This window comes from Silurus meridionalis, chromosome 17, assembly GCF_014805685.1.
Source record: "Silurus meridionalis isolate SWU-2019-XX chromosome 17, ASM1480568v1, whole genome shotgun sequence".
Lineage (NCBI taxonomy): Eukaryota > Metazoa > Chordata > Actinopteri > Siluriformes > Siluridae > Silurus > Silurus meridionalis.
In genome coordinates, this window is record NC_060900.1 from 15,320,778 (window position 1) to 15,388,696 (window position 67,919).

A 67,919-nucleotide genomic window follows, 5' to 3' on the forward strand; every position below is an offset into this window, starting at 1 on the left:
TGAAGTTGGAGAACTGGAATGCAGACCGTCTGTGTGTGTGTGTGTGTGTGTCTGTATGTGTGTGTGGACTTTACATAGTTTTACACTTAAAACACACACACACACACACACACACACACACACACACACACACACTTTAGTAAGCACCAGGTGTTGTCAAAATATCAAGCTTTTGAAGGTCTTAACAACACCATTGTTTCAAGAAATTAGCAACAATTTAACCAATAGATCTCGTCCTGCTCCATAAAATCTGGCTTCATTTATGGTTTGTAGCTCCATCAGTTGTAGCAGATAACAAAATGGTAATTAAAGGAAAAAAGAAAACATTATAAATAAAAAAATGTGTATCCTGATTTTGCATTAAACATTGGATTTGTTATCATTATTTATTACCTAGATTTTACCTACTATAGACCTAGTCTTTCTAGCTAGGAGTGCTTTTAAAACCATTAAAAACTTAATATTTTAATATTTTTGTCATTTTAGGGGCTTGGGCATTTTTAGTTATTTTTTCCACAGATGTGTAATGTTTTAAAGTTCATTTATTCCTTCTCAATAACCATCCAGGAACATGGTGAATCTAGAGCATAGGAAACAATAGCTATAATACAGGGAAATAGGAGAATTGACTTCAAGCACATTGAGCTGCAATTTATGTATGAATATTGGCATATCAAATTGTAATTATAATAATTATTATTATTCGATCACATCACATCCATTCAGTGTTCTCTTAATTTTGCAAAAAAAAAAAAATTATAAAAATAAAAAGCTAATAAAGGATATGTAGATTTAGGATTAGGGTCATTTAAAGGAAGGCTTGGTTTTAATACAGTAGGTGGCTAGAAATATAACAAGCATCTTTTTACTATTTTATTTTATGAAAACAAAAAGATGAAATCAAAGAAGGAAAACTACAAGACTCTCATATTTTTCTTTAATTTGTTTACACTATTACATGCTTTAACTTGTCATTCCACTGATTGGCTGCTGGCTGAAGCCAAGGACAATGTAGTCAGACTTCATTGACGCCTTAAACTACACACTGTAGATGTAGTTTCTTTCTTGTTTTTAATAAAAATGTGATTGACAGCCCACAAAATTATTTTGGTGTGTAGGGATTCTGACTTTTATGTGAACATATGATTAACAATAGAAGAGATAATACATGCATAGCCTGTGAGAAATACAAACACGTCTTTTTAGGCATAACTTCAAGAACAAAACCAACATTTGCCTAGTACAGGCCTTTTTATAATTTGGTTTCAGTATAACTGTGTTTTGTATTCAGCTTTTCTCTTTCTTTCTCTCTCAGCAGTGAATACACAGAAACCTCGGCAGATAATGGCAAACATGGTGCTGAAAAGCCAACACAAAGACCAAGATGGCAAGTAGAATCTCTCAGATTACACCCTGATCATCACGATCAGTTCAGTATCAGACATAAACCAGCTCCAGCTCAGCATCTAGTGTGAGGCTAATGTGTGGCCCCAATAGTATAAACAATCTGGAGCTTCTGCAAGAGCAGAACTCAATTTGAGTGAGAGATGGAGCGGCTTTTGGAATAAGAGCTTGAAGCACAGGAAAAAGTGTATGCTGTAACTGTATATGGTATTAGACCATATCAGGTTGTGGGGTGTTGCTATGGAAACACTTGCCCTGTATCATGAAATTGTGTTGTATTCTGCCTTCCATGCTTTTTGTTTTGATATGGCTGTGTGAATAAAACTCCCCCTCATTTATGGGCTTCATGCAAAGTAGAAATCAGTTCAGCGGATGCTAATTAAAGATGACTATAATGATAGACAGTTTTGGCTTCAGTTTTTAATCTCTTTATAAATACATTTAACAGCTTGCTGCCTATCAGATACAGTGATAATAAAGAAAAATAGAAAATTTGGTCAAAAAGTACATAACTTACATAAATCCACCTAGTTTATATTTAGTTTTTATTTTAAACCAATGCAAATTAGTGTTACCAGAAAAGGCCTTCAATAAATGTTTCAATGATTATATGTATTCAGTTATTGTGGTTCTCTTTTTGAACATGTTATTTATTAAGTTTTCATCTGTCCTCAGCCTCCCTCAGGCAGTTTCATGTCGTTGATAGACGAAGTTTGCAACGAGTGGCAGTTAAGAAGCTGGCACTGCGTGACGACATGAGCATTAAACATGCATTGCGTGAAGTAAAAATCACATGCCGACTTCAACATGAGAACATAGTAAGAGTGTTTGAAGCACTGGGCCCCTGTGGCCAGCCTTTACCCCACAACCTCACTCAAGTCACAGAGATCTATATTGTGCAAGAGCTTATGGAAACAGATCTGGCCCAGATATTGGAGCAGGACCCATTGCCAGTAGCCCATGCCACTTTGCTTTTTTACCAGCTTCTGCGAGGCCTCAAGTTTATCCACTCAGCCAATGTGCTGCACCGTGACCTAAAGCCAGCCAACATCTTCATCAACACTGAGCAGATGCTGCTGAAGATAGGAGACTTTGGATTGGCACGCATTGTTGACCCACACTACTCACACAAGGTAGAGAACAAAGCAATATTCATTAGATATTAGAATTTAGTGCAGATTTGAGAGCATGAAATAGTGTGTAAATGATTTTCAGCACAGTGTTTTATGGATGTAGTAGTTTGCCAAAATACATTCACTGTATGATCTAATTGACAACACCTCCATTGTGCACTTTCTTTTTTATTAAAGGACATGAAACATTTGAACAACCGTATCATCAGTTCGGTTTTTATAAGCAAAATATACTAAAAAAACCTTTTCTTTGCGAGCTAAATTTGCTACATATAATGGTCGAGAATGCAGGCAAACTAGTATTCAAACTATGTACTCATTTTATCTTTGTCAATGGTTTTTCCCTCTTCTCTCCCATTCGCTACATAAAATGGTGGAGAATGCGGGCAAACTGTTGTTCAAACTATATACTCATTTTATCTTTATTAATGGTTTTTCCCTCTTCTCTCCCATTCGCTACATCCTCTTATCAGGGAGTTTTTCAATGTCTGTTTAATACTGTAAGGCAGCCTTACTCAACCGTGCTCCTGTATGAAGCCTCGATGAGGCTGATGACTGTAGTGTCATCTGCAAACTTCAGGAGATTGGCAGAGGGGTCTGTAGAGGTGTAGTCTTAGGTGTTCCAGGAGAAGAGCAGAGAGAAAAGAGCACATCCCTGGGGGGCACCAGTGCTAATCATATGGCTGTTTGACATGAATTTGTCTCACTAGCTGTTGACTTACTGTCAGAAAGCTGGTGATCCACTGACAAATAGTGCTAGGAAGAGAGAGCAGGCCTAGTTTGTTTTGGATCACTGTAATGATGAACTGAAGTCCACAAACAAGATCCTTGCATAAGATAAAGATCGACTGCATGAATTAGCAAACATATAAAGTACATTTTTTTGTAAGGGTTTGAATATGACGATTTAATTTCACTGATTTTTGGAGTGAATTTGCCTTTACAATTTGCTGTATAGTCCAAAGTCTATATAGTAAGATGTTTAACAGTATTTGAATATGGGCCATGATTTTATATACATATGTGGTTTATAGATGTGGTGAGGGAAGACATGCAGGTAGTTGGGTTGAAAGAGACAGATGTAGAGGACAGGTGGTGTACGGGGTGTATGGGCGGTGTATGGAGACAGATGATCCGACCCCTAATGGGAGAAGCCGAAATAAGAAAAAGAAGATTTATATACATATACCACAAACATGAAAGTGTATTATTTGTGTTCTGATGAAAAAAAAAAAAACATCTCTTTGTTGTATTTTTATACGCCGTTCTGAAGCGTCCTTACATCCATTTGGACAGCTCCCGGCACCCATGCCGTTATCGCGCATGATTAGACGAAAAAAACGTGCGGCCGGTTTCACCATGTATTTTCGAACTGCAGCTGGCTCGACAGCAGTCGAATATTCAACAGTTCATTCCTTTTAAGAGTGACTACTTGAAACACTAAAGACAGGGCAACGTAACAAAAACAGTAAAGCAACTGGAGAGCTCCACACAGAGGCAGCTATTGACCTAAGATATATAAAAGAATATTAGCTAAGTTGTATGAAAGAATTTGGTTTAAAGCAATGATTCCACGACTCCACGACTCTATGGGCCGTTGATTTGGATCCCAAAAATGCGGTTGTGTCCCCACCTACCGTTTAGTTTAAGAATTGCAAGAGCAAACGAACCGAATGCGAGCGCCTGTAAACGCATAAGGGGCATTTTAATATTTGAATATTGCCAGATATTTTTTCAAAGATAGTAAAATGTTTACTCAGTAGTCATGCTGTTTCTAAGCACGCATGCCTGGCAACCCAGTAGGCAACTTAGTATATAAAGAGGGGGTAACGGCTGTTTTGCTTCAGACAGCATATCCCATCGTTGAGATACGCATAACCGGAAAGCTCGCGTTTATTTTATAATTGACCTACAGACATGGCCTTCGGGGGCAAAACACCTGAGCAAATTATTTAGTTTTTTAGTTCAATATTTTTTGTGAGTATATTGTCTCTATTCTCGTTTTACCCACTAGCAGATGAAACTATAGTCAATGTTGAAAGTCATCACAGCATATTATATATCTGTGTAAATAATAAAATTTTTAGAATAATATTTTTAGAATCAGCAAAATAATACATTATATCAAGATAATAAATACTCTTAAACATATAATATATTATTTTGCTGATTCAGTTTCTGTAAATAAACATAATAAACCTAAGCAAGTAAGTGCAAAAAAAAAATCCTATTAAAGCCTATATGAGAGATGTGATTCATACAAAGTGAGTATTAGTTCTCATGGACAGCTTCTTTCAGTCATAACTGATCACTGTCTTTCTCTAATCTGTGGCTGAAAGTGTAACTTTTTAAAGCAGTCAAGTTTTCTAATCCAAGAAACATCATTTGGTGATGGAGTAGTTGTTCTGGAATACACGTTACATACTTAAACATGATGAGCAAGATGAAAGTTAACAAGGACTACTTCCGAACTTCTTCTTTCTGTTTTTTTAGGCCTTTTGGGGCTTTACACTGAGAGACACAAGACCAGATTTTAATTTAAAATTAGTGCAGCAAAGTAACTTTCAGTCTCGTGACCGAGATCTGGGCTCTTGTTGTGTCACATGCTTTTTTGGATAAACCATCAGACCCACATGTTTAAGTCAAAACAACAACTATTGCGTTGTAAAGCTTAATCTCTCATTTACCTGAAAAGTGATTTCTCTTTCTCCAGGTCTCAGGAGTGACGTTCACGTTACTTGGCTCTTATTTCATAGCCATCTATAAGATTTTTGAAGACTTCAGGGTTGACGATTATGGCCTTGTCCCTGCAATCATCATTCTTGCCGTGGCCGGAGTCATGTTCTCAATCAGCATAATTGGCTGCTGTGCAATTTGGAGGGAGTCTAAAATTGGCCTAGGCTTTGTGAGTATGGAATTTCCTGGAGCACAATCCCGAACATATTGAAATAAATTTCGCTTTGAGTTTCAGTTTTAAAAATAAAAAGGAGAAGTGAATTATTTTAACTCTTTCTTTCTTAATGCACATTTTGTTTGCATGCAGTTCCTACTGATCATCTTGCTGATCTTTGCTGCGGAGGTCACTGCCTTAGTGTTTGGCTATGTGTACGAACCATCAGTAAGTTTTCTGGTTTAGTAATTGCTGCTTTATAATTACTGTATTATTTTGGTGTCCACTTTCATGAATGTAGTTTGGTATTTTGTGAGCTTAATATTATGAGCTTTTATCTTAAATTCATTTTTAAATTTGGTAGAGCCTTGTGATCTATGGACAATATTTCTTAAATGATTTATAAATAACCGTGAATGATCTTTTTACTGACAGATAAGTGAAGGCTTCAGCGATTCAGAGTATGATTTTTTTTATATGTACGATGGCTATAATTCACAATCCAAAGCAGTGGATTACTTGCAGACTGAGGTAAATAATTATTATAATTAGGTGTAATACATTATTAAAAACCTGTAGGCTGTACTTTTTTTTAATAATGGCACATGTCTATTTGCTCTCTCTTTTTCCAGTTGCAATGTTGTGGGTTAACAGACTACAACGACTGGAAAAATTTTCGATGGTACTATGATCGCAAAACTGTGCCTGAATCATGCTGCAGAGCAAACGAACAGTGCAGTGGAAAATTGGAACAGCCACATCTGCTGAATACTGACGTAAGCAAAAAAAATGTGAAATGTGAAAATTTTTGCACTGGTAACAATTTCTTTCTTTTCTTCAGTTCTTAGGTATTTTAAGCATTTTTTTTTTCATCTGCCGAAGATCCAAAAATGACTGCCAATCACTTTATGCGTAAAAGTTTCCATAAAGCTTCTTCATTATCAATAATGAAGATAGTCAGACATTTTTCATAATCTCATCAGTGACGATACGAACATTTCACACATTAGTTTTTTATGGCTCAGTATTTTAAGTATTGTTGTGGTCTTTGCATAGAAAAGCAAAAAATCACTGTTGTATTAAGAAATGAAGGAAGCAAATAATTTATGCTTACTTGTTTCCTTTTGTGGTAAGGACCAAAGTGCAGATAAATGTATCAGAAATGCACACTTGCATGTACCTATTTATAATTGTAAGTTCAACAATAAAAGGGAGTTCTACATTTGCCTGAACTGACTTCTTACAACATTTTAAACACTGAATTGATCGTGAGTCGAAGTTTAAGTGTATTCCATTTTTAGTCTCTAGATTTTGTTTATGTAAATGTCAAATGTTTTGATGCTTTATTTTTTGCTATTAAACATCTAAGGAATCAGAGATCACATATTAAATGCTGACTTGCTGAGTATTTATTGTATTGATGATTAAATAAATGTCAAATTGTTTGTGTTAATTTCAAACTTAAAAGCAGCTCTTTTTAGTTTAACTTCTGTAAAAAAAAAAAAAAAGTGTAACTTCGGGTTATAATTTAATAAAAAAATTTAACCATAATAATTTTATGCAAGGTGAAGTGTACAAACATGTGTACAATGTATATGTATGTTTAGTGTAACCCTTTCATACTATGTGAAACTTTGGATTTTTATTTGTTGATGTACAGCAACCAGAAGATGGCAGGATTTGTTTATACATATGCAGCTAAAAGATGTGATGTATTAAACATTTTGGATATATACACTGTCTTTCAAACGTTTTGGAACAACAAACATGTAAGCTGTGACAATAGATCAGATTTTAGGTTTAGCTTTATGATATATTCATCTAGATAGATGTATGAGATGTGTTGAATATATTTGGTTGCATTTGCCATGCTTGCAGTAACTTCATCAAGCTGGCACTAGCATTTCTGTTGAATTTTAATATGGCCTTCTGATTCTTGCTATTCATCTACTGTTTGGTCTTTTTTTATTTTTGTACATCTAAGCTTTGAGTTTCATTATAATCAACTGTTTTTCCTGTTTCATGTCTAGTTGAGTACAAGTGTTTTTTCACAACATTTCAATTAGTTCTGGCTATGCCCTGATCAGTTTCTGTTTCCTTCTCAGCTTCAAAATGGCTTGCTTCTCTTTCAAACAGCTCTATGCTCTTTATGTTTGTTTATCAAACCAAATTGACAATTGTTTATATCAATGGAACTGAGGTACAGCAGGTCTCCAGCTTTAAGTTCTTGGGAGTTCACTTCTCTGAGGATCTGTCCTGGTACCAGAACATTTCAGCACTGTTTAGGAAGACACAACAATGTTCCCAGGGATTTTAACAGTTTCTACTGCGGCATCATCGAGAGCATCTTGAGGAAACTCCATCACTGGTTTCCACTGTGTGTGAAAGTAAATCCCTGCAAAGGGTGGTCAAAAATCTCCCAACGCATCACTGGCACCCAACTACCTGTCATTAAGCACCTTCACCACAGCAGATGTCTGTGCAAAGCTCACAACATCATCAGGGACTCTTCACATTCTAGTCACAAACTGTTTACCCTCCTTTCATCAAGAAGGAGATACAGAACCATACACACCAGAACCAGCAGGTTCAGAGAAAGCTTTTTTCCACCATCCACCATCACACTACTGAACTCTACATTGCACTGTTAGATCACTGTATATAACTTATGTACAATTATACATAAAATGTAAATATTACATATAAAAAAAATTTCATACTCCTCATATAAAAAACCAACTTGTCTTGCTATGGCTGATAGGGTCATCCCTTTGGCCTTCATCTGGACAAACTGCTGCCAGAGGTTTTCAGTCACTTTAGAACGGCCCACCATCTTGCAAAGTTTTAAAACGGCCCACCATCTTGTTCATGCAGGACAACGCTGTCTTGTGGCCGCAGATGTGCTAAAGTCATTCAGAGCAGAGGCCTGTACACTTCCTACTAATTGCTGACTGTTGTAACCTTCGGAAAATTTTGTTGTAATCTTTTTCCATGCTACAGTCATTGTTGTTCTCTAATTTTGATCAGTGTGTTTTCTGCAAAATAATGTTGTTGTTTTTTAAATGCCTTAGTTATTTTGTGGAAAAGGTGTTCTGGTAGCATGGTATAGACAGGACTAAAACTACTTCAACTGTTGAACAGTGAAGATGACATTATTTCTGAATTGTTCAATTGTTTATAAATTGTTCTCTAATTTTGATCTCCAGTGTGTGTATATACAGTGAGGAAAATAAGTATTTGAACACCCTGCTATTTTGCAAGTTCTCCCACTTAGAAATCATCAGAGGTGGCAAAAGTACACACATCCTTTACTTAAGTAGAAGTACAGATACTCATGTTTTAAAATACTCGGGTAAAAGTTCAAGTACTGATTAAACTTTTTTACTCAAGTGAAAGTAAAGAAGTCTTGGCTCAGACATGTACTTAAGTAAAAAGTAGTTTGTGTCGCCATTATGAGGGAAAAACCCACAAAACGCCACCTAGAGGGTTAATTGTGTAAAACATGGCGGATTTGGTGTTTGATTTGAGACTTGGCGCATAAATAAAACAAAAGTTTACTGATTAAAAATATTTTTATCTGGAGTTTATTTATTTATTTTATATCAAAGTAAAGAAAGGACATCGTGGATAAATGTATTTTTTCCCGAAGGTTTTAATCTCCCCTCTTTTAAATTTAGATATTTATTAATGTATTTACATTTTTTATAAAAATGGTAAAAACAGAAATGCGCGCTGAATTGATAGCGCGTTAATAAAACTTAGTGCCGTTTACAAGAATTTTAATTTTGACAGCCAATATATATATATATATATATATATATATATATATATATATATATATATATATATATATATATATATATATATATAAATACAAAACGAATTAAAAATGTTGTTACCGAATGAATGTGTCCAGGCTGAAGATCCGCATATAGAACACAAGCAGAGAAAAGATGATGATGATTATGAATGTGTCTGTTCTCAGTCATGTTTACATCACTGACTCCCTCTGTCTCATCCACGTTAACCGCAAACTTCTTACTGCCTTCTTACTGCCTTCTGCCTGCTGATTCTTAGCTCTGTAAACTAGTCTACATATGTGGTGAGTGAGAGACAGGACTTTATACACCAGCGGATTGAAAAAGACGCGCAGTAACAGGAAATCGGTTGAAATCGGCGTGCACTGAAATCGGCGTGCAGTGGAAAAAAATTCATTAAAAATATTTCACCAAATCAATGGATTAAAACTAAAGTAACGAGCCGGTTTTGTAAGAAGTAATGTAAGAAGTAAAAAAGTACAGATATTTGTGTAAAAGTTTAATGAGTAAATGTGAAAAGTTGTCTGAAAAATAAATAGTGGAGTAAAGTACTGATACCAGAAAAATCTACTTAAGTACAGTAACGAAGTATTTGTACTCCGTTACTTCCCACCTCTGGAAATCATGGAGGGGTCTGAAATTATCATCGTAGGTGCATGTCCACTGTGAGAGACATAATTTAAAAAATCATCACAATGTAAATCAGAAATCAACAGTTAATACCAGTACCAGCAGCACTCTTGCAGCCCCAGACCATGATGCTACCACCACCATGCTTGACTGTAGGCAAAACACAATTTTCTTGGTACTTCTCACCATGGCATCACAACACATGCTGGATGCCATTTGAGCCAAGCAAGTTTATCTTTGTCTAATCAGACCACAGGACATGGTTCCAGTAATTCATGCTCTTGGTCAGGTTGTCTCGAGCAAGATGTTTGCAGGCTTGTAAGCCATGCAGCTTCAGAAGAGACTTCCTTCTGGGATGATCGCCATGCAAACCGACTTGTTGCAGTGTGCCGCATTTACATGGTGTGTGAAACCATGTAAAAGATTCTCTGTACAGTTGTGTCCCAGTCACAGGGAAGCTTGAAAGGTCTTTCTATTGCAAGTCACTCCCCCAGAGAGCATACTAAGCTATTAGAAGGAAGAAAATTCAGATCTGTTATTCATAATTTATTCCTCCTTGGCAGCCCAATGTGCAGTAACATGACCCTTCTGTTGATGAGGCACTGGGAGGGCAGCCAGCTCTCCTGCTGGCCAGTCCACAGACTGAGTCCATGCAGTAGAGCAAAGCTGATCCATCAGTGTCCTGCCTGATTTCTTACTCTGACTAATCTGGGACATTTTCCCTTTGGCATAACTGTATTAGAAAATGTGCCTTAGTAGTATCAGCTTTGTATTTCTGAGAAGCTCTACTTACCATAGTTGTAAAATATTAATGTAGTATTGACATAAGTCTTTGTCAAGTAATTTCAAATCAGGGTTCCACTAATTAATATTTTTTCTGAGATGCAATAATGACTAAAGATTAGGTTTTTGCAAAGAGTCCTGATATTTTGCAATGAGTCCCGATATGTACACAGGAAGTTATAATTACAGCAGCAGCTCTGGAGTAATTTGTGCTGACCTTTCTGCCATTGAGGACATTTACAACACAAGGACTGTGAGGAGAGCAGAATATATTAGGATAGACCCCTTGATAGAGACTCAAAGCACTTTTGTATGGCACTGAATAAGGGCATCTGCTAAATGCCATAAATGTAAATGTAAAATGTTGATGACAAACATTTCCTCTGCATGATGCCACAACTACTATGCTCCAAACGTCTTCAACATGCCGTGCCATAAATTCCAGAACAGATTTCATAAAGTTTTCCAATTCAAATAATGGTTCTTCCATAAGGACAAGCTTTAATATATTTCTTAATCAGTTATGGAATCAATGCCTTCTTTAATCAGTTATGGTGTGTCCTGTTCTTTATATTTTAATAGGAGGTAAGAATTCTTTAACTCTGGTCTAAATGACATGACATTTATGGCAACTTAAAATGATCTCAGTGACCCTCTCTGTCGCCAGACCTGATTTCATGAAAGTATTGTATGACATTTGGCAATTTTATTCAAAAAATAATCAAATAATAAGGTTGGATAAAAAAACTGACAGGCTTAGAACAGACGAGTTAGAATGACGAATATGGTGTTGAGGTTGGATTAAAACTTCACAAGCTCATTATAGAACATATAAAGTGATTGGAGGCAGTGATGAAGTGTGGGCAATGCAATCACATTTGGTATTTCTGTGACTTCTAGAACACAGTTGTTGGTAATGTAATCTTTGTTTTCTCAATATTAACCCAAAGAAATGCAAACTGTTGTACTCAGTGTAATTTTTAGAATCATACCTTTTTATGGAAAAAAAACCCTTTATATGAAGTAAATGTGTGAACGGTGAACATTGTATCACATTTACATTTATGGCATTTGGCAGAAGCCCTAATCCAGACCTGAAGACCTACTCCCCACATGTGTGAGCTGTAATCAATGCAATTGCATGGCCTGAGGACAAAATGAAAAACAAACACAAAGATTAAATTGACAACGTTTGTCCTGCCGGATGTTCCTAAAGTGAAAGAAATGCTATATGTGAAAAAATTGGCACCCTTAACTTGCACTAATAATTATAGTATAAATCAGATCAAACTGTATGTTACATATTTCCCATGGTACGATCACTAATTTTGGTACCAGTCTCACAGGTGCAGCTTTGTAAATTCATGGCCGGAAGCAGCAGCCAATCCCGGCGCTTGCGCCTCTTGCCTCTCGTTCGCTATTGGTCTCTGGACTCGGGTACTCGCGAGCCGCGTTTGGTTTCCTGTCGGTGCGAGCAGGTGTCCAGATCAACGGGCGGAACGTGACGTCACGCCGGGGGTTACCAGAAGCGAGTTCTTTGGAACAGGAGAAAGCCGGGAGGAAACTCCGTGTGGAAGAAAAATGCGTGAAAAGAGAAGAGTTGTTTTGTTTTGTTTTTAATTCTCGGCTCGCAGGCTGTGTCTTATCACAACATGGGGCAGATGTAGTATGATGATTTGATAGGCGGAAAAATTCCTGACGCAGAGCTGATAACAGGGTAGCATACTCTGACTGCGATATCTCCGTCTACACTGGTGCCACACAATAACCGATGGGAAAACGTGATAAATGGGAACGTTTTCAACCCGTGACAACAATCTGGGTTTCGCACGGAGAAGCGTAAGAGCCATGAAGAAGCCTGAAGTGTAGTACGGTAAGGTGGAGCATCGCTCCCTTTGTACTTCTGTCACTGGATGCTGGGCCGATACACGGATTCTCCACTGTTGTTGTCTATCACCCATAACTCTGCCTTCCGAGCAGGACGGTTTAATCTCACTTGATTGTCCCGTTGAGACTCCGCTCACTTTCATTCATTAATTCATGCATTTATAACAGGCGTGATTATGTAGTATATCGGCGATGTAACGCTCTGCCCCGCACACAAAGGGAGAGAAGAAAGACAGCAGCCTGTTATTGTGTGGCGGCGAGTTTCATCTGAGAGGTCGTCTGAATATTTTTACTTTGTACCTCAAACAACACACCGAGCTGTCCTAATGTGCTCTTTATCTGTTTTTTTTTATTTGTTGCCCTTCAAATCGTTTCTAACCCACACATCTTGAGCCAGAGCCTCTTACATGTACTGTATGTTCTTCTGTATCTGCTGCAGAACAGGACCCTCAGTGAAACAGCAGCAGTCAGAGCCACAGCAATGTGCATTATTTATGAAGTTGGAGAACTGGAATGCAGACCGTCTGTGTGTGTGTGTGTGTGTGTGTGTGTGTGTGTGTATGTGTATGTGGACTTTACACAGTTTTACACTTAAAACACACACACACACACACACACACACACACACACACACACACACACACACACACACTTTAGTAAGCACCAGGTGTTGTCAAAATATCAAGCTTTTGAAGGTCTTAACAACACCATTGTTTCAAGAAATTAGCAACAATTTAACCAATAGATCTCGTCCTGCTCCATAAAATCTGGCTTCATTTATGGTTTGTAGCTCCATCAGTTGTAGCAGATAACAAAATGGTAATTAAAGGAAAAAAGAAAACATTATAAATAAAAAAATGTGTATCCTGATTTTGCATTAAACATTGGATTTGTTATCATTATTTATTACCTAGATTTTACCTACTATAGACCTAGTCTTTCTAGCTAGGAGTGCTTTTAAAACCATTAAAAACTTAATATTTTAATATTTTTGTCATTTTAGGGGCTTGGGCATTTTTAGTTATTTTTTCCACAGATGTGTAATGTTTTAAAGTTCATTTATTCCTTCTCAATAACCATCCAGGAACATGGTGAATCTAGAGCATAGGAAACAATAGCTATAATACAGGGAAATAGGAGAATTGACTTCAAGCACATTGAGCTGCAATTTATGTATGAATATTGGCATATCAAATTGTAATTATAATAATTATTATTATTCGATCACATCACATCCATTCAGTGTTCTCTTAATTTTGCAAAAAAAAAAATTATAAAAATAAAAAGCTAATAAAGGATATGTAGATTTAGGATTAGGGTCATTTAAAGGAAGGCTTGGTTTTAATACAGTAGGTGGCTAGAAATATAACAAGCATCTTTTACTATTTTATTTTATGAAAACAAAAGATGAAATCAAAGAAGGAAAACTACAAGACTCTCATATTTTCTTTAATTTGTTTACACTATTACATGCTTTAACTTGTCATTCCACTTATTGGCTGCTGGCTGAAGCCAAGGACAATGTAGTCAGACTTCATTGACGCCTTAAACTACACACTGTAGATGTAGTTTCTTTCTTGTTTTTAATAATAAATGTGATTGACAGCCCACAAAATTATTTTGGTGTGTAGGGATTCTGACTTTTATGTGAACATATGATTAACAATAGAAGAGATAATACATGCATAGCCTGTGAGAAATACAAACACGTCTTTTTAGGCATAACTTCAAGAACAAAACCAACATTTGCCTAGTACAGGCCTTTTTATAATTTGGTTTCAGTATAACTGTGTTTTGTATTCAGCTTTTCTCTTTCTTTCTCTCTCAGCAGTGAATACACAGAAACCTCGGCAGATAATGGCAAACATGGTGCTGAAAAGCCAACACAAAGACCAAGATGGCAAGTAGAATCTCTCAGATTACACCCTGATCATCACGATCAGTTCAGTATCAGACATAAACCAGCTCCAGCTCAGCATCTAGTGTGAGGCTAATGTGTGGCCCCAACAGTATAAACAATCTGGAGCTTCTGCAAGAGCAGAACTCAATTTGAGTGAGAGATGGAGCGGCTTTTGGAATAAGAGCTTGAAGCACAGGAAAAAGTGTATGCTGTAACTGTATATGGTATTAGACCATATCAGGTTGTGGGGTGTTGCTATGGAAACACTTGCCCTATACCATGAAATTGTGTTGTATTCTGCCTACCATGCTTTTTGTTTTGATATGGCTGTGTGAATAAAACTCCCCCTCATTTATGGGCTTCATGCAAAGTAGAAATCAGTTCAGCAGATGCTAATTAAAGATGACTATAATGATCAGACGTTTTGGCTTCAGTTTTTAATCTCTTTATAAATACATTTAACAGCTTGCTGCCCATCTGATACAATGATATTAAAGAAAAATTTGTTCAAAAAAGTACATAATTTACTTAAATCCACCTAGTTCATATTTTGTTTATATTTGTCTAGTAACACAAATTAGTGTTACTAGAGAAGGCCTTTTTTGATGATTATATGTATTCAGTTATTGTGGTTCCCTTTTTGAACATGTTATTTATTAAGTTTTCGTCTGTCCTCAGCCTCCCTCAGGCAGTTTCAAGCAACTCCTCAGTGAACAATGGCCAGGTGGAGCTCTTTTGCATTCAGACATGGCTTTGATCTCGGCAGTAACTTCCACGATCTTCGACCCCTGGGCACGGGTGCATCTGGCCTGGTGTTGTCTGCCGTTGATAGACGAAGTGGGCAACGAGTGGCAGTTAAGAAGCTGGCACTGCGTGACGCCATGAGCATTAAACATGCATTGCGTGAAGTAAAAATCACATGCCGACTTCAACATGAGAACATAGTAAGAGTGTTTGAAGCACTGGGCCCCTGTGGCCAGCCATTACCCCACAACCTCACTCAAGTCACAGAGATCTATATTGTGCAAGAGCTTATGGAAACAGATCTGGCCCAGATATTGGAGCAGGACCCATTGCCAGTAGCCCATGCCACTTTGCTTTTTTACCAGCTTCTGCGAGGACTCAAGTTCATCCACTCAGCCAATGTGCTGCACCGTGACCTAAAGCCAGCCAACATCTTCATCAACACTGAGCAGATGCTGCTGAAGATAGGAGACTTTGGATTGGCACGCATTGTTGACCCACACTACTCACACAAGGTAGAGAACAAAGCAATATTTATTAGATTTTAGAATTTAGTGCAGATTTGAGAGCATGAAATAGTGTGTAAATGATTTTCAGCACAGTGTTTAATGGATGTGGTAGTTTTCCAAAATACATTCACTGTATGACAAATTACACCTCCATTGTGCACATTTTTTTTTATTATAGGACATGAAACGTTTGAAGAACACTATCATCAGTTTAGTTTTTATAAGCAATATATATATATATATATATATATATATATATATATATATATATATATATATATATATATATATATATATATAAAACAATAGCTTTGCAATAGTTTGTGTTATTGACACAGCATTTCCCACTGTAGTCATAGAAAATCATGGTGTTACCAGGCGGTTACACCTGGGACTGCACATTATGCAAAAACACTGGTTTGGCCTCCTGAGTGGTGTAAGCTGACATCATAAATTTGAATCATTTACAGAAAATGTCAGCGAATTTCATCCTAAACACATAAGCTAGGGGTGCATGGGTGGAGCTAAGGGGTGATCATAGTGGCTACACAAAGCAGATTGGTTATGATTTAATTTGAATTTCGTTGAACAATAGGATTGTGATAGCAGGCATTGTCCCAACACAATCTTGACCAGAATAAAATGCAATACCGAAGAGGAATGGATGCATAATATTGTTTAAAGACTATTAAAACTGAAAGCATTACAGTTGGTAAGAAACTGTATTGAAATATAAATTTTTGTAATTTGCACATGATGTTTAAAATAAGTATTTGCACACAGTGATTTTCATTGTTACACTTTCTCTGTGTCTGATCTAGACACCTAACACTCTGTCTTTTGAAATAAATTTGTTTTAGAATGGCCAGATATCGGCTTCATATTTATGCTTTTAGAATTTACAGGAGGTGAAGCTAGACCTTCCATCGGAAATTTTTTTTTTTTTCATGTCTTGCTACTTGCTATTCTCAAAATCAATCAGCATTCACGTGTTCAGTTAAAACTTATTTTCAGACGTTTTGTTGAAACAGAAATTCCCACTCTGCACCCACTACAACGATCCCCTTATTTTTTTAACTTAATACGATGAAGAGAACTGTGTTTAACTACATGCTCCTTCAAGGACATTACTGTAGAAATTAAACTTATTATATTTAGATTTTTGATATATTTTAAAGTAGTTAATGTGTAAGTTTTATAGCAGTAAAGATTTATTGTCCTCTTAAAAAGAACTCAACATACAGCCATTATTGTCAAAATAGCTGCCAACAAAAGTGAGTACACCCTAAGTGATAACAGCTCTTTGTCCTATTCATCATGTTTATGGTTTTGTCTGCTTGACAGAACCATACAAATCTGTTTATCTTGTATTGGAGCAGTTAAAATGTGGTGCTCTGAGGATTTGAGAATTAGAATTATTGCTCTTCACAAATATAGATAGATATAGATACATATAAGAAAATCGGTAACACCCTGAAACTGAGTTACAGTAAAGTGGCCAGAGACATACAGAGGTTTTCAAAGATGTGTTCCAATTGGAACAGGCCTCGCAAGGGTTCATCAAAGAAGTTGAGTCCTCGTGCTGTGCTTAGGTGCAGAAGCTGCTTCAAAAAACAGATGCATGAGTGCTGCAGCATTGCTTTAGAGGGTGCAGAAGCTAAAGGGCTGCTTGTCAGCACTCAGATCGTACACCACACACTGCAAGTCGGTTTGCATGGCCGTGGTCCCAAATGGAAGTCTCTTTTGAAGCTGGCTTACAAGAAAGCCTGCAAACAGTTTGCTGAAGACAACCTGTATGATTGCTTCTGGTACTCAGTAACTGTGGTTCATTTTGGGAAACATGGATTCCAACATGTACTGTGACATTCTAAAGCAGAACATCAGGCCCTCCCTTCAGAAACTGGGCCGAATGGCAGTTTTTCAAAAAATAAAATGACCCCAAACACACTGTCAAGATGACAACTGCCTTGCTGAAGGTGATGGAGTGGCCAAGTATGTCTCCAGACCTGAACCTATTGAGCACCTGTGGTGGATCCTCAAGCAGAAGGTGGAGAAGCGCCATGTGTCCAGCATCCAGCAGCACTGTGATGTCATTATGAAGGTGTGGAATAGGATCCCAGCAACAATCTGTGCAGCTCTGGTGAATTCCATGCACAGAATGATTAAGTGCTACATAACAATGGTGCTCACACAAAATACTTTACACTTTTAACAGTTTGACATAACTTTTGTTGCTAGTTATATTGACAAAGACTGTATATTGAGTTATTTTCGGGAAGACAGTAAACTGTACTGTTATACAAGCTCCACATTGACTATTCTACAATATATTTAAGTTTATTTTTTATAGTATTGTCAAGAGAGAGAGAGAGAGAGAGAGAGAGAGATGACCTACTTTGTCCTACATTTAGATTACGAGTCTCTAAGATATGTTAGTGTCCTTGTTCTAAACAAATGACACTCTCTGTATTACTACATTTCAAAAGTTTACCAACAAATGTATTACCTGATTGCTTCAGGTTTAAGACTGTGAAAGATTAACGCAGCTTCTCCTGCCACCATTGTGCTGCTTTCGTGTAATATCAGCAGGATATGAAAGATCAAAATGAATGATGACTTGTATGAAATCCAAGTGAGAGTCAGTTTTACAGGAGGGAGGGAAAGGTGCTAGGCTCCAATTGAAAAGGATCACAGAGCAAGCTGAACATAAAACTAGGCCTTGTTCTAAACAACTTGAATGAACAATAAGGCTTTATGTGAGTAGGGTGACATGTCCGAGCCCCTACTGTTTTCCAAAATTGGTCTGTTGGCAACCATTAAAACACTGCAAAAATCCCCTGGTGAAAACAAATGCTACAGCCCACAAAACAGATGAGACGAGACAAGACCCGACCTGACCCGTCCTGTCCATCCCGTCCCGTCCCACAGTAGGGAACTTTCTAAAAAAATAAATAAATAAATAAAACACTATGTGCTTGCCCAGTCCAATGTTTTTGTAAATACTGTGTAATAAGTGTGATCAGCTAGTTAAGGCTAGGAGAGTTATACTATAAATGCTATGGCAGTCGTCCCACCTACCTGCATGCTTCTGATTCAATACTTTATCCAGAAATGTTCTCACCTAATAGGAACTATTAGACATTTAACCAGTTTATACCTTTGCTATTAGTGGTGCTGTACTATTAGAGTTACAGTTTTGATGGATGTTGTACCAGTGAAAAGTACATAATTTTAAATATAGCTACATCGTAAATAAAATGTTTCCTCCGTAAATGTCAAATAGGCATTTTTTTGCCCTCATTTTCTAGTTGTTAAATCACTGCTGGTTAACTCTGCTTACTTTGCTTGTCCTGGGAACCTGAGAAACTTATTTTGTAGATTATTATTAGACCCTTTTAGATATTTCGATGTACAATATAATCTACCTTGATTTTAAAGGCTTGTTTAGTTGCGCTAAATGAAAACAAACTGGTTGGAACTATTTGTCAGTTCATTTTTTAGAACCTGCTTTATTTACTGCAGTGGCTGCAGAAAAAATTGATTTGCCTTTATTTGTTAGGTAGGGCACAGGGTGGCCAAATTCGGTGAATGAGATTTCTGTTGTGTCCCCTTCACGACCCACCTCACTCTGAGGAATCTGCCTGGTACGATCTCGTCAATGATTCATCACCTCCTCTAAAGAGAAAGCTGGGAGGAGGAAAAGAAAAGATGGTGTAGATGTGTGTGTGTGGGGGGGGTCTGTTAGAGGCCATGCAGTTACATCAGCTGTTTCTCATTAAAGTTTCAAGAGATGCTGGGTCATTTATTCGAAAGCCCAGGGCTGTAGTGGATGCATTCTGGTAAAGACAATTGGCTATAGATATGGAAAAAGAATATAGAAAAAGAACCCACTCTGTAGTTTTTCTTATGACAACAATTCCCAATGTGTTTAAATCCTCTTATATGGCCAAGTAATTTGTATTACTTTTAGTAAACTTTTATCTTTTAAAACATCTGTGAAATTATTTAGTTCACGTAGCTCTGACATTATAACAGTTCAGGTTTCCCTTATTGCAATCTCTCCCAACCAAAAATGCAGCTCGTCATGTTACTGGGAAACCTGAAAGCACTCTTCTGTCCTGTAGACTGTCATGTGGTACAAAATATTACTTCCTGTTACAAAGCAGCTAAATAACAGACAATTTTACTATATTAACAGCTACAGTGAGGAAAATACGTATTTGAACACCCTGCTATTTTGCAAGTTCTCCCACTTAGAAATCATGGCGGGGTCTGAAATTGTCATCGTAGGTGCATGTTCACTGTGAGAGACATAATCTAAAAAAAAAAATCCAGAAAACACAATATATGATTTTTAAACTATTTATTTGTATGATACAGCTGCAAATAAATATTTGAACACCTGTCTATCAGCTAGAATTCTGACCCTCAAAGACCTGTTAGTCTGCCTTTAAAATGTCCACCTCCACTACATTTATTATCCTAAATTAGATGCACCTGTTTGAGGTCGTTAGCTGCATAAAGACACCTGTCCACCCCATACAATCAGTAAGAATCCAACTACTAACATGGCCAAGACCAAAGAGCTGTCCAAAGACACTAGAGACAAAATTGTACACCTCCACATAGCTGGAAAGGGCTACGGGAAAATTGCCAAGCAGCTTGGTGAAAAAAGGTCCACTGTTGGAGCAGTCATTAGAAAATGGAAGAAGCTAAACATGACTGTCAATCTCCATCGGACTGGGGCTCCATGCAAGATCTCACCTTGTGGGGTCTCAATGATCCTAAGGAAGGTGAGAAATCAGCCCAGAACTACACAGGAGGAGCTGGTCAATGACCTCAAAAGAGCTGGGACCACCGTTTTCAAGGTTACTGTTGGTAATACACTAAGAGGTCATGGTTTAAAATCATGCATGGCACGGAAGGTTCCCCTGCTTAAACCAGCACATGTCCAGGCACGTCTTAAGTTTGCCAATGACCATTTGGATGATCCAGAGGAAGTCATGGGAGAAAGTCATGTGGTCAGATGAGACCAAAATAGAACTTTTGGGTCATAATTCAACTAAATGTGTTTGGAGGAAAAAGAATGATAAGTACCATCCCAAGAACACCATCCCTACTGTGAAGCATGGGGGTGGTAGCATCATGCTTTGGGAGTGTTTTTCTGCACATGGGACAGGCCGACTGCACTGTATTAAGGAGAGGATGACCGGGGCCATGTATTGCGAGATTTTGGGGAACAACCTCCTTCCCTTAGAGCATTGAAGATGGGTCGAGGCTGGGTCTTCCAACATGGCAATGACCCGAGGCACACAGCCAGGATAACCAAGGAGTGGCTCTGTAAGAAGCATATCAAGGTTCTGGCGTGGCCTAGCCAGTCTCCAGACCTAAACCCAATAGAGAATCTTTGGAGGGAGCTCAAACTCCGTGTTTCTCAGCGACAGGCCAGAAACCTGACTGATCTAGAGAAGATCTGTGTGGAGGAGTGGGCCAAAATCCCTCCTGCATTGTGTGCAAACCTGGTGAAAAACTACAGGAAACGTTTGACCTCTGTAATTGCAAACAAAGGCTACTGTACCAAATATTAACATTGACTTTCTCAGGTGTTCAAATACTTATTTGCAGCTGTATCATACAAATAAATAGTTAAAAAATCATACATTGTGATTTCTGGATTTTTTTTTTAGATTATGTCTCTTACAGTGGACATGCACCTACGATGACAATTTCAGACCCCTCCATGATTTCTAAGTGGGAGAACTTGCAAAATAGCAGGGTGTTTAAATACTTATTTTCCTCACTGTACATTCTTTTTGTCTGTCTGTTATACAAGTCTTTGTGAACGAGCAGTTAGTAAAGAAATATTAACAAGTGTTTCTTCTGAATTATGTTTGGCTATCAGGACTATCAGAGCTTTTATTTAACAATGCTGTGGTATAAATCATAATAGTAAAGCAAACAAATTTACTGTTATAGACATGTATATTGAACAAAATCACGTAGTCGAGTTGACTCTGGAACTGTAAATTATAAAGAATATTAGCGAGTGAAAGACCCATTGCAAAACGTAGCATATGTCTCTGGTGTAGATGAATAATTACCGATATACTGATGTGTCATATATAATCTCCTCCCATTGTATTAGTAAACAGCTCCTTTTAGGAACACATCATCAATCTCAACATTTTCTTACATTCCACCCTACTGGATCACCTACCTAAATATACCCAAGGGAGAGTTAATGTGATGTACCGATTTTACCTCTTTGTTTTATTCTGAACAAATGATTGGCAACTTAGGCACTGCTTTAAGCAAACATCTGTATGAATTTACTCTTAGCCATATACACTATATTGTCAAATGTTTGTAGACACCTGCCCATATGATTGGTATGTGCTTTTTGAACAATAAATTAAACATTTAGTGTCCAGTTGCTGTTATAATAACCTCCAGACCTCTGGGAAGATGTTCCACTAGATCTTTGGAGTGTGCTTGTGATACAATTAGTGATAGTGATGCAATTTATCAAAAAAGGTGTTCAGTAGAGTTGAAGTCAAAGATACCCAATTCTCATATCTTCATGGAGCTTGCTTTTTACACAGGGGCATCGTCATGTTTGGGTCACCTAGTGAAAATTTAACGCTACTGCATTCAAAGACGTGCCTCCAACTCCGTGGTATGTAACAGTTCTCAATGAGGAATGAAGAACCACATATGGCAGAAAAAGTCAGGTGTCTCAATGCTTCTGTCCGTTGTGTATATACTTGTATACTATAGTATGTCTATTTGTTTATTCTTTTATATATTTACATTTATTTTTTATTTTTTCATGCTGCTGTAACAAAGAAATTTCCCCACTGTGGGACGAATAAAAGGTTTATCTTATCTTATATAATGTATATAAGTACATTGAGATTCATAATGACTAGGCATGATGAGATGAAGCTTGTTTTTTATGTGCATGAAGCTTAATGTATTTCCGTGACAAAGAGTGAGTGGTGCGCCATTGTTTTTAGTTATAAAGTGTCTTCTATGTTGCAGCAATGTGTCAACACAAGCTGCTTGTGCCCACGTGTTTTGCCAGTAGACAGCAGCTGCCTGCAATGTGTGTGTATGTGTGTGTGTGTGTGTGTGTGTGTGCGCGCAAACAGGGCTACCTCTCAGAGGGGATGGTGACTAAATGGTATCGCTCCCCTCGTCTGCTGCTCTTTCCGAACAACTACACCAAGGCCATCGACATGTGGGCCGCAGGCTGCATCCTGGCCGAGATGCTAACAGGACGCATGCTTTTTGCAGGTCAGATCGGTAATTCATTCATATTTATAAAACAATGGACTGAGATATAAAGAGCTCCAATATGATCCAAATAGATGTCGGAGTATTCTGAGCACATTTGTTGCCATTCGACATCTCCATACAAAGGTCTGTACTTAAGCACTTGACTGCACAAGATTGTATGAACAATATTCATTATTATATGGACAAAGCATTTGCACTATTACAGATCTACTGAATTGGTCATTGCTGCAATGCCACTATGTTTACGGTCTTGTGTTGTACACGTGCCCTTTATGTAGTCTAATTATTTTTTGTAATTTCATGTTTTTATGTAGCACCTTGCACCTGGGGGAACATTGTCTCATTTCACTGTATAGTGTACCATGAGCATTGACACCAATTTGGTCCCTTCTTTTCTGTTATCATAACCTTCTGTTTTTTTTTTTCCTGAAAAGGTTCTTCACTACATTTTTAGAGGATAATTGTGAAGATCACTCTCTGGCCGCTTGCTTACTAGTACATAACTAAACATTTCAGATTATTGTATACTACAAACTTTGTAGCAACATCAGAATGCTATACTCTAGGTGCCCATGAGCTGGAGCAGATGCAGTTAATACTGGACACAGTGCCAGTGATTAGGGAGGAGGACAGGAAGGAGTTGCTGAGAGTCATGCCATCCTATGTCAATCACAACTGGAAGGTCAGGAGATCACTGCAAGAGCTGCTCCCTGAAGTGGAGGAGGAAGGTCAGAGATTGAAATTAATAAGCAAGTGATTATTCAGTAAAATGGTTTTTCAAAGGGGAATTGAGAATTCACACTCTTCTTTTCCATTCTACCTCTCAGCCATAGACTTCCTGGAGCAGATCTTGACTTTCAACCCTGTGGACCGTCTGACAGCAGAAGCAGCTCTGTCTCACTCATTCCTCAGGCAGTATTCCTGTCCTCAGGATGAGCCTGTGTCCCTCCAGCCCTTTCGCATAGAGGACGAATTGGAGGACAGCCTGGTGAGCGAACATGGCCACTGGGACAGGTACCGTACCAAATCCTTTTTCTTGTTTTTAGAGCTTCCTGTGTAGAAATAGTGTGTTCCCTGAAACAGCCCCAATGTAAGCTTTTGCAGACCTAGATAGGTGTTGTGATGTTAGTGAGGCTTGTTCTTTATTAAATTTATTGCCTTACTTATACAATATACAGAAGCTTAAGCGTTTCATTTTAAATTTTAATTTCAGTCACTTTAGCCTCATTAAAAAAATTGATAATATTCTGCATAGTCTTCCAGCATGATGTGAAGGCTGCTTCGATTGTGTTTTACAATAAAATATACAGTTCCACAGTTCACATCACCTTGAGCACGTAAGCAAATTTAAATAAATAAGTGAACGAGAGAGCACACCATGAAACATATGAAGTATTCATTTCAAATATTTCCTCTAGACCTAAATAGGATTACTTCAAAGACGGCAGGTGGTAACAAAATCTATTGTGCAGTAAAATGAAGCCAAAATAGCAGAAGAGGGAAATCGGAGAAAATGACCTTAGTGCTCTATGACATAAAGGCCTGGTTATATATAGCTGCTCATGAATTATTCTCTTAATTAAATCTCTCACAGTATCATACTGTACTGCCTGCAGCCAGATGGCCAGATGCAACATGAAGGTTATTATTTGTCACTTAGAGAATAAGCAGGTGGAGGTTAATCAGGCTGATTCTACAATGTTTCTCAAATAAAGATGTCCAAAAGTTGTACTTGGGTTTTAAGAAGGACAGGCCAAGAGCAAAGTGGAATTGTAATAGTTTGACAGCAGAGTGACTTGTCAGAAGTATAAAATGCATCAAGCTCATTCCAAATGCTTAAGTGGACTTGTTCTAATTTTGAATTGAATAAGGATATTAAATTGATTACTGGGAAAGAATCTGTTACAGTGGGGCAAAAAAATATTTAGTCAGCCACCGATTGTGCATGTTCTCCCACTTAAAAAGATGCAAGAGGCCTGTAATTTTTGTAATCAGTAACACACTACGCCGCCAGGGACTCAAATCCTGCAGTGCCAGACGTGTCCCCCTGCTTAAGCCAGTACATGTCCGGGCCTGTCTGAGCAAGTTTGCTAGAGAGCATTTGGATGATCCAGAAGAGGATTTTAAGAATATCATATGGTCAGATGAACCCAAAATAAAACTTTTTGGTAAAAACTCAACTTGTCGTGTTTGGAGGAGAAAGAATGCTGAGTTGCATCCAAAGAACACCATTCCCACTGTGAAACATGGGGTGGAAACATCATGCTTTGGGGCTGTTTTTCTGCAAAGGGACCAGGACGACTGATCCGTGTAAAGGAAAGAATGAATGGGGCCATGTATCGTGAGATTTTGGGTGAAAACCTCCTTCCATCAGCAAGGGCATTGAAGATGAAACGTGGCTGGGTCTTTCAGCATGACAATGATCCCAAACACATCGCCCGAAGGAGTGGCTTCGTAAGAAGCATTTCAAGGTCCTGGAGTGGCCTCGCCAGTCTCCAGATCTGAACCTCATAGAAAATCTTTGGAGGGAGTTATAAATCCGTGTTGCCTGGTGACAGCCCCAAAACATCCCTGCTCTAGAGGAGATCTGCATGGAGGAATGGGCCAAACTACCAGCAACAGTGTGTAACCTTGTGGAGACTTACAGAAACCTTTGATCTGTCATCGCCAAAAAAAGGGTATATAACAAAGTATTGAGATGAACTTGTTATTGACCAAATACTTATTTTCCACAATAATTTGCAAATAAATTCTTTAAAAATCAGACAATGTGATTTTCTGGATTTTTTTTCTCTCATTTTGTTTCTCATAGTTGAAGTGTACCTATGATGAAAATTACAGGCGCCTCTCATATTTTTAAGTGGGAGAACTTGCACAATTGGTGGCTGACTAAATACTTTTTTGCACCACTGTATAATAAATAGCCTTTACAGCAACTTCAAGTGTTTTATACAAATCTCACCATGCATATTTGAAAACATCATTACTTTCAAACCCTTTTATTAATTATTTGTTCATCGATGAGTGTGGGTCTTCAAATTGATCATATTGACCAAGGAAAAATTAACCCAAACATTACCATACTGGAATATACAATGTAGATACTCGATCAAGAGTATTTAATTCATTCTTATATCAAAAGATTTAAAGCACTCATAAGGAACAGGATGTCTTTATTCGAAATCTATTCATATTATATTTAGATTAACTAAAAACCTCTTCAGTCTGTCTTCAGATCTGTGCTGGAAGCAGCAGGACGAGTGTGGCAGTACACAAAGCATGTCAGAAATGGGAGAGACTGAGGAAGATGAGGTGCAGAAAGATCCCAGAGCTAATTCCACCTCCTTCATTGAGGAAGCTCTGGTGGATCCTGGTAAGCACTCTCACAGCAGTTCGGCAGAGCGATTTCTTGAGCAGTCGCACTCATCTTTGGACAGACTCTGCGGCCATTATATGGAGCTGGACTGTGGCCGCTCCTGTGACTACAAAGTGGGTTCTCCATCATATTTAGATAAAATAGCATGGAGGGATGGGAGGCCCCAACACTATTCTGAGCCAAAGCTGATTCTGGACTTGTCTAATTGGAAGCACAACACATTCACATCTCCCAAAGGGGGGGATCCTGAGCAGCTGAATGCGGAGGAGCCTGCTGATTTGTTTCAGGAGATTTCACGTTGGGCAAGCACACAACTGGGCCTTCATTCTCCCGATTCACCTCAGGATCCTCCAAACTCACCAGGGTCTCCCCCTTTACCCATTTCCCCTACCCTCTTTCCTCAACCACGCACGCCAACCCAGGCACCTTCTATACTCTACACTTCCGAAGTTCTTCAGCACAGGAGGAGAAGTCCGGCTTCTTTCTTTTCTCCTCCCTCTCTGTTGCCTTCGTCCCCCTCATCACCCACCCCTTTTCAAAACAACAAAGTCTCGCCAACAGCTAGCAGAGAGGAAGATTCTCACTTTGACCTGGATGTGTTCATCTCACAAGTAAAGCATGAGAACAATGTAACTTCTAAGCAGGGTAGCATTAGCTGTACCTCTAGAATATCAGATCACAATCCTTTTAGATCTCAATCTTCATCAGATGTGGTCAAACCTCATAGTTTGCACAAAGAACAATGGTAGAATGAAAGAATAGTTGAAGATCTGCTTAGAACGGAGTAACTGAAAACTTGACTTTGTGCTGCTTTTGCAAAGTTTCACTGACATTTGATGCATACCACTGTACGGAACATTTTTGCCAGACCGTGTTAAGAACAACTCCAATAATGTATGAACCGCTGAGGAAAAATTGAAGACTCCCCTGCTTTCTCCCTATGAATAAGTGTCTTACACACCTCAGTGCAAGGGCATACTGTAGAATCCTCAGATGTTCCAGAATTCTAATGCGAGGCCTAAAATTGATGAGTGCAGGATGTTAGTTCACATTTTAGAGCCATTTATGCAGAAATCCATAGAATTCCAAAAAGGGTACACGTTTTCTGTAGAACTGAAATTATTCTAAATGTAGTTTTAAGGTTCTTCCAACATTACTTAATTGCATCTAAAAGGTTTTATATAAAAAAAAAAATCATGTACTCTGCATATGAGCTGCTTTTTATACAATTGTAATCTCCACCTTTGCAATAGTACCACAGTAATGCTTTGCTTGATTACGGTTTCCAAAGCTTTCACCTAATAAACCTATACCTTGTAATATATAACTTGTTTGTTGCCAATTTAATTTCAAATCTAGTTTTAAAACCCACAAAATTATTTCTAATTAAGTAGTCCATGATAGAAGTTGATCACTCACAGCTCCAGGATTTAGCTCAGATCATTGCTTTTGTGCAGTTTGAGGGCGTGAATGAATGAATGAAAGGAATGAAGACATTTGTAAAATTATGCTAAAATAAGAACAACAGTTAAGAATCATATCTTTAGAAAATTTAATATTAAATGTAAAACACGTTTGTAAGACTCGAATGGGGTCTAACAAATGTAAACTTTAAATGTTTCCATTTATTTTATTTAATCAATTAATTAGTTCCAATTTAATTGAATATTCAGATTATTTTATATATTATTTAACCAAGTAAACACAAACTCAGGACACGCTTCGGTCTCCATAGTGGTGTGATGAGTCATATTCATGTAGCAGCAGTGGTGCTGAGAGACTGTACTTGTCTACATATAAAATATTGGTCACAAATTATAGGTTACATTTTAAGTAATAAAAGTTTAGCACATCTACTAATAATTTTATACAGTATCTCAAAAATGCCCAGGAGGATTAGGGCAAAATAACAAAATGGTGCTCACACAAAATATTGGCAAAGTTTTGACATGTTCATTTAGGGTGTACTCACTTTTGTTGCCAGGTATTTCTTTTGTCTGTTGTTTTCGAGTTATTTCCATAGGACAGTAAATCTGAACTGCTATCCAAGCTGCACATTGACTACTCTAAAATATATCCATTTCATTTCTATAGTACTGTCCCATGAAAAAGGTATAATAAAATGGTTGCTAAAATGTGAGGGGTGTACTCACACTTCAATTCAATTTATTTTTATAGCATTTTTAACAATGGACATTGTCTCATAGCAGCTTTACACAGATAATGTGTAGGGAACTTCTGTCTTATCTGTAGAGCATAAGGAAGTTATCAAGCATCCACTATCTAATGTCCTATACACACACGAGATTGTTAAGCTGATCTCTCTTATCTGGTTTTGCTGAAACATATAACTGTGTATTATCAGCATAGCAACGGAAGCTAATAACATATTTACGTATAATTTTACCCAGAGACAGCATATATAAAGAGAAGCGCAGTGGGCCTAAGACAGATCCTTGCAGAGCACCAAACTTTCCCCACAGATAGTGTGGAGAACTCACCATTTACAAACAACTGACAGCGATCAGTCAAATGAGACCTAAGCCAAAACAGAGCTGTTCCCTTTACGCCAACATTTTCTAGTCTATCAAGGATGATATGATCAATAGTGTCAAAAGCTGCACTCTCAAGCAAAACAATAGCAATAGCAGTTTAGCACCTAATAGCATTTACCACCTAAACCAGCACTGTCTCTGTGCTATGATGTGACCAAAAATTCTGACTGATACATTTCATAAATGTTATTTCGAAGTAGGTGTGAGCAGAGCTGCAGTGCTACAACCTTTTCTAGAATCTTGGAGATAAAGGGGAGGTTTGATATTGACCTTTATTTGGACAGCTGACAAAGGTCAAGGTCAGGTTTCTTACACACACAAAACACAATCTTTATTTTACCAATGCAAATATGTTAAAAATAATGCATCGCTATACAAAGGCGAACTTGTATCCAATGCACACTTTAAATCAATGCATCACTTACGTTTATGACGATTCACCAGTGCGAATCTGTGAATCTTTTCTGAAATCTCTAGTGCACAGTGAGGCACTGGTGTCCAATCCAACATGTATTCCCACCTCACTTCCATTGTTCACAGTACACAAATCCATAAAGTAAATGAAACAGATCTACTCAGTGCTGTTATTCTTTTTCATTTTAATTCCCATAATTTAATTAGTTCAAAATGCAGACAACACAAAAATTCCAGAAAAGAAATAGAAACAGTAATACAGTACATATGCAGATAAGGGTAGTATTTTAGGTCTATGCCCTTGATTTAAGAGGTTACCAGACAGTTTATAGCATGGCACAGGGAATAAAATACACGTAGCAGGCATCAGCAGGGAATCAGGCTACATTCGCTTCAGGTTTCAATGCGAATGAGAAGATAAATAATGATCAGTACACCCACTAAAAGAGAACGCTGATACGACGCCAAGCAAAAGTGGAAACTTATCTTACACAGTTGAACAGACACATTTGCATTTTGTCCAATTTTATTGATATGATACTGTACACCGGAGTCATATTAGGGCGGATTGTGTTATGTTCCTAAAGATAATAGTGTCATTTCAGAGGGCTTTCTATAAATCTGTATGAAATGCAGTCATTGGCACGTGTCCTAAATGAAGGATGATATAGTTAAATGCTACCATCCTGTGGCTACACATGCAACTGCATCCTCAAAGAAACACAGCTCATATGAGGTTTTGCTGCTTGCACAGGAACGTCTTTAGAATAGAGAGAGAACAACTACTGAGAATTACTTCATCTACAGCATATTAAAGAAGTGAGACAACAAAAGACGTCCTTGTTTAAACAATGGTATAACTATTTCTGTTCCAGTATGTTGCTAAAATTATCGTTAACATTGTTGATTTCGAACAATAAGCCACCAGGCTTATGAACGAGGGACACATTTCCGGTATTAATGGCCACGTGGAATCTCTCGGAGCATTTGATAGAATATTAAACCCTTACCTGAATCATACTGTTACATATTGCATTATTTGAGAGATTAGTACATACTGTATGTAGAGTCATTTCTCAATATAACAAATTTCTACTCTGGACATGTATCAGCCCAGTTCTCTCTCCAAAATTCAGCACTCAAGCTAAAACTCATGTAGAAAAATATAGTTTGAATGATATTTATATATCTAATGATTTTCTTTTTAAAACCACACCCACCTTTACAGTTTTATTCATTTTTTAAAAGTACATATAGCAGTGTAAAAGTAAATTAAAATTTACACTGCTACAAAAAACAAACAAAAAAAAACAAGAAATGACGAGACATCTCACACTATTCCTGTATTTCTTATACGTCATTTTGTAGTAAATATATATATTTTTAGGCAACAGTAATGAGTTAATTCTATCTACGGGTGAATGTAAACACCACAGTACTGAAATTACTGTATTGAACAAACAGTAAAGCACAATATTACCAGGCAAATGGGCACCGAAGCATAAGTTTGTTCATGATGGAAGATAAAAACAAAAAGTATTATACACTCACGAGGAAAAACAAAGTTAACACTTTGCGTTGGTTCAAAGTTAGGGTTTGTATGTCGAGCGTTAAGGTGATATTAAGACCAGCACCAAACACTTATGTTCCTCTGACACTGACTTCTTATGGACTGATTCAAAGTTGTGGATTAAATAATTGAGTGAGACTATAAATGAGTATCTCTCTAGTAGGTGATCTTATCTGGATTTCTAACATGGCCATTCCCAAATAGTATGTGCAAATGCTGGTGGGTATATCCGTGTGTGTGTACGTTTTGCGTATGGGCTGGTAAAATGCACTATACTGGTAAAGTAGAATTTGGCTATGTGCGCACATTTAGGCATTATCTTGGCATTTGTTGTTGGGTTCTGTTGGCATTACAGTTCATATAAATACTGTCCACAGATACTTTATGTTTGGCTGTTCAAATAAATGAAATGAGAGACTAAAGACAAAATGATCAAATGCATTTTAAGCCTAACTGGGAATACATGACATCAGAGTTAATCTTTGGTGAAGATATTATAAGAATGATTGAGACACCTGCTGTATTGCTTAGACCTCTTGGTGCATAGGGCCAAAAAAATCTCTCCCCCAATAGCCTTTAAATCAGTGCAAAAAATATGAATACATCATCTTTCAGATAGGTCTTTTAAAATACCTAAAGTTCCTAAATGTATTTTTTAAATATGTAGCCTCTCCTATTGTGTCTCTCCTATTCTACTGATTAGGAAATGGGATAAATTATCAGGAGAGTAGTTCATGATAAATTATCGCAATTACTGCAAATCGTTTTTAATTATTGGGATTGATTCTTAACTCAAATTCGAATCCGGTTTAGATAAACGGTTTATTGAAAGCGTGCTGAGGAGCTGCAGCGCTCGGTTTGTTAGAAATGTGACATATTCTGGTTCTATGATGCCTAGAGAGTAAAATACAGAGCTTATCTGAAGTCTATCGCAGAAAATATTTACAGAAGAAAGGTTAGCGCGCATTGTTAAACGTTTGTTTACTTTATAGTGCTTCAAATAAACTTGTGTGAAAAATATTCAGAATAAATAGGACAGATTTTTTTACCAAACAATGACAATCATATATCAGATTTATCTTTGTATTATATTTCATAGTCTTCAAAATTTTAAGTTTCATTTAAAAAAAAAAACGGCAGGTTCGATGAAGTACATGATATTTACACTTTTTTTTTATTTAAAAAAGGACCCCATGTCAAAGTTCCAAGAGATACAGCAGTTATTGCAGTGTAGAACTTGTATGACCTCTGTTTTAACATTGAGTGGACAATAGTATACTGCAGCTCTTATAATTGAACCGTGTATAATTTCTGATTGAATAAAACCTCATATAGCCATTTAATGAAGTAGGACACTGAAGCTTTGTGCTTTCTGAATGATCTCAACTGTGCTCTATGGTGCGTCGCAACTCTTTTTTGTCATGCATCAGTACATTGTCTGATGATTAAAAATGCATGCACGTGTTTGTGTGTGTGTGTGTATACAGAGTTTATATGTGCTGCCGTGAGATCTGCTCATGTATTTGCACCCATAACCATTAGCTAATTTTAGTGGCATGATCACTTATGAGAGAAACTTTTTTTTTTTTTGGTGCGTGTGTGTTAATGCTTCTCTGTCTTTATGGATGAAATTTGAGATCTACAGTGTTCAGTAACAACAGCTAAAACAGGGAGGGGGGAGGATAAAAAAAAAAAAAAAAAAAGATACATTTGTAGAGATAACGAAGGACAGTTAATCAGAAGATTCTAGATGCATCCTAGGAAGCCTATCTATTTCCATCGGCATTAACTTTCAGTCCTTTCTTCTTACCATCTCCTGGTCAGATAAAACTTTGTCGCCTTTCCAATCACCTTGAGTAAGTTTCCCCATCTCTGGTCCTCGCCCTCATACGAAAGGCAGGATGCCGTAGACGAACAGGGCCATGACGGCAGCACTGAACAGGCCTGCTACAGGAACAGTGACGAACCAAGCCAGGAAAATATTCCGGAAGAGACGCCAATCTACTGCCTTCTTTGAGCGCAACCAGCCAACAGCGACCACTGAACCCACCTGTGTGTGAGCATATACACGTACACACACACACACACACAAAATCAGTGGCAGCACAGAACATAAGTCACAAGCATAAAACATTTTTTGCAGAATATATATTTGAAAAATGGCAGAATTGGGTCAGTTGTGGTCAGTGGGTCAGGGGAATATACAACTTGTGTTACTGCTATGAAACATGAGACTGCTATGAGACTGCCTTTATTGTGTGCCACCATGTTCATTTATACTTTCATCTAGAAACCTAGCAAGAGATACATTTCGTAGCTCTTCTTTTTCTTCCTCTCCTCTGACCCAGGAACATCTCCATACATGCTGAAGGTGTCCGGTTCCTGGCAGGCTTCTGAGCCGCTAGTCGAGGAAGCGATCTGCCTGTTCTTATACGGTCAGTGTAACCTAAGCTGCCAGGCAGTGTAGGTGGGGGAGATGAGGGGACTAAATCTAGATTTAAGTCAAACAACAGAGAGTCAACAACAGCCAGGACTTTCATCTTGAAAGAGTTTAACTAGCGCCAGTATATGGTGCAGCCGATGTCCTGATTTATGGTTTTTAAATTAAACACAAGCACACTACTGGTTTAGTGGCTTAATCATTGATACAAAGCCACTGGCACACAATGTTATGGAAATGTGACTCTCGGGCTCCTAACAGTACAATATGTTTTGTTACTTCCTCTTTATACGAACGCACTGTTGATTTTTGGACTCTGATTAGACAACGTGCGTTAATTCTAAAACAGCATCTCCGACAGGTGTAAATTTTTTTAATAATTATTATGGGTTAAAGCAAATATTGTAACATCCTATTGTTTGTATAGCAACAACTCATTCACAGCAATATGTATAGCAGACTACCTACATAATGCAGTCTATTGGTAAACCAGCTTTTTATTATTATTATTATTATTATTATTATTATTATTATTTACCAGGAAAATATATAATCTCTGATCTGGTGTAAGGAAACAGTACAAACTGTATTTTGTTTTAGGAATTTAGAAATTAAAATAAAAAATAAACGATGGATGATAATTAGCATTATAATTAGCTTTAAAGTCTTGCTCATCTTGGAGAGACTCAAACATTAAACTTATCTATAAGTGGCTAAAAATATGACCTGTCATTCATAAATAAATTAGAAAATGTAACTGTTGGCAGGTTACCATGCTATTAGAGAAATAGAACACTTTGGGACATGCTGTTATTAACAGATAATCCTCTCCAGGCACCATCACCCCACTCCACCATGAACTAGTCTCCTAGAACAACGCATCCCATCTTGTTTTATTCCTTATGTATTAAATGGTTGATAAATCAGTAGCTATTTATCACCACTAGCGCAGTCACACTGTCATTCTGGGGGCTTCAAGTGGTCATGAACTGTGCATGCCATTCGTTCATGAAAGGTCATGCCATTTTGTTCAAGTTTCCACAAACAGTAAAGCATCTGTGTGCGGCGCCTGCATTCAGACCTGCCAATATCATGATGGTTCATAATATTGTAAAGGAACATGGAAGAGACTGCAAGAAACATTTTGTTCTAAATGCCTTTTTATGCCTAAAACCCCTTTGAAACCACATTCCAAATGTGTAGCAGCTTATCCAATAATGCAGAACTGCTCAGAAGCCCCCAGAAAACCTTTATATTTGACTACTTAGTGTTAGTATTTTTCCATAAATTCAGATATGAATTTTTTATTTTTTTTAATCTGAGTCATGATGGTTAATAGTCTAGAAATATTAAATGCCAAGTCTGATATTCTAATTAAAGGAATGTAGTAATACTCAAAGCAGATAAATGGGTAGGCTCATGGCTTTTAGTGTAAAATGCTATGAATTTACAGCAAGGGGAATGATTAATCTCTATAAAAACTATGATTTAACATGATCATCAGCAAGGCATGATTAGTGCTTCTGCGATTACTCTAATGAGAAGCTGAACTCTACCAAAGCTTCCCTACAACAGCTTCGGTACCTTGCAGTGGGTGGAGCTTATGGGAACGCCCACATTGGAAGCAACAAGCACTGTTAGAGCACTCATTACTTCAATGCAAAATCCACTGTGAATACACAAAAGACAGAAGGAAACAGAAAACAGGCAGAGATAAATGAAAGACAGAATAGAGCAAGACACTGCATGACCCAAGCATACAGACACCACAAAAAACAGAGCAACTTGCCAAAGAGACAGGGGAGGGAGGGGGGGACACCAAGTTCTCTTTGACCCTGGAGGAGTGGAGTCTTTGGTTTAGAGGAGAGTGAGGAGCTTTTGTCCTCTTTTCCAGAGAGTCTGAGAGCACTGCATAACCCCTGCTGAGTGGCTGCATTCAATTATGTGGAACGTGAATCTGTTTAATTGACATTTGTGTGCAATTGAGATAGCTGGTTCGTTATCGTAAACAATTTCCAGGCACATGGTGCCAGGATTGGGACAAAGGCGCCTGAATAAAGATCAGAGAAACCGATTGTTGGGCATGTGCCCACGGGTCATAAAAAGCCTTAGGAAAACATGTTACATTTCCATAATTCCACAAAGAAAATCACTCTATTCATGTTGTATATGATCCTTGAAGTTTAACTCTTTTAGGGCCCATCACAATCACCGAATGCAGCCTGATTCGTAGATTGTGCAGCAGCTCTGTAGCCCTCGGAAAGCATGCAGACACTGCTTTTTTTTCAGCCATCACCTGAGCCAGTGTTTACCTTGCAGTGCGTGGTACTGACAGGGAGTCCAATATTGGACGCCAGCACAACAGTGACCGCTGAAGCCAGCTCAATAGTGAATCCACTGCGAGAAGGGCAACAAAAGATCATTTTTATACAAATAATACCTATATTGAATACCAGTACACCAATGCATGCACAGTCCAGGCGTCCAGGCGTTCATGCGTTCAGAAAGACACTATTGTTTTAGTTCATGCAAAACTAAGGACAGAAAATATGCATATCTGGAGAGAGGCAAAACGATGAGATGTTTCGCTTGTGTATTTGTATATATGAATGGGTGTATTGCCACGATACGCGTGTGTCAAGATGAGAGATGTGGGTCTTTTTTTAATTAAATCTAACTCTGACTCACACGCACATGCACACACTCACAAATACAAACACAGATGGTGGTATTAAAATTTTTTTGCCACATTTAAAATGCATTTCTTTTGGTTTCCTGCTGCTTTGTGCCTACGCTGAACCACAAAGTGGAGATGTATCCGAGGAAAAGAACGCCAAATTAGAGCCAGTTGAAAAACTTTAGCTCTAATACTGTGTTTTTGGTCCACAGATATCTATTATATATACACTACAGTTACAGGCTTTAATGATGACAGTAAAGTCTATGCTGATTTTAATTTTAAAAAATGATCTTGGAAGCTGGTGTGCAAAGTGAGTGCAGATACATCTTTAAGTGACATCAACACTGCTCTAATTTACAGTAGGACATTTTAACCATTTTGGAGCTCTATTTCTGGCTTCCATGAAGCTCATTATTTTCCAGTCAATTCTTTGCTAAAAACTCCAGCACAAAGGCTTTATTCAACAGGTTACATTTTGGAGAACTGGACCAGGAGAGAATAGCTGCCATGGCCAACTGATGCAATTCCCCAGGCATGCCCTCTCACCTCGCCCTTATTGTAATAAACTTGTGGCTCAGGAGTCAGCAGTCTCTACAAATACAAATGCAAGTTTCCATATCATGTATAATCAAACAGAGTCAAATACATGATTGCACAATTTTAATGTAGTGTCTATAAAGCCAGCGGTCTATTCCACATACACTGGCAGAGGTTATTTCCTGTTCTGATGCCATATTGGCCAGCAGACAAGACACTTTTCTCCATCGTTTAACTCTATAGCATGATTTGAGATCTAATTATTATGTGAATAAGTGAATACTGAGTATTGGCACCAAGTAGTCAGTGTCGATTGTGCATCCTGAATGGTCAACTCATGCCTCACTGAAGAATACTTGCAGTTTAATGATATCTTTAAAACTATATTTACTGGCTATGTAATTGACAAGTTGTTCACTATAAACATTAAGCTGCTTAACCGACTCCTACGTTGATTAGTGGTATCGGACATTCGCTTTATTTTTAGATGGTTATGGTAATGATCAGTACTAATCGAATAAAATTCAAACACTTGGTGATTTTATTTTGTCTTCACCTTAAAAATCAGTAGCACTATTAAAACAACTAATATGGACATTTAGATACCCGAGTAAAGTAAATTGTCCCACATATGAACCGTACATAAAATCAGCTCATTTTTATTGTATTGTGCTTTAGTTATAAACAAGTGGCTGCTGTTAGTCAGTGTGCTTTGTTTTGACTTGTTTCTCCTGTCACCATAAGAGCACAAGGTCATAAAGGTTCTGGTGTTCAAGTGTAATGCTAAATTTAGCAGATGTGGGCAGTTTGGAGAGGAGGGAACAAATAGTGATAATTGTTGTCCTTACTCAACCATTCCATCTTTAAATGTTGATCTCGTTTCACAGCTGCATGTAACCAAATGTGTGAGCAACAAAGCTGAAACTTTACTGTTCTAATCTACTTATATTTTAAAATGGGACAAACAGCCATGACCCAGTTGGCATGTCAATGTCTTTGGGTCCTAACGACTGCAAAAAAATGCCGCTTCTGTAAGTGACCTGGAACAATCAGGGCAGTTTGCGTTTACAAAAACAACATTTTCTACATAAAGAATTTCTACATAAGCTCAGCACAGTGAAGAAAAAAAAGAAAAGAAAAAAAAAAAAAGGAGAAGAAATCATGCACATAATGGGTCAAACTATTGTGTCATTTATATATACTATTGTGTTATTTATATATATATATATATTATATATATATACACATATACACACACACACACACACACACACACACACACACACACACACACACACACACACACACACACACACACACACACAAGTAAAAGAAAAGTTTTCTCTCATGCACCAGCTCAGTCATGCAGAAAAGAGGAGTATGCTCTCACCTGGAAGGCGTGATGGGCGTGAGGTCCTTGCCCATGGTCTGGATTACACGCCGTCCCCACACCCACAGGCCAGTGCAGATACCCAGGCCACCGTATAAGAGCAGCCACACAGGAGTGGCTGCGTCCTGCATTACACCCCCCTGCTCATAGATCATCCACAGTGCCACCAGTGGGCCAATGGCATTACTGCCAGAAAAGGGAAAAAAAAGCAATTTAAACATTATAATTTAACATTAAACATGGACACAATTGTGTATATACTATTAGCCCTACCCAGAAAGAGCTAATAGTATATACACAATTGTGTTCAATCATGTTTCATCAAGGACTTCCAGAATCCAGTGTGTATTCCTGCCTCACGCAAAATATTTCTGGGATAAGCTCCTGATTTACCACAAACCCAGATCAGGATAAACTAGTTACTGAAAATGAATGAATTTGTCATTATTAATGAGTAAAACTGATGTTTACTTTATTTAACATAAGATTGTTTACTTACAAAGTATGCATTAATTTTATACATATAATCAGTGATTTGTCAGGAAGTAACCCAAATAATATTTTGCTTCCCAAGTATCTAGACCATAAATTTTCATAATACATTATTTCTTACAGAAAGGATAATTATATAATCTGTAATACAGCAATTTCTGCATCCATCAGTCAAGCATTTGTAAGAAAACGTACTATTTTAGTAGCATAGTCATTTCTATTAACTATAATTTACAATAAAAAGAGACACTAGGGTTACCCTTATGACAAGAAGCCTACCTGACATCGTTGCCACCATGTGCAAAAGACCCAAAGCAGGCAGTGAGGATCTGCAGGAAATGAAAGAGCAGAAACACCTGGGGCTTGTCCTTCTCTTCTTTGTCCTCATCAACACAGTCCTCAAGTATCCCTCCTTCACCTTGCATTGACTCAAGCTTGTCAGATCCCAGTTTTACATCCACACCCCCTTCCTCTGCCTCGATTTCAGCCTCGGCCACGGCGTTGCAGTAGCTAGAGTAGCTGTCGTAACGGACGCGCTTCTTAGAATAGGAGACACTTTCACCCACCAGCTTCTCGCTGTCCTCAGGTGGTGTTGCAGCGCTCGACTCTGAGCGGAGTAGGGGCTGTACGGCCATGCCACAGATGGCCGCTGTGTAGCATGTGTAGCTGTTGTTGCGACGCAGGACTCTGTGGGTGATGTCGGGCCGCTCTTCCTCCAACCGGCCCACGTGGATCTTGTGTAACAGATCCTTGTAGAGACCAGAGTCCTTGTGCACAGTGTGGTACACCTGGCCATCGCTGCGCATATGGCCATCGAAACCAAAGCTTCCGTTGGACACGGGCGACTTCAAACAACCGTTTGTCATGGAGTGAGTGCGACCTGGTGGGATATGATGAGCAGTTTGAAAGACAAGCAATATAACTTATTTTAGAGGATTTGGTTTTATAATAATAATAATAATAATAATAATAATAATGCCACCACCACAGCACTTTAGCACTGCAAATGATTTCACATGGGACTGTACAAAATTGTCACATAAAACAACCTGACCATAAGTACAATTACAATTTTAATTAACACAATTACGAGAAATTTGTAAGTACTCAGAACAAATACACATGGGAGATTTTGGACTGAATGTAGTTCTGTCGGATACATCAAAACACCAATTCATTTTATGCAGAATCTTTGTTGTTTTTGTTTCTTTAAATTTGTCATCTGTCTGTACAAGCGATTTAAAATGCATATTAAAATCTATTTAAAGTGTGTTGAATATTATCTCTGTTACAATAAATGGATTCCCTTGAAAACTTTTCCAAACTAAAACCTAAATAAAACAAAAATTCCACAAACAAAGAGCCAAAGCCAAATGGCTAAGCAACTCAATTAACCATTAGAAACAACTAGATTGGCCATAAACTCACCATACATCCGTCCGTTAGGAAGGACGGTGCCACCATTGGCCAGGCTATTTAACTCTCCTGTGGATTCTCCAGTCAAGGGCAGTTCAGAGTCATCATTACCCTTTGCCCCTGGAAGCTCTTTAAACACCGGCGCCTCCTCTTCTTCCTCAGGAATCTTATCGAGACTCTCATCAGAGATGCGCGAGAGAACGTGTTCTTTTTTCAGCTTACCTGATCAGAGACAAAAGGAGGACAGCGATTACTTTAGAATCAACACTCCAGTATGCATAATTTGACCGAGCGAGGACAATTTATACAAAGTAAATCCATAATGTTTATTGGGCTTATTATAAAGGCTTCTAAATAAGGTATTAAAAAAACCGTTTTCTTTGTGTTTCTTTCATTTACATAATCATGAAATGCCTTTTAAACTTCATTAAAAAAAGGATGGCTATATGTTGCTTAAAATTCATAATTCAAAATGTTATTGTAGATGCTGAAATGAAAGCTATGCTTTGAAAGAGTACTGAATGTAGTGAAATATTAATCCCTCTCAATTCAAAGCTGCATCCAGAGTACAGCATTTGCATGATCAATTTACCATAAGGCATGAATGCGATTTTTAAACTCGGAAAACACCGAAATGGCCAAATAAACAGCTGCAGAGTTTATTTTGATAGTCATCATTTTGAAACAGGTTAAGCAACAACATAAAGCTGCAAGCCACAGCAGTGAAAAGGACACTCCACTGTGCAGCTTCCCGGCGGTGCAACAGATGGTAACCACCAGGTTCTGTTCATTACTTAACAATGAGTTCCTATTAAGAGCTTGGTCCATGTATTTATTTTTTTATACTGGACAACTGTAATTTTTGCTTTAAATACCTATTGTATCTTAAACTTCACAGTCATGTCTGTGTGTGGAGATTTACATCATCCCCCAACACACACACACACACACACACAGACACACTTTATACATACATGCATATATTGTGTGCCAACCACCAAATTCATCATTTTACATCTTGAAGTAAGTCCCTAGACAAATCCTACCTCATCTCCTACTTATTCTACCCTCCTCACTACTGAGCTAATGTTCTGTGGTTTGGAAAACGCTAGATTGTTGATAACACATTCATAAAAGCCAAACTGCTGTAAAGCATAAACACACTTGACTTTGCAAATTCAGTCAGCAATAAATCTGTGGATAATGAAACTAAACCACCATTTGGAAAGGGAGCCAAACATTGTGGGGAGCTTTTAAATCACTATATTAGCATGTGAACCTACTTGCTATTTTCCTTTTCATCCAGGGGCAGACAAAGATCCAGACCACAACAGCACACACCAGAGATCCAGCCAGGGTGATGAGGGCGATGGCCCATACTGGGAGCAACTCCAGGCCCAACACTGCAGGGGTACAGAGACACACAGTTCAAAACGACAGGGAACAGAGTGTACACCTGGCAGTTTAACATAATCGCCTTGGGTTAAACAGATGGCCTTTCAATAAACTCCTTTGTCCTCTTTTTTAAGATTATAAAAAATAAAAACTGAAGCACATCTGCAAACAAAAACCAAGCACTTGTGTGATTATATAATAAAAAATAAAAAAAAAAGAAAAAAAGAGTGCTCATCCTTATAACTGTATTACAATGTTAAATACAATGTCAGCAGCCGTTTGCACTGAAGGTGATGAAGCAAGTTTATTTAATTTGCTGTCCCTTTAAGTAAGCGATGACTCACAGGGAGCTCCTGTATACATGATGGAGAATGTGTTGATGCCGATAGTTGAGGCATAAAAGAGGGGCAAAGCACGGAGGCCATTTGGAACAGGATCATCCTACAACAAGGCACAACAGTGATCAGCAGTTACAATAAAATAATGAGAAAACATGAATTTACAGCTCTAATGTAGATTTTCTAATTGCATTTCACTGAAAAGGTCAACAGGCCTTTAGTTGTTTGTTTTTTTCTAAACAAGGGTATGTCTGGAAAAATGCAAACTATGAGAATGTTGCAATATTAGAAAAGTACACTGTCCAACTATCTGTTGCTCAAACATGCTTATACAGTCTGACTAAAGTATTTGGCTACAAACAATTATGTTACAAACATAAAAATGCAATACATAGAAAATATGTAGACAGGCATCTACAGCATAGAAAACCTTCTGAGAATTTGTGACTTCAAACTTACTTTATTAAGAATGAGAAATCTGATAATATAGAAGAGTAGGCCAGACATGAGGCCTGACAGCAGAGGAGAGATGAACCAGGAGGCAACTGTAGCAGACAGAATTGATTTTAGTTATTACATAGCAAGAAATGAATATGCTTAGGGCTGCACCTAATTATTATATTTTTATCTATCTATCAATCTATCAATTAATCGGATTTTTAAAAAGTTATATTAAATATTTATGTTTGCTTATTATAATTATTATTAAATAAACCCCTAATTCAGGGTATTTATGTATAAAAGTGTACTTAAAAAAATGCAAAAGCCACATATTAATATAAACTATCTCCCATTTAGACATTTTAAAGCTTATAGTGGCTGCTTGTTTGGGAGTGCATGGGGGATTTCTCTTGAACAAATTCAATCATGCTGGGTTGTTTCTTTCTGTGAAAAAAACCAAAACATAATTAAAAAAAATAAAAACAGCATTTGAGTATGGAAGGTGGAGCAATTCGTGTAAATCAACATTTATATTGTATTTTGCAGATGGCAAGTTGACAACCATGCTTAAAACAAATCTATATAAAATATAAGACAACATTGCTTTGAAAATTTGTTTAAAAAAAATAGACATTTTGTTTATTTGTGAAGATGTAAGCATCTAGAATATATTATTAATGCAAAATTTTGTATAATAATATATGCCGGAGTAAATCACGTTTAAAAACAGATAAGTTACTGTTGTAGTAGACAAATGCTATTAAACGCAGCAAGCGAACAGGCCTATAATAATAATAATAATAATAATAATACTACATTGGTGTACAGATGCATAAGCATTTAATGAAAACCACAAGTGACTTAAAATCTGATTATTTTTCTGCTGCTATTAGATGTAGTGTTTGTTCGCACCGGTTTAATTGAATCCATCACTATGTTGCGAGCGAGCTGATTGCGCAACCTGTTTACCGAGCTGATGTTTCGCCTTTCGTTACAGTGTGTTTTCTTTTCGTGTGCTTATGCATAACAGTGGTACTTTCATACCACACAAGCCCCGCTTTACATAACGTAAATTACATAAACTTTACATAAAGTACAGTTCATTTTTTGTGCGTTATCATACAGTCACGCTAAGCCGTAACTTGAGCAGGCCAACTAATCGTTAACGTTGACAACAAATTTCATTATCGATTATCATCGATTTGTTGTTGCAGCTTTATTTATGCGAAAATGACCAGTATATAGTGGTTAATGTTTTTATTTAATTTTCTAGTTGGTCAGTTTGAAACATACCAATTTTGACCAGCTGCATCCACTGCACTCCTTTGGTGCCGATGGCTATCATGGAAAAGCCAATAGTAGATCCCACTATACAATGGGTACCAGAAATGGGCAACTTGAGGAATGAGGCAATGAGTTGCCAAACCGCAGACCCTGAGAAAAAAAAAAGTGATACATGAAACTCAAGCAGGGAGCCTCTCAGTCGCATGCTTTCCCTCTTGTTTCTCAGGTTATACCCCATACAGACACTATTACAAATGTTTAAACACTGAAAGAAGAAACTTAGTAAGGAAAACAAACAAGAAAGAATCAAGCTGTGTAGTCCTTAACACATTCCCTTCTAACACTTTAATTCCTGGATCTGTTAGACTGCATTTTCTGAGAAAATAAAGACCCCATTCAGGAACTTGGCATATGAACGGAGTATCAGTCAGCCCTCAAACAACATGCAACCATATGTGTACTCTACCACAGTGTGTTGGCAGTCCACAATTGAAATTGAATAGGAAAAAAAAAATTAAGAGTTTGCTTCACAAATTTCATATTTAAACCCAATTCCTAATCTTAGGTTGTCATAAATGTAGCTAAAATCAAACCATAACTTACCGACCATGGCGCTGACCTCGCCTGCCATCAGTATGGGTATGGTGTCATTGTACAAGTTGACATCTATAATCCCTTTCCGAATAGTCTCACCCACTTTTGCACCAAGAAGTATGGAGCCCAGCGTTTCAAAAATTGAGGCTAGGATACAGGCCTGGCGCAACGTGACCACCCCTGAGCCCACTGCCGTGCCAAACGAGTTTGCAACATCGTTGGCTCCCACTGAAAATGCCAAGATGAAGGCGATGATGAAGCCAATTACTACCATCCATAGGTACGGTGATAAATCCGTCATGGTGCCAGTACTTAAATTAAATTCAAACAAAAGAAAAGCAACTCTGGAGCACTAAACGAAACAAAAAAGGTGCTGCGTTTTTAAAGGGAAAAAAAAAAAAAAAAAAATTCCCTCTGCTTTTTTGCTCTTCTTCTTCTTCTTCTTCTTCCTCCCTCTGCTGCGCGTGTTCTAGGAGGAGAGGTACACTGCTAACTAAGCCGTTTAACCTCTGAAGTCTCTGAAGCTGTGAGCAATGCAGGCAGGAGAGGGCATTCCATTGTTTGGCTCTCTTCGTGTTCCGTACACCAAGAAGTCCTCAGCTGTCAAAACAATAAATGGAAAAAAATGATTGCAGAGTACTCTCCTGCTATTGGTGCAAGAACAAGCATTACATAGATAACACTGCAGGAGAGCAAAGGGCCAGAAAAGCCAGAGAAACAAGTGGAGGGGGAGAGAAGGGAGACAAATTTCAAATGACAATTATCTTAAATGACTGACAATTAGTACATACCTCACAGCAAATGTATTAAAATGTCCCTTTCAAGCAAAACTTCTGTTAAAACATTTAACACACCACAAGCATATTCACATGTGAATGCAAGATCCTTTATGGAGATTTGCCATTAACAAAGGGGGAATGTACGAAAGTTGCACGTCAGGTTAGATTCGCAGCTGGGATTCAGGGCTGCCATTCAAACTCTGCACACTGCCCCAGCAGTATGACTAGTCATGCTCCAGCCTAAGAAAAACTGAGGCAAGTCAGTACACAATACCCACTTGCAAAAAAACGGCTTCCTGCTTTGCTGTTTTCAACAGGATTAGATTAATATTGGGTCACAGATGCTGGAACATGGAGGGGGGTGTTCGGCATGACCACGTTTCTGGAAATCAGGACTGCAGTATTATAGAAAAATAAATTAGATTTACGGTTTTTGTATCTAATAATAATTGGGTCACTCAGGATGCTGAAATATGTTTTTAGCATCGTGATCAAAATATACACAAAGCTTGAGCAATACATTATAATTTTTTTGTCTTTGTTAATTGTTATTAATCAGGTTTGATCCAAGTCTACATCCAACACTGGTTGTTTATATACATTGTAATGCCTTCAAATAGATGATAAATTGAAGATTATAAAGTCCAAATTCCATTCGACCATGACTGATGATCATTTGGAAGTCCATTGAGTGCAAGTCATCAGAATAAAGTAATGATCATACTGAATCCAGCATATACTGTGTGTGTTTATATATATTACATTACATGAAAGAAATGAAGATAATTTGAAATTGTTTTAAAAATGTTACCTGCTGATGTTCACGTAATAAAAGCAATTTTATTTTTGTATTTCTTCCTCCTAACCATATATATGTGCTGTCAATCAATAAAAATATTTAATCATGATTTATCACGCGATTGTCATGTGCTAACTCGTGATTAATCGCAACTTATTTGCACATTACTTTCTGTTCTAAATGTACCTTAAATAAACAATTAAAGTTTTTAATACTCTAATCAACATGGGCATAGACAAATCTGCATGCTTTATGCAAATGTACGTTTAATATTAGTAAAACCAAACTCAACATAGAACATAGACATTTTTTTATATATATATAAAAAACACCTTTTAGCATTGTGTTTTTCTTATTTAATCATCCTTTTAACTTTGGTATTTTAAAAGTAGCTTGCAAGCCAAAAAAGTTGACTATTTCCATACACAGGGTGTAATGAATGGTTTGGGTGAATCACCAAATTCAAACCCTATGGGCGACTTTGGAGCAATGCAAAAAACAACTTTCACAAATGCAGCCACCCACAGCAACCAAGCAACAAATCATTTTAAATAAGGGCTGGGGTCAGCAACAAGTGACCACTAGTTGCTAAACGTGGCCATATCCAGTCACACAACAACCCTGATTACACAAATATGGAGTGACTTGCCAATGAGGGAGATGACAGTAGAGTGCAGGTGACAGTCCGATGCTTACACTTTCACCACAGATGGCAAACAGCTCACACTGCTTCTCCTTCATCTCGTACAATATGCAATACTCTCCTTCCGGAATATTTCATGCAAAACAAAATGTAAAACACTAAATGCAGTACCCCATGAATGAAAGGTACTATGGAATTGCTATTGGTAGGAACACCAACATCATAGTACAGCCACTGTACTATGCAGCATCTCCTCCACGTATCACTTCAAATTGAGAGATTTGGGGCTATTAACACATTTTATATAACCCATACTGATACTGTCAAGGTATTTAAAAAAATATTTCAAATGCCTCCACAAAATCATTTTACATGTGTATAAATGAAGTCCAAAAACAATCATATAGTAAAATCATACTAAAAATGTTACAAATTAAAATATAATTTCCATATACAAAATTATCTGTAGCGAACTCTGTTTCATTACCATTACAAGTCATGTAAATTTGATGTCAGCTTGATCTTAATAGGAATGAAGAAAAGAAAAAAAAAAAAAAGATAAAAGATAAATCAACAAGCAGAACAATCACTGTACCAAGTTCCAGTCGTCACAGGGGATCACTCTTGGAATTCGGCGCTACAAATTTTCCGAAAAATCCTCAAAGATATGTGCACTGAATGCAGCTATAATTACTTTCTACTTTAGTTAATTCAGTCAGGAAGTATAGCACATTCTTGTGAAACACTAAACCTTTTGTTTAAAGGGAATTAAATGTAAAGTGGGTAAAAGACAGGCTAAGACATTCTCTAGGAATTAACATTTCGTGTGCAGAAGTCAGGTGAGCTCTTATAAACATCACATGGCTGGTTGACACCAAACATTCTCAAAAAGGATCAGATAGTTGGTTGACATTCCCACGGTCGTATCGCAGAGTCATCAAAACTGCTAATTCATAAACATACAATGCAGTGCGCAAAATAACCAAGCCACGAGTAGCCTATACCGTTGAGTACACAATGTCCTGTCACAATGGTACAATGATCTTTTCAGGGCACAATGCCCGGGCGTTACCAGCTCTCTAGTCCAGATTCACTAGCATTGTACCGCATTATTCAGCATGATCAACAGATTTATCAAACAGATATAGCAGTAAAGGAAATAGATACACTTAGATTTAATAAAAGGTATGTTTTACCTTGTTGGTTTTGTTTTTTTAAATGAACTTTTTCAGAATCACCACACTTTGCCACATACTTCACACATTCCCGAGTGTAAACCGTTTGTTACATTTTGTAGCTGTTTTAATGCCGAATATCTCTGGAAACCTAAATTTGGCAAAAACATTTTAATATACATGTGAATACGAAAATCTTCTCAAAAGCAACATTTAAAACATTAAGTTTTGCCTTGTTACATGAAGATCTCTTTTAACATGAATCATGTTAACATCTACTACGCAAATCCCAGCAAATAACATTAGAAAAAGCTAATTAATACAGGCCTGTAATCAAGCATGTATTATTCAAGAGAAGACCAAGAGTATTGAAAAATTCAATAGTGCCATGGAGTAAGTACATTTTCTCATGTACAAATGAAACCAAGAACCTATTATATCGATATTTTAATTCTAACACCAACATTTGGGTTCCAGTAGACATCATTTTTGTACTCTGAAGTGCAACGATTACTTCTGCTAATCACGCTGAAACCTGTCAAGAGGCTTATGTTTTTAAAGTACATAAATGTAATCCCAGGTTTGAGATTATATTGAGACAAGATCAGAGTGCACTGCATCAAGAGACATTGTATGGGTCATTCACTCCTACATCTAACTGCATGTGAGTCACTACATTTTACACAATCATTGCGCTCAAATCATAAAGATGTACACATATACGTGCAAATAACTGCCTTTATGACCATGAAACTACTGAAACTGGTTGTACGCTGTGCAGATTTAGTCAGGTACAGGTAGTGTCCGATTTCCATGTTTTCTGATATTGGAATAAACCACAGGAAATCATAAAACAACCAAATGTAGCCAGATACAGTTGGAGAACCAAAGCCAATTCAAAATAAAGATTACCGTCATTTTACTCATTAATAATGTCTCTCTAATGTCACTCACTCTGCTAGAACATAAACCAGTGTAGCTTTTAATACGAGTGATACTTAAACTCTGCATGATACACAAACACACAATTACAAAATCACACATGCTCCTTCCTTTTTTTTTTCATATGTTCACCCACATCCAGAAGGCAAAACAGTACCTGTTGCTTTACAGGGGAAACAACAGATGTATTAAAAAAAAAAAAAAAAAAACAAAAGGAAAAGGGTAAGTGTGAAGAGACTGAGAAAAAACTGCCGCACCGACTGCAGTAAACTCTGATTCGCTCTACTCACCTTCACTCTATGCAGTATTAAATGAATCTTTTAGAAATAGGAGAGATGGAAGGATAATGGGTTTGAAAATCACAGACTGAATGATGGACAGAATAAATATGACCTGGAAAGAATGCAGAAAATTATATGATGTACTAAAGAGTAGAATGACAAAGCATGTGAGGGTGTTCAGAAAAAAAAAAAAAGGATTAAGTGTCCAGCAGAGAGAGAGAGAGAGATGAGAAAACGCACTTTGAACAGAAAATCGTGAGGTTGAGAGTTAGATATGACGCGTGATCCTGCAGCTCCCTCCTCGTGAAATGCCTGTCACTGCAGTCTAGACTGCTTCTTAAATGAAAGCACCGGCAAGAGCAGGCTGGCCAATCCTGTTGCGCTTAAAGCAGCCAGCTTCACCGACTGGACAATTCTGAATGGGTAGAAAGCGTGATAGGGGTGAATAAACCAATGACAGACGCTATTGGTATAGGGGAGGTGGGGGAATGCAAATTTCCAAAGCAGGAAAGGCATGTCGGCACACCAAGGACATTCAGTGGTGTTTACAGTGCTGACACTGCTACAGTCGCATTATGTTTCTCTTAAGACGGACCACGGCAGAACAATAACTAATAAAGGAGTTTGTATCCATTAGGAAATGCCCAATCTCTCATGGGCACAAGAGAGAGTACCCAACACCCCCTTCACAGCACAATGAGCAAACATGAGCATTATGAAATAACTCTTACGGCATGACCGATTAATCAGATTAGCACCATGGTGGCATTATTGGTGTGGAATTAAATGCAAAATAAATCCAAAGCACAAACGAGAACCATTAAACAATTGCACAATTGCATTACATCACAAAATTTTAGTTATATTTTAACTATTATAATAGTTCAAGTTACATCGGATTCATTACACATTCGTTTGTTATACCAGTATAACAAACAAATGGCATTCTTTTTCCAAACGTGGAACAATTGTTCCTTTCACGGGGATGATATCATTATCATGTGCCCCCTCCTTCACTGCCCACTACTTCAAATCAAAACAACTGTTGGGACATAAACTAGGACGACTACCTCTTCAACAGATTACGCTCACTGCCCATATCAGAGCATGAAGTCTACGCAATTTCATGCATTGTATTCAACCCAAAACCGCAAAACCTGAAGAAACAAGGTTCTGCTCTCTGACGCAGCTGGGGATGCCTGCAGCAATCACAGTGGTTCTGTGACACTAGCTGTCAAAGCAACAATGCTAGTGACAGTCCATCAGACACTGTCACATTGATTCAGGGTCATACCTTTCACATTGATTCATTGGCTATGACTGAAAGAGCACATGTGCCTCAGGTAGGGCCAAGAACATTCTATGAATCTTCTATTCAGAAAAGAGTTCTGTATTCACCAGATCATATATTAGAAGTTTCAAAACCAAATTGTATTACCCAGAGATCTACAGTCATCTACAGAAGTGCCCCAAATATGGTGTGGGAAGGCTGTCTGGCTCAGCTACTCCCCTCACATGGATTTGTCAGGGTTTACAAAAGGCACATCGTGATCATCAGCTATTTTAGCTCTGACTCGTCCTTCTAACTGAGCTGCCTGTTTCACAGTAGAGATAGTAACATGAGAGCACCAACAATTAACACTACACCTCAAAAAGCAGTAGTGAGTATTGCTCCTGGAACTGACTTAGGATTTTAATTTCTTATAAAAACACAGCTACAAATGAATCCCCTTGTCAGTACAAATGTAAAACTTTATTTCAGTAAAGTAACCTCCATACAAATTTAGTACAGAGATGTAATCGATCAGGATGCAAAACATCCGGATTAAACTATTTGATTTTGATCTAATTTATACAGTAAACAACTGATGATTTCATGTGTTGACTTTCAACATCCCCAATTGGCAACTGATGGATGATGGTGGAAATCTGGATGGTGGGAATTGGCAGTTAACCAAACTGGGAGGAACACTAGAGGAAAGGTTTCTTCATTACATCATCTTAGTTTCACAAGTTGCACACTAATGTCCAGAACCAGCCTTGTCCATCAATGTACAACCAATAATGCAACACTGGCAAATATTCCTGCCAGAGAAAATTTCTACAGTCGACTGCATTGAATCTCCTTTGTCAAAAAGTCCAAGAATATGCGTTTCACTTGTTCAAGAGCACATCAGGTGTACTGAACAGCATGACATTGCTTAATGCATTTTCATTGAATCTCCTTGCAAAAACATCCTTTCCCTTCAGGGGAAAACAAAAAAGGTCCTTTCTACTCCCTACTGCTCTGTCCTACTTTCATACACTGAAAGTGCACCTTGTGAAAGGTAAACAAAAAAAGCAAAGGAAATAAAAAAAAAAAAGGAAGGTACATCGAAGCGCTTTAATTCTGGCAGCAGCAACACTGTAGACACAAGTCAAATCAGGTTTTATAAATCCTTGCCAAAAACATGATTTAGTGACACTATAATTCAAATAATCAGAGAAAGGAATTTGCTGTGGCCATTCATAAAGCCTAAGCAAACTTTTTTTTTTGTTCTTATAACCTTTACTCCACTATGATTCCGTGTACCTCCCTTTTGATCAAGCTTGTGTCAGATTAGGGCGGCAGCTATAAACTATTTTAGTAATCGAGTATTCTACCTATTATTCCAATGATTAATCGGATAAGTCGTATTTTTTCTTAATTAAAGAGCAATACTAGATATACAAGAGATAAGACGGGTCTCTTAAAATGAATAAGTTATTTGTTTACTTTTTAGAAAAAAAATTACATTTTATTGTTGAAATTACATACTAGGATATTTGTGAAAATGAAACCCATTTACTGACTATTACTTGTAAACATCCAACATTTCTAGTGCAGAAATAAAGTCGGAATCGCGAGGAAGAAAAACTTCCATCTAAATCTGCTCCTCCTTGTTTACTTATAGTTCCTGCAATGTCTTCCGTGTTTACCTGTCCAGCGCACTCCCGAGTTTAGTGGGTGGTGAGTCAGTAATAATGCTCCACGGGGAAACACAGTGTGCAAATTTACTAAATGAAGCATCAAGGCAAATAATTTGCCTTGTTGATTTGTTGTAATCGATTTACTCTAGTTATTTAGGGAATTGTTTCAGTTGTTGTAACCGTCATCTCCACCCAGTCTCCAAAGGATATGCAGCTCAACAATAATGATTACAGTAAACTTAATGAATGTAAAATAAAATCGTTGAATAGACAGCAATATGTTCAGAGGGAAGCATCACCATCATAAGATCAAACTGAAGAAAGAACTCATGACTGGATAGTCTACAATCCAAATATTTGTAAACAAACAGTATGTAGTGGTATTTGTGGATTATTTAGTTACCCAATGATTTAGGTTATAACTGACTTTTTATCAAAATTCTAAAATAATTTGGTAGATCTGGATTGTGACTGCCATTATGAACAATCAGGTCAGACATTAATACAATTTTTTTTTTTAATAAAACGTTTATTTTGAGCTTTTTTTTTTTTTTTTTACAAGTTAGTACAGAAAACCTGTAGCCTATTGTAATAGTTGTGGATTTTAACTTTTTAGACACATGCTTCAGTACTGTACATTCTCAAAACATAGGTGGTAATCTGTAACTTGATTTGCTGGGGTGGCACTCATCTTTTCATAAATGTGGATATAGTAAATCTTTATAAAGATATTAAAGATTAGACACAAATAGACAATTATGACTATAAAGTGTTATAGGTACACTACATGCACCATTGTAGGTGAAAGGTATCTACTATAGGCACAAAATGTGAGTGCTTAAGAGCATCCCCTCCAAAACAAAAGAAAAACAGCAAGCAAAAATGTATATAGAGGAGTTTTGTTGACAAAAAGACAAAAGTTTATCAAATTTAACTTCCTTTGATTGAGAGGCATCAAGAAAGACAAACTTAACAGCTTCGCGTTTCAACGTTAAACGTCACATGACCTCTGGGTCTAACAAACCGTAGTCATGTAATAACAGGTGTCCCTGTCAAATGGAGTGGTCACCAGTTCCAGTTAAGCTCGTCACTCTAAACTGAGCTCTGGCCCATTTGTCATTTTGTTCAGCATGTCAGCATGGCTTTTCATTACTGGCTTCACAATAAAAAGGATGACTAAACAGGAGCATGGTATTAAGCCTCTTTTAGACTTTATTACAAATTCTGTGCATTACAGTGTGTCATATTGGTTAAAGAGAATTGTTGACAAATTTATATCATGCATAAGCTGTCTGCATTCATATGCAATACAGTAACTAACTGGAAGCTACACATGGCTGTGGAACACCTGACAGACCATGAGATGAGTGCTGACTGGAGCACAAGTGTGAAACTCCTAACAAATTGCAATAAAGCAGGCAGAGTTTGAAAAGGGCTGGTTACGAACTGGAAAGGAAAATCACAATCTACACAACCCACTGCATCCTCCATCAAACCTCTTTGTGACATGAGCCTACAATAGATTCTCTCCTTAGGCTAAAATGCACCGCCCACAAACCTCACATTTGGTGAAGTGTCACCAATATGACAGATTCAGCTTTTAACATAACATGCAATGTGACACAGTTCTGTCTCACCGTCCAAGTTCAAGATTCAGAATTAATCTGATTTAAACAGTATTCAACAGCACCATCAAAACAGGGAGAGAGAGAGAGAGAGAAATAGCACTTGAAGTTATGCATCATATCACATTCCTGCTTATGGGCATCCAAAGCCAAATATATAAAGAAGATGTTATAACTACATAATTGACTGCAAGATTTTTTTTTAATTGCCAACACCTTGGTTATCATTTTCCTTAGGGCACCAAGATTACTTTCTGAACCTAGAGCATCTCTATCACCACTCATTATCCTGAATGAAGTGAGGTAGTGTCTATAAAGAGAAGCGAGTTAGTCACTTCCTGGCTTCAACATCAACCTGAACATTATTCTTCCCTACAGGGGATATTGAATTTCTCTGCAGTGTAGAACTACATGTTTGTCAGTAAACCTGTTCAAAGCGGTCATGCTGACATTAAAACTATGCTCCAAAATCCATGTTGTGCGATTCTGCTAATTTTTCCCAGACTTGGTCACTGATGGAATCACATCACACTTCGACATCTCTCTAAAGCCACGCCAATATGCAGAGTGCAGTTGAACATCAGATCCAGAACGCTGGGTGGAGAGTTCTGATACAAATAAGCACCAGACACTAAAATCACCTCAATCTCTAATCTATATAGAGATAAATCATGTCCATAATATGAATTGATCATAATTTATACATTACCCAACAGACAAATGCCCAGAAAACCCAGAATAACATTGGATAATGCATTAAAGAAAAACCTCCTATGTAAATGAATTACCTTGCAAGCAGCAAAGCAAGTTTGGCATCAGCTTTCACACCACTCAAATCTCTTCAGCAATGAACATTGTGATCAGTCTTGTCAGTGTTCTTGCTTGGGCAATCTCTTTCCTGACTCTTTTCCCCCTTTGCATGGTCTTCATTTTATTTTTGTAGCCACAGTACAAGCAGAACATTTGGTCAAAGATCAAGATTTAATATCCATCCATAATCACCCATTCAATTAATAAACAGTTTAGCCAAACTGTTTTGAATCATTGGTCAGATTTCTGCCTCCATTGAAGATACAAGTACATCTCAATAAAGTAGAATATCATTAAAAAACAGATTAATTTTAGTAATTCGATGCAAAACCCGTATATTATATAGATTCATCTCACACAGATGATATATTTCAAGTGTTTATTTCTTTTAATTCTGATGATTATGGTTTACAGCTAATGAAAACCCAAAATTCAGTATCTCAAAATTTTAATATTGTGAAAAAGTTTAATATTGGAGACTCGTGGTGTCACACTCTAATCAGCTAATTAAACCCAAACACCTGCAAAGGTTGCCTGAGCCTTTAAATGGTGTCTCAGTCTGGTTCAGGCTACACAATCATGTGGGAAGACTGCTGACTTCACAGTTGTCCAGAAGACGATCATCGACACCCTGCACATGGAGGGTAAGACAAAAGTTCATCCCTAAGGAAGCTGCTGTTCACAGAGTGCTGTATCCAAGCACATTAATGGAAAGTTAAATGGAAGGAATAAATGTGGTTGAAAGTTAAAACGAAGCCCATTCAAGAATTTAGGGGAGATTCACAAAGAGTGGACTGCACTGGAGTCAGTGCTTAAAGAGCCACCACAAACAGACGTATCCATGGGCTACAACTGACATGTTCCTTTTGTCAAGCCACTCCTGAACCAGAGACAACATCAGAGGTGTCTTTCTTCGGCAAAGAACAAAAAGGACTGGACTGTTGCTCAATGGGCCAAAGTCGTCTTTTCAAATGAAATGAAAGAAAATTTTGCATTCCATTTAGAAATCAAGGTCCCAGAGTCTGGAGGAAAAGAGGAGAGGCACAGAATCCAAGTTGCTTGAGGTCCAGTGTAAAGTTTGCACAGTCAGTGGTGGTTTGGGGAGTCATATTATCTGCTGGTGTTGGTCCACTGTATTTTATCAGGACAAAGGTTAGCACAGATATCTACCAGGAGGTTTTCTGCTGACAAGGTTTGAGATGCTGATTTTATTTTCCAGCAGGATTTGGCACCTGCCCACACTGCCAAAAGCACCAAATGACTATGGTGTTGGTGTGCTTGACTGGTCAGCAAACTCACCAGACCTGAAGCTCATAGAGAATCTATGGAATATTGTCAAGAGGAAAATGAGAAACAAGAGACTGAAAAAATGCAAATGAGCTGAAGGCCTCCGTCAAAGAAACCAGGGCTTCCATACCCCCTCAGCAGTGCCACAGACTGATCACCTCCATGCCACGCTGAATTGAGGCAGTAATTAAAGTAAAAGGAGCCCCTACCAAGTAGAGTACATATACAGTAAATGAACATACTTTCCAAAAGGCCAACAATTCACAAAAAATGCTTTTTCTATTGGTCTTATGAAGTATTCACATTTTTGGAGATACTAAATTGGTGGATTTTTGTTAAATGTGAGCCAAAATCATCAATATTAAAAGGAAATAAACACTTCAAAAATATCTGTGTGTGTGTGTGTGTGTGTGTGAGATGAATCTATTTAATATACGAGTTTCACTTTTTGTATTAAATTACTAAAAAATTAATGATACTCTAATTTAAGATGCACCTGTATATGGATTTACATCTTTTAAAAAATGAAAGAAATAAAGACTGGGGGCAAAAGTTTTCCCCTTAACAATGATTGGCTTCTGCAATGCTCTATAGCTCAGTATATTTGCCAGTTACTGTACTATCAGGGTGTTATCTTCTCTGGCGGCAACATGACCCATGGGCGCTGGAAATAGTCCTGTCATAGACTATCTAAAGGAAAACCCAGCCAGCTGTCCATGCACATACTTACCTCTTGACTGTAATACATATACTCTACCAGGAACACATGCACACAAACACATTCACACACACAGCCAGAAAAATACACTATAACACCACAGACTACACCTCTCAAGCCCACCTATCACCTTTGCTCTAATCAAGTTCCTAGAGGCAATTTGATATTTATAGATGAGCACTTGGTTGCCTCACCATGATTATTGTGCCATACAGACACAAAATGAAGTGTGCTTGAAAGTTCTAAGCATTAGCTAAAGGTTTACAGAAAATATACTTGCACATGCCACCTGTCATCACAAAAGCAGGTGAGATTATTTCCTTACCAAACACCATGCTATCAAAGCTTAAACAATGCATGGATTTGTAATAAATCTGAAGAAGTAAACAGCTTTAGGTTGTTTAAAAAAGCTTTGGGGTAGATTATCATAGCACGACACGATCATACCAAGTAATGGTTTTGTTTAAGCCGAGTATCGTTATGTGGTTGTCTGTCAAGTTCTAAAAGCAGGGTTTATTGTACACAAGTATCTTATATTGTGAGCACATACATTGCTGATCCAGTATTGTTCTACAAACATAATGTACAAATTATTAACTATTACACATTCAAATGTCAGTAGTTACATGTAAACTTCCTGAGCCAAGTGACTCATGGTGAAAAAAAAATAGAACCACTGTCATTATTTTATGATTAAAAGTATAAGTAATTGTTTGTTTTTTTTTTATGCTGTACTGAAAATGCCAGCATATCACTGTTCACTGTCTAAACTAAAAAAGAAAATAGACATAAAATAATTATGACTACAGTAGAACATTTTTTTACATTTTGATTCTTTTTTTAAATATTAATATTTTATTTAAAATGTATTAAATATTTGCTTGTTTTGTTAAACAAGCAACTATGTTACATGTAGACTTTCTTTGCTCTTTCACAAAATAATAATAATAATAATAATAAACACATCTATCCAGCTATAAAGAGTTACTATAAAAGCTTGACATTAATATAATAAAGACTATTCTGTCACCACCTTGTTATGATCAAATGAAAGAAACTCCTTACCAAGAAGACTGTACAGTCGTCCCATATTTAAAAGGCATTTATTTTTAAATTGCCACATTACATTCTCAAAACATGTCAGTGTTTCATACTGTATTATATTTTACATTATTTAGTGAAAACAACTAATGTGAATTAATATTGTGGCCATAATAAGCACAGAAAAAGTAGGCATGAACTGGAACAACACTGGAATGATTTCAGTTGCTCTATAATAAACACAAAAGCATCCATTTGTGAACAAATTTGGTTTTATAAGATTAACATCCCAATGTTTGAGCCCATGTTATTTCACCTGCTTAATGTCACAGCCTTTGCTATGATAGCTTGGATCACTTTGCTAATTTTAGCCACCCAGAAAGCTCAGCGTTACAAGCACAGTTAGCTGCAGTTATCAAATACAATTTATAAAACGTAAACCATCCAAAATAATAGTTAGTGACAGGATATCAGTTAACTTTTAATATAAAGGTAGCTACAGATCTGAACATCTACAGTGCTTTTGATCGTATTACCAGGCAATGAGGCACATGGTTACACAGGTGTCTCATTAAATTCACTGATACTGTAGCTCTTCTGCATATTCGTCCTAGGTTATTGGTATTTTCTAGGCGATACACAAAATACACATTATCTTTTGCACGTAAAATGCATAGGGAATTCAATGTAGGTTGCCTGTCCATCAATAGTTTCACAGAGCCTGATGTAATCGTTAAGGATTATACATATATGAAGACAATCTTCCAAAAAAAATAAAAACTTACTGAAAACGAGCACAATCTAAATCTAGCCCCAGTTTCCTGGACACTGGGAACTTTTATCCTCCAGAGAGGCAATATCCTCTGTAGACATATCTACCAGTAAACTTTTCTCCAACGTCACACAAAAATACATGTTCATGTTCATTTTCCATTAGACGGTAGAGCACACCAGGATTCAGAATATTACCCAGAATCCTCCATGAGGTTGTATGTAACACAAAGTAAACTGTATACATTAAAACAAAATGACTGAAGAGCATTTTGGTACTTACATCTTGGGAAAATCAAATGCATGATCAAGATGAAGAGCGATATGAACATGAAACTGTAGGTTAAAATAAGATTTAAAAAAACTACTGGTTCTAGCCAGAAATATTTATCTAGACAATTCTGTGACTCTTATGTCTGCTCAATTGACAGTTTGAAGTATTTTCATATTTACCCATGATATCAAGGCAAGAAATGCAAATTTAGAATGCGTAGTTTTATGAATATGATACCGTTTGCATGATGGTGGAAAATCTTGACATGAATGACGGAGTAATTTGCACAACTAATCCATGGCACACCTTCCAGTAGAAAAGGGTTACTACTGGCAACTTTTCAGCATTTCTGGTTTCCATCCATGGTACATGTTCACTTATAATCACTGCCCTTACATTGTGTTGACAACATAAGGCACTGGTACTGTAGGGAAGAAAAAAAAAGTTTGTTGCCTAGTACAACACAACTTTCTCACCAGTGTATAGTCTTAATAGATCATGTCTGGTCCTGTGAGAGTAGTTCATCACCGGAAAATAATTAAGCCACATATTCTCAGCCTTTTAAGGAATTTTTCTATGTTTAGAGTCATTGAGTCATTTTAACCAGAACATTTGTGGTTCGAAAATAAATCATGGCAACACAAATTCTCGCTCACATAATGTTTCTATAAATTGCAATTCCTCTGATGTTCTTGTGCTTCAGAAAGTATAAAAATACACTGTATTTACCAGAACGCTACTATCAATGAATTACCAGTCTTCCAGTGTGGCAAAATGTGCAGCTTGGCCTGTGGGGGGAAAACCACACTGACAGAACAGTGTTGTCAGGGATACACACAAAGCTGTGGAGTGAAGGAGAGGGCACTGTAATTCAAAGGATAGCCAGAGTATTATGGAAAGTGCAGAGGCTGGAGTGACGGCTCTGTGGCCAATGACTCACAATCCATATTGTGGAAAACTTTGTCTCATCATTTATTAGAAATCAAGCTCTGGAGTGGTCCAAACTTTATTCACAATAGAGGAGAGGCTGGGTAGAGGAATTCTTTTGTGTGAAGTGTAACGAAGCTTCTCAAGCTCTGACATGTTGGCTTTAAGTAGCATTCCAGTATGTGTGTGTTAATTTCGTTCTACAGCCTGTTGCTCTTTTTAAGACCTCAGGAGATGAAGACTGTTTCTCGCACGGGAATGGAACAGCTATGGGAAGCATGTATCCTGCATGTCTCACGTGGGAAACCATGTCGTTATGAAGGGTGAACATGTTGCACCCAGTGCAGTACGGAAAGTGTTTCGTTTAAACCTTTTTAACCAAACTTTCTGTCGAAATTGAATTTTTGTTTTGTTTCGGGGTCTAGCGCAGATGATTAATGTAGCTAGCGTGGACAATGGCGGGTGGTCTACTAACTCTACACTGGAGAAGGGAAGAACCATGTTCTGTTCAAACTTCTATAAACTGCTTTAAGGGCACCTGGAACCAGAAGAGATCATTTGTGCTCAGTGTCTCGGTCAATAATATCTCTTTCTCGACTATAAACATCAACATTGAGCGTGCGCGTGCGTGTGCGCGCGCTCCGCCGACCAGCGCAGCGTGGACCCAGGACTCCCTTCCAAACCTAATGTCCTAAAATATCCCCCTAATTCACTTCTACTACATCTGATTCACGTGGAAATCCCAATTACGAAAATGCTGTCTGACTAAATTGTGTTCTTGGCAGAAATCACACAATCACACGAGGCTGTTCTGACACGCTCGTCCTCACGTTGTTTCACGGCTCCTGGGCACGCAGTCGAACCCAAAGACACACTGGAGCAGTCCACGGCTTCCCGTGGTCTCAAAGCAAAACAGATTAATAAGACATCATGACTTTTGGTGAATTTCAAACCAGATTGGGTTTTTATTTACCGCCGATCGAACAACACCCGAATCGACTGCTACTTACCCAGGAACGGAAGTGTTGTCCGAAAATGGTTCGCCACCTACTAGTCAAAATGAAAGGACGCTGGAGATAAAGGGAAGATCACGATTTGTGTAGCAGCAAACCCGCTGAGATTCCAGCACGCGCCTCTAATACAGTGCTCAGTCAAGCAACCATGTTGTCCTGACTGGCGCTGCAGGTTTGCATCCGGGCGCTTATGGAGCTGGAGGATAGAGGAGGAGGAGAGAGAGGAAGGAGGGAGGGCTGAGAGCTAAGAAGGAAAATACACTGGGAACGGAAGGCGGAATCGCCGTAAATACGTAATCCTCGTGCAGTGGGAGAACATGTTTGTCCAAAACATTTTAGGTCGTTATCATTTTGAGTTTGTTCTATCCGTTTTATCATCCATTGTTTGTGTTATAGACCATTCTTTCTTTGTGATTGCATTGTTTCCTTATTGTGCACACAGATTATAAACGTTGCGTTCAAACGTTACTCCGTCGTTACGGTACCAACGAAGTATTAGCTATTGCTCTAATGTTACGTAACACGTGAGGTTTTGGGACGGAGTTCACGTGCAGGCGCATGTACGTCTCACACTCAGAACCCACCGGTGCGCGCGCAGATTTTCGATGATTCACGTTTAGGTGCCATCCGACTGCATGGTGATGAGTCAGTGCGAAGTGATGCTTTGTGTTTTTTGTTGTGGAAGACATTTTAAAAGGGCTGTTTATTTATTTATTTATTTATTTTGTGGTGATATAAGCGATCGTTTCCACATAACCTAAACCTTACACCCGGGGTGTGCTCATTAGGAGCATTAGAGAAGAACTGCATCTTTGCTGGTCAGTCAAAGCAAGGTTAATATGACCTTTAAGTTTCTGGCCCATTGCATTATTCTTTTGGTCACTGTACTCAACATGATTATTGGATAAATAATGATTCTACTGTCAATGCATTATTAGTGGTAGAAAGTGTACAAAACACACTTCAAATTCCCTGGAAGACCTGATTTATCCACCTTAATAAGCCAAAACTTTAGCTCCTTCTGGATAGAAGCAGAATCCGTGAGGCTACAATCAAAAAGATTACCAAGGCTCTTAACTGGCTGCTCTGTGGTGGATAGTATGGTGGCTCCATTCAACAAAAAACTGAACTTGTCCACCACTTTCCCCCTCTTGAGAACCAAGGACCTTAGCTTAAAACTCATCCATGCCCAATTAATGAGTTTATCTAACCCTTGGAGAATCCACCTACTGCCCGGGACAGATGACGCGGTGACCATTAGGTCATCCATAAAGGTTATAATTGGGGGCTGTCGCACTCCAGATTTCATCACAGGGCCTCTGCAGTCTACCTCTGCCGACTAGACAATCATGTTCACGTCGAGGGCAAAAAGAATGACTGAGATAGTACAGCCAGTAATGATGCCGATGCCAGTTTGATGTACCTGACCCAGACGTGACTTTTATCCTAAAGTTGCTTTAATAGTCCAGGATCATGTCCACAATTTTGCCGAGAACATGATGAGATTGTGAGGTATGGATCCATACGCATAAGCAAGGTCCAACCAAAACACAGTAAGGTCTCCTATCCCTTCCCGAGCTTCCCTAATGAGCTGTGATCAGGCACTCCCAGAAAACCACCCTTCTGCACAGAAGTATCAATATAATTGTTCTTCAGGAGGAACTCGGTTAGTTGTTGTGGCAAGATACTGAAGAAGATCTTGCCTTCAACAATTAAAAGTGAGATGACTCTACACTGGCTAATATCCTTTGAATTCCCTTTCTGGGTATCCATACACCATCTGAGTGTCTACACTGTTTAGCAGCTCTTCCTCTGTGCCAGATCCCTCTCAAACACTTCCACAGATGCCGACAGAGTTGCGGGCATCATTTTTTTACACAATGATGGCTTTGGATTAAGAGGGCAGAACCGTGAGTAATCACTACTGGGTCACAGGCCTGGGTGAGGGTGTCTGATATTGGAAGACCCGAAACACCCAATGACCCCAGGATACATCACTGATGATGTGTCCCAGTGCATCTGCATGATGTATCTTTTACTTATAAGTTTTTTTATATATGTATACTATTGTCAAAATTAAACTCAATTTTTACAAACTTGGTGGGCTTTGTGGCCTCCAAATGATCCTGGTTGACCAGCATCATTTGTAGGTCATTATTACGCTGTTTTAGCATTAGAGAATGGCAGCTACCTGACAGACTTTTCTTGGTATGCTCACCTCTCTCTCTGAACATGTTTACATTAAGAATATATTGTACCAGTCAAAAGCTTGGCCACACCTTCTACTTCAGTGTCTTTTTTATATTTTTATTATTTTCATTATTGTACATTAATACTGAAGACTTTTGCATTATGGCCCCACTAAGTGCAAACCAGATGGGATGGCATTTCGCTGCAAAAGGTTGTGGTAGCCGTGCTGGTTAAGTGTGCCCTGAATTTGGACTAAATCAGCAAATTTCATTTTTTTCATTTTTTTGGCAGAAGGCCCTCATGGTAGCCTTCTTCATCATAACTTTTGATGGTTTTGTAGACTGTACTTAGGGATAAATTTGAAATGTTCAAGTTCTTGAAATAAATCTAGGAATGTTCTTTCATAGTTTGAATGTCTTCAGTATTACCTAGCTAACATATTATGTTGAAAATAATGAATAAAATAATATAAAGAACTGTATATTGTATGAGTATTAAATGATATTTAAACATATTATTTTCATAAATCAAGTAAAAGTACATCACAACATTTATGATGAAATGTAATAATTGAAACAGTTTTCTAAAGAACCACATATAACAAGTTCCACATAAAATCTTTGGGGTCCTATAAAGAACTCTCATTTCAATAATCCTGTTTTATTTTGTTTTGTTTTATGTTATTTTATAAATAGTTTTGATTATTCATGTCAACACAATAAATTAGCAAATAAATATTATTTATTAAGAATGAATTGAAATATAATTTTTATTGATGTATTAAACTTACTATATATTTGTTGTTAAACAGATTTTCAACAATTAGATTTTTTTATATTTGTTCTCTATTTATATAATAATCTAAAATAGCTATATAATAAAAAAAAATCATAATAATAACAATAATGCACCCTAAATAGTATATGACATTAATTATTATAAATCAGGAAACAGATCCAAACACTTCCATGAGAACAGCTATAAATATTTTATTTACATTTGTTCTGGACTGTCAGCTAGCACTAGCAAGGTCATTTCCTTTGGACCATGATCACATGTCTGTACAAGGTTTGTATTATATACAGTAAGGTGTTGATATGCACTGTGGCTGTTGTTAATTCTAGTAATTCTAGTTAATTCTATTTAATATATCACATCTTTACCATGGTTTACTGCTGAACCGAAACGTGGCGTATGTTTGCCATTTAGCAATGTGTCCATAAATTCATAAATGCATTCACTTTCCAAAAATTGTAAAAGATTGTGTTTTTTTTTATGGCAGGATGGCCATTTCCCAAACAAGTGTGTTATCCATACAGTATAATCAAAAATGTTTGGGGCCAGAAGCTGTTGGTTCCTATGGAAATGGAACAAAGCTTTGTAACTTCACAATGAGGTACAGATCTTGGGGGAGCTTAGTGCAGCTAGCTCATGCAGAGAAAGAACTTGAAGGGCTTTCATTGACTCCGACACTTTTTCTAAGCTTAAGGCCTACTTTGGCAGAGATTGTGGTACCCCAACCTAAAAGTGCTTTTAGTCTGATAATCGGATTTTTAATGCTGCTCTGATTGATCGGTCGCGGATCATAATCGGCCGATAATCGCATTGAGAGTTTTGATCGGCAGTCTCTATAAAGGCCGGTCTAGAAGAGCCGACCAGATAACGCAAAACTTGCAAAACAAATTTTTCAAGTGCTGCAAAAATGGCTTCAATGGTCCAACAATTCTACAAGGTTTGGGGGAAAAGACAATATATTAGCAATCTGCAACGTGTGGACAAAGAAAAGTCCATGAAGCGGGAAGAATCCAAAACACTGTCAACCTTATCAGACATTTGAAGTGTAGTCAGGTAAAGGAATATGAGCAGTTTTCGAAGTTGGCTAGTGCTAAGAGATGGAGGAACAGTTCAGCAACTCAAATGTGACACACTCAGGTGTCAATAACAGAGATGTTTAAAAGACCGCAATCCTACTGCAAGGACAGTAAGAGGCACAAAATAAATATTTAGCAAAATAATGGAATTCATATGCCTTAATCATCAGTCTATTGTGGAAGAAGAAGAGTTGAGGTGACTCAGGTGACTCATGTCCTACACGCTACACCAGTGGCTCTCAAAATGCGGGACGCGGCCCTCTAGTGGGGAATAAAGTATAAAGAATAAAGTTCATACACTCAAAGCAACCACAAACAAACAATTAGGTCATTAATGCAAGTAAATTAATACATCAGCTAGAGTACCTAACACAACTACACTTTATGCTATTTGATGTTATTTATCACATAGCATGAATTAGTAAATAGATATATAAATAGAAGGCTTCAAATAAAATAGAAAACGTGTAATCAGTGATCGCCATTGGTCCATACAGTAAACAGGGGTCAGTGATCAGCACCAAAAATCCTGATCGCAGCACCTCTAGGAGTTATCCCACAATGTACACTTAATGACTATATATGGGGACACCCATATGTAGCCATTGCAAAACAAAAAGTTGTAATTGAAAAACAAGTGAATGAAAGCAAACACACAGCTGTGTGTCAACATATATCATCCTAAAAAAGTTGTGTGGCTAGTATTGCAACTTTCAGGAACCCATGTTCTACTAGTTTGGAACAACAATGCCAGAGAGTTGTTCTGAAGTTATGTGTGTTTTTTGTGTGTGTGCGTTACAAAATCACAAGCATTGTTAAAGTGTGCAAACTAGGTGCACATTCTCTGTCTTTGAGGACTGTGTCCCTACCAGACTGATAAAATCTCATACTTAGACCCTATGTCTAAGGTTTGGCAAGTACAAACAAATGTGAATCAGTTCATTATGAACATCAGCAGGAAAAAAACAATGTGTAAACAGATACTTCACTGTTTAATGTAGTACAGAGATAGAGCTGATATAATGGGTTTTGCATGGAGCTATATCAACAGATGTTATGACATAAACAGCTCATTTAACAGACTATGCAACAACTGTTATTATTAGGACCATTTTGTCAGAACAGGCTATGGTTCTACTTGTTATTGAGATTGACTACTGAAAATCAGGCCCATTTCTAGTAAGAGTGCTAGTGCTGAGAATGCCAGATAGACCAGTCCTCTGTCTAGTTACTGCTATGGGGACATGATTGCCAACTGGTGGGTCAGTGACCAGCTGTTTGTGTGCTTTCTGGGAACACAAAAAGAGATATCAGTTGTCTAAAGCCCTGCAGGGTCACTGTCACAAGGTGACATTTTAGCTCTTTGTACTTTGCAAGTTAATGAGCAAATGGGAAAACTACTATTTTTACTAGTTCTGAGGGAAATTTAAACAAAGTCAACAAACTGATTAAAACAACCTGCATCTGTAATATGCAATATGTACGTTAACGGAAATAAATAAATAAATGAATGAATAAAATAAGCAACTCTGAATGTCCTATGAGTTTTCTCAGGCACATTTATTTCACCTTTATTTTTACAGGACTGAACTGGAGAAGCAGCCATGATTTGTCTGATATGTTTCACCAAGATCTTTCACTTCTACTGCACAAATAGCACTGACAATAACATGAGCAATTAGTCAAAGTATTATTGGCTAATTAAATTGGAGCAGCCGAAAGAAGAAGAGGATTAGAAGTCGAGCTAGAGGTAGAGGTAGAACTGCAAATTAGGCGCATCTGACACACCAAACCTTGCGTACTTTCTGTGCTTACCCGAAAGAACATAACTCTCCCTTACCAGCAGGTGGCAGTAGTCTGCATTCGGCATCCAAACAGGGAAACCGGAAAAAGCTAGAACTGTAAAAATATACAACAGGCAGCGTTTTCACCCGCCGCGATCATTCTAAACGGACTCGTCTTTTTCAATCTTGTCCGCTACGTTACAAAGACAAGATCAAAAATTACAACAGACGTGTTCAGTTTTTTTTGTGTGCTAATTTGCTATGATATTTAGTCAGTCGGATTATCTTTCTCGCCGGCGGAATCAGCAGAAAAACAGCTGATGCGTTCGACAAGAGCCAACAGCAGAAAAACTAAAGCCGACCAACACTCAAACCCCCGACCTTCCCCGACGGCCGATCATCAGATTGGATTGTCCCAGGCTTTAAGTTCTTATAATTTATTAGTCTAGCTTTATATATTTCATTGGTTAAATACGATGCTACTGTTGGAGAGAGAATTAGAGTAACTTTTTGGAACTGTATTGTTAGTGAGCCTTTAAGATTTAAGCCACAAAAGACGGAATGTCTCCATCTAGTGTCCAAAGTATATATCGTCTAAGATCGTAATAGAAGTGAGGCTGATGTAGTAAATCAACGTAGGCCTGACGAGCACAATCAGTTAGCGCGCCTTCTTCAGGACATGTTTAGGTATATTTCTAGCTAAACAAACCTTTTAGCCATATTGTGTCCGAAATGTCAATTTCTCAATAATAATTTCTTGTTTATAAAACTGTTGTATTAATAAGAGGCAATCTACGATGTGCATTACACAATTTTAATAATAGACATGGCGAATAATCACCTGCCGTGTAAATGTTGTAACTGCAGATTATGTCAGGCATATTGGCCACATGGATGGCAGAGGGCACCAAAGCACCACTTTGATATTATTAATTATTATTATTATTATTATTATTATTATTATTATTATTATTATTATTGAATGTTTTTTTTAAATCTTACTTCAAGAAGACATATCTGCTATTAATACTGTAGTAAAATAAAAGTAGTAAATTATAGAAAATGAGATAATGAATGAGCATGCTCTTTCCACTTCAAAATAGAGTGTATATGATGTTCAGGACGCAGAACAAGATAATTGGGAAAAGAAAAATTGTATTATGTTTTAATTTTTTTTAATCGGAATTCTTTAGGAATTATGTATGAAGACGGATGATCCGCTGTAGCGACCCCTAATGGGAGAAGCCGAAAAAAGAAGAAGAATTGAAATGCTTTAGGACAGGGGTGTCAAACTGAGGCCCACGGGCCAAATCCGGCCCGACGGATATGAAGCGCTGATAACACAAACTACAGATCCCATAATGCAGCGGTTCAGCTGCCTTACCCAACGCTAGACTACCTGGGAACATTCCAGCGTCAATCAAGTGGAGTTTCTGTTGATGTATTTAACCCTATTGTACAGTTATTGTGAAACAGCGCCTCACAGTGGCAAAGAGAAAAGTTGATTCTGAAAACAGAGCCTTTCAAAACCGATGGGATTCTGAGTACTGTATATGTTTACTGACACTGGCGGTAAACACGTGTGTCTTATTTGTGAAACGAATGTGGCTGTAATTAAGGAATTGAATCTAAGACGAAACTACGAGACAAAACATCAGGATCAGCTGAAAAACCTGAATGCATAGCAGAAGATACAGAAAGTAGAAGAGTTAAAGAAGAATCTGACATTTCAGCAGACGTTTTTCACCAGAGCAAAATCACAAAGTGAAGCTGGTGTGAAAGCAGAGGAGAGATCAGAGTCACATCAGCCGGTTATTTACTGAGGGAGAGTTTCTGAAGAGCTGCATGATGAAGCTGTGAGACGTCTTGTGTTTAACAGGAGATATTTTTATGGAGAGCAAAATATTTTAAGTTATTTAAAGTTTGAGTTTATTTACTCTGGAATAATATTCTTGTCTTTTTATTCATATTTATGTTCAAAAAACATTGTTATAGTGTGTTCAATAAATGTTTATCCTATTCGGCCGGCAACCTAAAGTGTGCTTTGAGTTTTGGCGCCCTGTGCAAATGAGTTTGACACCCCTGCTTTAGGACATGAAAGAATAGGACATGAATCTCAGC

General features: G+C 37.7%; 3 protein-coding genes across 7 annotated transcripts in view; 2 read left to right on the plus strand and 1 right to left on the minus strand.

Moving 5' to 3' along the window:
• Positions 1-6,642, plus strand: part of LOC124399792 — a 13,491-nt gene extending 6,849 nt beyond the window's left edge. The window contains exons 9-15 of the mRNA XM_046870972.1: positions 1,316-1,387; positions 2,080-2,537; positions 5,251-5,442; positions 5,581-5,655; positions 5,863-5,958; positions 6,060-6,203; positions 6,269-6,642. Of these exons, the coding sequence (XP_046726928.1) occupies positions 1,316-1,387; positions 2,080-2,537; positions 5,251-5,442; positions 5,581-5,655; positions 5,863-5,958; positions 6,060-6,203; positions 6,269-6,343 (1,112 nt within the window). The 3' untranslated portion in view covers positions 6,344-6,642. The remainder of the gene's footprint in view (positions 1-1,315; positions 1,388-2,079; positions 2,538-5,250; positions 5,443-5,580; positions 5,656-5,862; positions 5,959-6,059; positions 6,204-6,268) is intronic.
• Positions 6,643-12,139: 5,497 nt separating this feature from the next.
• On the plus strand, positions 12,140-27,697 carry mapk4 (mitogen-activated protein kinase 4). Of its 2 annotated transcripts, none has more exons than XM_046871528.1 (7): positions 12,140-12,531; positions 14,374-14,445; positions 15,124-15,704; positions 22,850-22,994; positions 23,564-23,725; positions 23,825-24,011; positions 26,222-27,697. In XM_046871528.1, the coding sequence occupies exons 3-7, from the start codon at positions 15,162-15,164 to the stop codon at positions 27,120-27,122; spliced, it is 1,938 nt and encodes a 645-aa protein (XP_046727484.1). In that variant the 5' UTR covers positions 12,140-12,531; positions 14,374-14,445; positions 15,124-15,161; the 3' UTR covers positions 27,123-27,697. The 2 variants fall into 2 exon arrangements, with proteins under 2 accessions (XP_046727484.1, XP_046727486.1); XM_046871530.1 differs by having other exon boundaries at positions 14,377-14,445.
• A 4,366-nt stretch (positions 27,698-32,063) lies between these two features.
• slc20a2 (solute carrier family 20 member 2) lies at positions 32,064-60,157 on the minus strand. Of its 4 annotated transcripts, none has more exons than XM_046871061.1 (11): positions 59,951-60,157; positions 43,929-44,519; positions 43,335-43,475; positions 42,060-42,145; positions 41,607-41,703; positions 41,151-41,270; positions 39,880-40,089; positions 38,731-39,331; positions 37,960-38,145; positions 34,937-35,021; positions 32,064-32,962 (listed from the first exon to the last, which is right to left on the minus strand). In XM_046871061.1, the coding sequence occupies exons 2-11, from the start codon at positions 44,218-44,220 to the stop codon at positions 32,798-32,800; spliced, it is 1,983 nt and encodes a 660-aa protein (XP_046727017.1). In that variant the 5' UTR covers positions 44,221-44,519; positions 59,951-60,157; the 3' UTR covers positions 32,064-32,797. The 4 variants fall into 4 exon arrangements, with proteins under 4 accessions (XP_046727017.1, XP_046727016.1, XP_046727018.1 ...); XM_046871060.1 differs by lacking the exon at positions 34,937-35,021 and adding an exon at positions 35,665-35,749 and having other exon boundaries at positions 59,951-60,156; XM_046871062.1 differs by lacking the exons at positions 34,937-35,021; positions 59,951-60,157 and adding exons at positions 35,665-35,749; positions 48,548-48,698.
• Positions 60,158-67,919: the final 7,762 nt, after the last annotated feature.

Excerpts from the sequence above, each read along its gene's own strand:
- mapk4 (XM_046871528.1), top strand. The coding sequence starts at position 15,162 with ATGGCCAGGTGGAGCTCTTTTGCATTCAGACATGGCTTTGATCTCGGC. Across the intron at positions 15,705-22,849 it reads ACCCACACTACTCACACAAG|GGCTACCTCTCAGAGGGGAT; the intron begins GTAGAGAACAAA and ends GCGCGCAAACAG. Across the intron at positions 22,995-23,563 it reads AGGACGCATGCTTTTTGCAG|GTGCCCATGAGCTGGAGCAG; the intron begins GTCAGATCGGTA and ends GCTATACTCTAG.
- slc20a2 (XM_046871061.1), bottom strand. The coding sequence starts at position 44,220 with ATGACGGATTTATCACCGTACCTATGGATGGTAGTAATTGGCTTCATC. Across the intron at positions 40,090-41,150 it reads GATGAAAAGGAAAATAGCAA|GTAAGCTGAAAAAAGAACAC; the intron begins GTAGGTTCACAT and ends GTCTCTGATCAG. Across the intron at positions 39,332-39,879 it reads TCCTAACGGACGGATGTATG|GTCGCACTCACTCCATGACA; the intron begins GTGAGTTTATGG and ends ATATCCCACCAG.